Below are 72089 nucleotides of genomic sequence, written 5' to 3'. Positions count from 1 at the left end.
CAAAGATCTGGCAAACACTCGTAAAAAATAAATTGGGTGTCCATCACTGTCTGGTTTGTACTTTGGAAATTGCCATGCTAAATCAAACCTATTACCTATAGATAAACCCTCTATTACATCTTTAGTTACTCCTGTTATAGTTTCAGGTTTACAATTTTCTAATTTCTTTTTATTATTGTCTATTGCTTTCCATATTCTATGAAGTTCTTGTTTACTGTTAATTGTACCTTCCCCAGAAGTGATTTTGCCATTATTTATTTCTGTTTTGTCTTTTACTTCTTTTTCTACGAATAACTGTAAACGTTTCTCCAAATGTTGTATAGCATGAGGTGTTCCTGCTACAGCATTTTCCCGTATGGACGTGATTTGCTTATTTATGTCTGAAATACTAGTGCATACCGCTTGGAATTGGGAATTAACATTATCTACATAGCCTGTCTACTGTCGGGTTGTTAATCTATGTACACTTTCCTGTAAATGATCTGTTAACACTTGTTTAGCTACTTGTTGCACCTGTAATGGCACTGAGTCTCGTAATTCTTTTACTCTAGAATTTATTTCCATTATTTTAATGTTTTGATTATTAACTTGTGCATTAAAGTTAGATCCTAAGTTAGGTTTAACCTCTTGTATTTTATGGTTGAGTACGTCATTGATTCAGTAACTTGTTCCTTAATCGACTAAATTAGTTGTACTTGTTCCACTCTCCGTCCTTTCCTATATTTCTCTGCTTGTTTTTTAATCATACCTTTTAGTATTGCCTTATCCTTCTCTGCTTGTTCTTTAATTATGCTTTCCAGTATTGCTTTATCCTTCTCTGCTTGTTCTTTATTTATGCCTTCAAGAATCTATCTTAACTCCTCGTTTTGCATTGCCGTATTTCTTGTGATTGGCATACACTTTTTATTACTAATCGACAGTATTAATATTAAACCCTACACTCGCAGAAATGTCTCAACTTTTTTTTTAATGTTCACGGCTCACCCTTCTGCGGAACTGTGAACTGCGTGCTTGTTGTAGAACAGCCGAAGCCAGTGCTGAAGTCGAAGCCGATGTCTGCTCTTGCTGCCACTGTCTTCTTTTTTTTTCTGTTTCAGGTATCCAACAGTAAATTATAGTTTCCATTCATTATGTGTTTACTAATCAGACAGTTCATTCAAAAGAAGCTCTTAAATATTATTCTTCTTGATTCCTTGCTACGTGTGAGGTAAGACACTGTTGTTGATCGCTGGTTGTCAGGGGCAGCTTCTGTCTTCTATTCTTTGGAGTCGTAATTCTGGTTCAGATCAATTTTCTGCACTTAATTGCTGGTGCATTCTCCATTCGCCTTTTCCACAGTTACCATATGGGGTGTATTTTTCCGCTTTCTCCTGCTGATACATATTTTGTAGGGTTTGTGATGGATCTTACACCAGCACTGTGGGGAAGTTGCATCCCTGGCTGATACAGCAGGACAATATTTTGCCGACCCTGATACACCGCCAGATGAAAGTAGTATTACCTTTATCCTCTCGTCTCAGAGTAGTTGTTTGGTGGTCTGAATCCTTCCATGCCACCTCCCTGTCGATCCAACTGTGGTGAAGATACCTGGAATGTTTTTGCAAGTTCTCTCTACTGCACTACTAAATAAATAGCCACACTTATCACAAACGGGGTACATTGTGCCCAACATTTTCACTATTACTTTTAACAACACAACAAACATTTGCTACGGTAATACCATTCTCTTGAGAACATTCAAAAATGTCCGTATATGCGTACTTCAGGACCTGAGAGAGCAAACCAGATAAACTACTGCTGTTCAATTGTTCATTACGCCCTTGTTGGTGCGTCATTTACTCCATGGTTCTCGGATTCAGGCACTTGCTGCACTATGCCACAAATGACTCCCATACGACCAGTGGTTGTAATACCATTTTACTGTTTACTGGTCACCTTCTCGCTGGCTCCACGACTGCTCCACATTCACTGCATACAAGAAAGGAAAACACACAGTTTCCCCTTTCTCACTACATTTCTTATTCAACTTACTCGTGGGCACCTCTTGTCGACGGCCTTCCCATGGTGTGTTGGGATGTTTATAAATATCTTGAAACGCTACACTAACCAACCTTGGAAATCATGACATAATTAGAATAAACAACATAGTTTATGCCAGTTGTTGTTACAACCACTGATAACATTTAATAATGGGCTGCTTACGTTCTTTGCTTCGTAAACTCATGACACTATTTATAAAAGCCACAAATTGGAATTGCACACTAGAATTAATGTGATCATGAAAATAAAGCAAGAACAGGATTCAGGTCTTTGTTTGAAACCTGAGGAGCATTCGAGCATTCATTGCATTTTGTACATGTATAGATGATAGTGTGTTCCAGTTTGTATTACTTGAACAGTGAATTGTGTTTTATACATCTCGTGTACATTTGCAATCCATTTGGTTTGCATGCAGGAGACATGTCAAAAATTTATAACACAGTTACAAAGGAAAACACAGGAGAATTGCTTCAATTTAACCCTTGTATCTCTGGAAAGATCAGTGAAATAAATGTTGGTGTCAGTAGTGTTCAGTTAAAACCTGAAATTGTTAAAACTGAACAGAGCTCCAGGGCGATGTGAATCCCTGTCGTATTCAATACTGAGCTAGTCCCCCTTCTAACTATAATCTATTGGTCAAAAAGGGGTAGTAGAAGTGATAGATAAAATTACTGTCCAATACCCCTGACATAGATTTGTTGTGTAATCTTAGAACATATTCTGAGCTCAAACATAATGAGGTATCTCAAACAGAAGACCACCTAGGTGCCAACCAGCACGGATTCCAAAAACATCAAGGCAGCGATTTAGAGGCAGCATTTCTTGGTTTTTGAAAAGCATTTGGCTCACAGTCAGTACCAAACTTAGGCTTATTGTTAAAAGTATGGTCATATGGGGCATCAAGTGAAACTTGATTGGATTGAGGACTTCCTGGTAGGGAGAACACATGTTGTCGTGGATGGAGAGTCATCTTCAGATAAAGAAGTGACTTTGGGTATGCCCCGGGGTAGTGTCAGGACCCTTGCTGTTCGTGTTGTTTATTATTGACCTTGTGCACAATATTAATAGTAACCTGAGACATTTTGCAGATAATGCAGTTATCTATAGTAAAGTACCATCTGAAAGAAGCCGCAAAAATATTGTCATATCTTGATCAGATTTCATAGTAGTGTAAAGCTCTTGTACCCAAAAATCTTATATATACAGGATTCATTATTTTTCCTTGCAGAAAATTTGAGGGAGCCATCTGGAGGTGGCATTGAGGCAGCAACAACATACATCACAACCTGTCCGTGGAAATGGCATGGCAAGCCGTTCCACAGGACTACATCCAGCATCTCTACGATCGTCTCCATGGGAGAATAGCAGCCTGCATGGCTGCGAAAGTTGGATATGCACTGTACTAGTGCCGACATTGTGCATGCTCTTTTGCCTGTGTCTATGTGCCTGTGGTTCTGTCAGTGTGAGCATGTGATGTATCTGACCCCAGGAATGTGTCAATAAAGTTTCCCCTTCCTGGGACAAAGAATTCACGGTGTTCTTATTTCAATTTCCAGGAGTGTACATCACAACCTGTCCGTGATGCGTCCGGCGCCATCACCACATACAGTTAAATTGTTGGCTACCCTCACCACATGTGGGGGTATCAGCGACTCCGTAGCAGCATCCGGGCCCATCGTGGACGCTGTCCATGTGTGCTGGACCATCACAGATGCATTGGTAGGTAGTGCTTGGCTCAGTGGAGAACAATAGAGAAGAGGAAAGGGCCCTTTGGTGCATTGGTAGGATAGAAGGTGTTTGTGTGCTGGACTGGGGTCAGGGGAAGGGATGAACATGCGGAGGAGATGGACTAGCAAAGGTTGAGGACTGGGGGATCGCGGGAACGAAGAGTGTGTCATACGAAGAGTTCCCACCTGTCCAGTTCAGAAAAGCTGATCTTGTTAGGAAGGATCTATATGATGCATTCCTTAGAGTGAAGCACATTTTGTCAGATAGCATAATCAACAAATGTGTAGTCCAGCCGTCTCCTGACAACAGTATGGTGGTGGCCATTCATCCATACAGACAGCTTGTCGTGCCTTTTTAGAATGTAGCACAGTGGTTGCAGCTTAGTTTGTAGATCACACGGCTGCTTTGACAGGTGGCTCTGCCTTTTATGGGGTAGGAGATTCCAGTGACGAGACTGGAGCAGGTGGTAGTGGAAGAATGTACGGGACAGGACTTGCATCTGGGTCTATTACAGGGGCATTACAGGAAGATTCAGTGGTTGGCAGAATACCACTGTGAGGATAGTGGATGGGACATTCCTCATTCCACGACACGAGGGGAAATCGAAACCCTGGTGGAGAATGTGATTCAGTTTCTCCAGTCGTCAGGGGAGAGCCCCTTTGTGACCAGACTGTGGATTTGTGAGCTGTGGGAGATGACTGGCGGGATCAGGCCTGGGAGATGTGTTTCTGTTTCTGGAAAAGGTGCGGAATGTAATTTAGAATGGTGTGGAATGGGTGGCAGCTGCCGAAGCGAATGTATTCTTGGTACTTTAGATGTGGATGGAGGTACCAATGTGGCCATCCTTGAGGTGGTGGTAGAGATAAATAATGATGGCTTGTTGGATGGAGAAGGAGCAGTGAAGTAAATGGGGAGAAGGTGTTGAGGTTCTGGATGAATGTCTGTAGGTGATTCTGTGGATAACCTTATTTCTCATCAGTCCTTTGCTCATTAGGTTAATCATTCCACTCAACAGATCGTGCATTACTTCACTTCACTTTCTGTGAGGATAACAATGTCATCAACTAATCTTATCGTTGATATTCTTGACCCTGGATTTCAACCCATCTTGGAACCTTTCTTTCATTACCATCCCTGTTTGTTCTGTATGTAGATCGTACAATAGGGACAAAAGACTACATCCCTTCTCTAAGAGGAGTGCTTCATTCTTGGTATTCCATTCTTACTGATATTTCCTTGTTATTATTGTTGCATACGTCAGCAACTGGGGGGGAGGGGGGGGGGGGGAGCAGGAAGCGATGAGGAAACAGGAGCTGAAGCTGTGGCTGGTGCCAGAGCTGATGTCCACTTCCCGGTGTTTGTTTTATGACTATCCCAGAATTTCAGCTAAGAAATAAGGCAGAGGGCACTTCTCTGCACTTAGCGACAGTGCGAGGTCTTCTGTTGATGACTACAGCGACATCTTGAAGTGGTGCGAGAGCCCCGTGGATAGCTGCATAATGAAGAGAAACGGACACATGTGGACTTCCGCTGTCACTGCTAGCCACCAAGCGGTGTGTGGCGGGGGGCACTATCCGCGCCGAAGTCATATCGCCCCCTCCGTTCCACTCGCGGATCTCGTGAGGGGGATAAAAGACTGTCTGAATGCCTCAGTACGAGCTCTGATTTCCCTTAACTTTGAATGGTGATCATTGTGTGATATGAAAGTAGTTGGTAATAATATATTCTCTACATCCTTGGCGAAAACCGGATTTTGGAATTTAGTGAGCAGCCTCTTCTGTTTAGCGCATCGTCAATCTGCAAGTGTGTCCCACTTCAAACTTTCTATGAGATTTGAAACGCTCTTGCGATGGCTAAATGCACCAGTCACAAACCTTGGTGTTTTTCTTTGGACTTGCTCAATTTCTTGAATCAGACACAACTGGTAAGGGTCCCACACAGATGAACAATAGTCTACCACAGGATGAACAAAAGTATTGTAAGCAATTTCCTTTGTTGAAGGACTGTATCGCTTCAGGATTCTACCAATAAAGCCCAATCTAGAGTTTGCCTTACCTGTTACATGTGTAATCTAATCGTTCCGTTTGAGATCATTTCGTATAGTCACACCCAGATACTTGACATACGTTACCACTTCCAAAGACTGGACGTTTATTTTGTACTTATACATTAATGTGGATTTTTGCTTTGTTATGCGCAGTAGGTAACACATACTAATATTGAGAGATAAGTGCCATTCATTACGCCACATGTTTATTTTCTGCAAATCCTCATTGATTTGTTCACAATTTTTGTGTGATACTACTTTTCTGTAGACTACAGCATCATCGGCAAACAGTCAAATGGCGTTGCCAGTATGATTAACCGGATCATTTATGTAAATCGTAAAAAGCAGCGGACCTATTACACTGCCTTGAGCCACACCTGATGTTAGGCTTGTTTCTGTTGAAGTATCCACATTCAGGACGACATACTGCTTTCTGTCTATTAGAAAACTTTCTATACAACCGCATATGTTGACAGATAGACTGTAAGCGTGCACTTCTAGGAGCAAGCGACAGTGGGGAACTGAGTCGAACGCCTTTCGAAAGTTGGGGTATATAATGCACAGAGGGGGCCAGCTGTGTCTTGCATAACCACTGTTCCCTAAAACAGTGCTGGTTTCTGCAGATGAGCTTCTCAGTCAAGAAAGGTCTTTATATCTGAACACAAAATATGTTCCACGATGGTACAACAAATTGATGTCCGTGAAATTGGCTGGTAATTATGTGCATCCGATTTTCTACCCTTTTTGTAAATTGCTGTGAGCTGGGCCTTCTTCCAGCCGTGGAACTTTCCACTGTTCCATTGATTTCTGGTAGATGACGGATAAGAATGGTGCTATATTTGTAGCGTAGTCAACATAAAATATTACAGGGATACTGTCTGGACCAGATGCGTTCCTGGTATCTAAGGATCTTAACTGTTTCACAATCCCAGATACACTAAACACTGTCAGCCATCCTTGCATTTGTTCGATAATTGAAAGGGGAATGGTAATGCAGTCCTGTTCCATAAGTGAGTTTTTAAAAGCTAGGTTTAGAATTTCAACCTGCAGTTTATCATCATCTATTACATTACCCGTACTGTCAGCCAGAGAAGGTATTGAATTATTTATAGCGTTCATAGATTTTATGTGCGGCCAAAATTTTTGGGGGTTATTTTTAGAACCTGCAGGTATAATATTGCTTTCAAATTCGTTAAAAGAATCTCTCCTTGACCTTTTGACAGCTGCTTTCATTTCGCATAATTTCTGTTTTTCAGCAGGGCAGTGACTATGTTTGAAACAACTGTGCAAAATTCTGTGCTTTCCCAGCAACTTCCTAATATGTTTGTTGAACCTAGATGGATCCTTTCCCTGCCCTATGTTTTTGCTAGGCACATATTTCCTAGCACGTGGTGGACAATACCTTTAAATTCCAACCAGAGATGCTCAATATCTTTTTGTCCCGTGGTGAATGCTTGGAGCTGACTATGAATATCTTCATTAATGACACTCTTATTTGCTTTTCCAAAGAAGAAAACTCTAAACTATTTCTTTGGTTTTCTTGCAACTTCCACTGACATAGAAGCCACAGCCACGTTATGGTCACTAATACCTTCTTGTAGATGAACTTCTTCAAAAAGTTCAGGTCTGTTCATCGCCAAGATACCTAATAAGTTCTCGTCTCATCTCATCCCAGAGCCCCAAGAAGCTGAAGGGTATGCAAACTGCATTACCTGGGCTGACCACAAACCTGAGAACAGAGTATCAGTTACAGAATAACCCAATTTACTGGTGTGAAGTTGATTGAGGTGCTCCCACCGCAATTTGCATGGACCTTCTGTCAAAAAATGCAATTTGCCAAGCAACATTATGACAATATCTTGTACCCAGCACTTCTGACCACTGTGTGATCTGAAAAAAAAAAAAATTAGAAAAAAAGTTCATTGCGTTTATACATTGCCTTAGTGAGTGGAGCAGGTGCAGGCCGCTTACTAGAGCGAGGAGTGGTGTCACCGTCTGTGAAGCAACTCTGCTGGTGATGTGCTGTTGCGAGGCTAGAAGTGGTAGAACGAGAAGAACAGAAGCAAAGGTAGGTGCCGCATGTGGTAGGTGCATAGTTTATCCATCTTCTGCTTAAAAGTTCGAACAAAGCATTCTGCTTCTCCATTGGACTGCTGCACTTGGGATGCGATAAATCCCATTGTCTCTACAGAAGTCATCGAATTCTGCGGACACAAATTGTGGTCTGTTGTCAGTCACAAGCAATGCTGGTAGACCTTCAAGGCAAAATATGGATTGCAAGGCTTGAAGATTGTAAAGCATCGTCGTAGAGTGTGTGGGAACCATAAAAGGGAAGAAACTTGCTGTACATTTCAGAGACAGTCGGCCAATGAGTGTTCTGGTAGTGTCCGGCAAAATCCAAATGCAAGTGCTGGTGAGGTACTTCAGGCTTCGGTCAATCGAAGAGCCATTATGAATGGCCCGCCTTGTGTTCGGCACAAGTAAGGCACTGAATCATTATCTGCTCTATTTGGGAGTCTGTGCCAAACTGTGTACCTTGTTGGTGAACTAATTGCTTGGTGAGGACCATGTCTGAGTGACCTTGATGAAGCAGACTAAGAACATGTTTCTGGAGATCCTGTGGAATTGCAACACAAAACTTCAGATTCAGTAACAGCAGTATGACACTTTGTAGCACAGGCAAGTCATGCATATATATGCAAAGTCTTGACAAACCTCAAGCTAACAATTTGTTTCACAGTGAGTGACCAACCATCGCGGATGTAGTGCAACAGAATCTAGAAGTCAGGATCCGCTGTCATTGCCTGGGCGACCTTCTGGTCGTCTAATGGAAACTGACAGTCGTGTGACTCAGTATAGCTCGTGTTATCCTTCTTGATCGTATGATTTTTGTTACATGAGTATCAGCATATATAGTGTACAATTCTGTACTGTACCTTTTTGTCCATTGTTCTACATCACACACAGGGCCAATTATTCTCCTCAAAACTTTCCTCTAAAATTCGTCGAGAAGCCTTGCCTTGGGTTCTGTCGAGGTCCATGTTTCTGAAGTGTAAGTGGGAACGGTTTTATAAATAGTGAATTTTGTTGGGCAGCTGAAGAGTCTTGACTCGAATAAATTACTCGAGGCAAAATGTGACTTATTTGGTGATATGAGCCTAATCTTAATTTCAGCTGAGATTCATTAAAACAGGTGACTGTGGAACCAAGATAATTGAAGCTATCAACTCTTTCAAATGTGTATCCATTCACACTGAAAGTTGACTGCATATTGGGTTGATACGCTTTTCCACAGGCCATGTATTTAGTTTTATCTTTATTTATCGTAAGACCCATCTTCTTACTTGTTTGACTAGGGCTGTAAAAACTTATTTCAGTGCTAGATCTGTCGGTGCTATGAAGTCTGTCATCTGCATGTGCTAAAATGTGTGCTGTAGAAGACGGTGCCTCTGGTCTGTAGGCCTGCTTCCCTAACCACCTTCTTGAGTGCTACATTAAATAATAAGCATGCTAAGACATCTTCTTGCTGTAGCCCACTTTTTTTTTTTTATTTCCAGGGGGTCTGAGTAATTTCCTCAAACTCGAATGCAGATTCTTACATCAGACATCATTATTTTAACCATTCTCAGGAGGTTTCCATGTTTCCCCATCTCCTGTAATGCATGAAACAACTGGTTTCTATTGATGCTGTCATATGCAGCCTTAGTCAATAAAGAGGTGATATTTGAGTTTCCTCCAAAATTTAGGGCAGGTTGAAAATCTGGCCTATCGTTGACCTTCCTCGTTAAACTCTGCTAATACCTTGTAACCCAGGTTCAGGAGGGTGATCCCACGGTGGTTTCTACACTCCATTCTGTTGCTCTTTTTATGTATGGGACATAATATTCCTCCATTCCATTCATCTGGTACCCTTTCCTGTTCCCGTACGAAAGTGATCAGTTCAAACAGAGACTGCTCTAACGTCGCTCCTCCACATTTTAACAATACTGCTGGAATGCTATCAGTGCCGGGAGCCTTGTTATTCTTCAGTTTCCGTAAAGCTTTTTCAGCTTTTCAGGGGCACAATGTGGCCTTAGTCTGCACAAATACACAATTTGCCTGAAGGCCTCTGGACCAAGTACTAATGGAGATGCCCACTGACTGGCTGTGATGAATGCCACAGTGAAAATTCTAAGCAGCCTGTTCCCAGAGCACGTGTAGTATAGTGTGAGACCTGAAGAAGTGAGGCTGTGCATTGTCTTTAGTGGTAACATGCACAGCAGAATTAGAAGCTTTGCCTAAGCCATCAGGGGACAAATCTTTGAATTCAGCACACAACTGACCAACACTGTCCTTCAAATCAAAATTAGCAACTGATAACACATTTGTAACACTCAAAATCCAAACAAATCGTGGTCAGACATATTTGCACTTTTGCGTGAATGCATAACCTGAAATTTCAGCCTTTTGCAAATTCTTGTATGTGGAAGGAAGGCTGCGCGAGAACCTAGCACTGGAATATCATGTCCGTTATATGGTGTAAGTGTAATGTATGATTTGTGCAGCTTGGACTTGGCAAGATGATCATAAGTATTGCGACTGAGGAAAGAAACTGAGACACTCGTAGCTAATTGCAACTGAATAGTGCAGCCACCTATTACAGGGTCCACAAAGAGCTGCGTTGTGCTAAAGAAAATGCTACTTACTTCATGAATTTGAACTACCACTCTTCTCTTCCGCACTAGAAGTTCTTTTCGGTTCAGAATGCACAACGTGTACAGCAAAATTTGATTTGTGTGGGTGTGTATTAGGAGAGGGAGGTTTCTCTTCCTGTAGGCACACAACTTGAACATGTCCTGTTTTTGACACCTGAAAAACAGCATTTTGTGACAGGTAGAAGCAATGCTTATGAGCTAAGAAGCAGTGCGGGCAAGACTTCATACCAGTGCCTTGCTGGAATGGCTGTTTATGTGACTGGCTATCGGAGCTCACTATCTGAGTCGTTGGAAGTCTGTCGCCCGCTGTCTGTCTGTTCTGACTGCTTGTTTAGTCTGAAAACTTGGACCTTGCAGCAACCTCCTGAACTTTCTCAGCACAATAGTAAATCAGAACCTGTATTAAACCTTCATAGTTCACAATTTCTGGCTGTGAAGTGTGGAATGCTTCGGAGCATACTCGATAGACTGACACACTGACTGTTGGTAAGAAAAAGGACCATTTAACAATAATTGGTATTTGCTGTGCAGGTAGGTGAGCTTCAGGCTGAGCCAAGTACTCAGCCCAGTCCTCTTTTTTTCCCTTCAAATGGGTGAAACAGAGGCACTAATGATGGCTGCATAAATTGTGGTGCTGCCATAGTTGTGGTGTCGTAATGCTAGTCTCATTGGCTGCCATCTGCATTTGAATGAAGCCCTCAGCATCTTGATAAGCTGTGTCATTTGTTGTGACTGTAACTGAAGAAACCACATTAGATCGAGCGTCGGAGCCAAAGACACTCAAAATTGTGGTGCCGCTAATTGTGAGATGGGTATGCGTGGGGCTTGGGGCAGTGGGTTAGCCAGAGCAAGGCAAATAATACCAAAGCTAAATCAATGTGTGGCAGTTCAAACAAGCTAACGGAACAAAAGTGGTCAGCGTGGGTCTGAGACAGAAATGTCCAGAAGCACAAATGATAAAAACACAAACAAAAATGTCCAGAAAGCGGTAAAAATTAGGCGACAAAGGGAGGAAAACGACACGGCGTCATAGGTTTGACAAAGTTCATCGCCGGATGGGTTGTGCATCAGCAACTGTTCGGCCTGTGACAAATGGGTGGAATGTGGCCTGAAGATATGTCGCCATAGGAATCTGGACGGGCCAGCAAATGATTAGTGGACACAAATGCATTTTAAATAAATATGTTGTAGTTGACTTAGTGCAGAGAAACTGCTGCACTGTTGGCAACTTGTGAGTGATCGTGGCTAGCTATAAGCTGAGGTGTGACATGAGCGGCACCCAAGTGCACTGAATATTTGCCTGTGAAGTTAACTATCAACGACTTGAAGTAATGTTTGTCACCAACTAGCAACACGGAACTTTCATTAGAAGTGCAGAACAAAAGGTCGTAGCAGTCTGGTGCTCAGATGGCGACCACTTGTAACACCGGTTGGATGGTCTCCGTTGGTTGGTGACGTGGAGGTTCTTCATTGGCAGGGTGATGAAAGCACTGCTTGTGGCGCCCGCAGGAATCTTCGAGCCGCCAGCTCTGGCCGTATTGATAACCTATGGTACTGCAGTTATTATACATACTGTGTAAGAGGGAGGATCGAAAAGTTTCCGTTTGAAGGCTGTACAGTCCAGAATTGTATGCCAGTTCGGTGAAATTGCCATGAGCACTGAGGCAGCCATCCCCCCAACATACCGGGTTGGAGAAACCTATTCAGTAAAACACCATTTCCTGCTGCATGAAGAAGTCTGTAACTGCCTGCTGGACATCCTCAACTGACAGGCATTGTCGATGCTTCACAGTTGTTTTTAAGGGCCGAAGGTGTGTCGATTGCATGGGGAGAGGTCAGGACTATTGGACGGGTGCTCGAGTGTGTCCCACTCGAGTTGGTGTAACTTCTGCTTTACGGCATTTGCGACGTGGGGATTTGGGTTATGAGGCAACAGTGCCTCGTGTTGCAATTTTCCCAGATGTTTCGCCTTAATTGTATGCAGTAATTTCTCCAGTGTTGTACAGAACCATTCTCCAGTGATGGAGACACCAGGTTCCTTGCAATCAATAAGCAGTGGGCTCTGGTAATTAAAGAACAGGATGAGTATCTCTTCTTCAGCAGATGGCTGGCTCTTGAACTTGTTGGGGTGAGGGGACAGTGAATGACACCATTCGATTGTCGATGTTTTCGACTTCGATTCCCAGTGGCAGCACCAGCTTTTGTTGGCTGCTACAATGTACTCGAGGAATGTGTTACCTTCAACATTGTCCCAGAGCAACATAGGTGACAGTTGCGACTTCTGACATGCAAAAATACAGAAATTATATCTGATGTGATAAAACAGCAGGGCCCACAAAATTTTCTGGAAAGAATTGCATGCATATATTCAAATGGTTGAAGGGTTAAGATCCATCCCCAGGCGACTGTCGTAAATTGTTTTGGCTTGAGTGTAATATTTGCTTTTGAATAAAAGTGTCATTTCTTTTAATCTCATAGCATGTTGCTTTCAGTTACCTATTGTAACATCACTTGAAAATTACATTTGTTCTCTTTAATTCTCTGAGTTTTCCTTAATTCTCTCTAAGAATTCAGATAGGTTTGCAACATTGTCAAGTCCTGGGATGAGGCTGACATACAGTTTTGGTGACTTCAGTTCACTTAATATTTCTTTCAGTTTAAACTTAAATGAAAACATCATTGTTTTGGGCCATATTAATCAGATGATCTGCTATCGTAACTTCTCATACCACTTGTGAGAGGTGTTACTAAAGTGCACTTTGAGGTTAGAGCATGGACAGACCCTTGTGGAGTTTCACAATATCCTTGCAGTTTTTAAACTCCCAGGAAAAAGTGCCTGTTGTGGATGTGCTAGTCACATTCATTAGTGGCTTAGCAGTAAAGGCAAATGATAGTGTCATTAAATATTTGAAATACCATACGTTTATGGGGGCTTTATTTAGTGTTTTTAACCTCTAATTGGCAAACCAGGAACCCTTTAAGATAAGACTCGGCAAATGAATGGTAACGAGATGGGGAGCTATTAATATCAATTTGCCAGTTTCTGGAAAGAAGGCAGAGCTGGTAGAGGCTGCAAGTAAGATGGGGTTGGACATTTTTGTTTTTAGTGACATTCGGGTAAGGGGGTGAGAAAGGAGAGGAAATGGGAGAATACAAGGTCTACCTGTTAGGAGTCAAAGCAGGGATAGCACAATGGGGTGTAGGGCTTTACACCACGAAAGAAATGGTACCCAGCGTAGTTGCAATAAGGTATGTAAACGAACGAATGATGTGGATAAATTTGACAGTGTCTAGCAAGAAAATTAGGATTGTGCCAGTATGTTCGCATTGTGAAGGGGCAGATCTAGATAAGATGGATAGTTTTTGTGATCTACATCTACATCTACATTGATACTCCGCAAGCCACCCAACGGTGTGTGGCGGAGGGCACTTTACGTGCCACTGTCATTACCTCCCTTTCCTGTTCCAGTCGCGTATGGTTCGTGGGAAGAACGACTGTCTGAAAGCCTCCGTGCGCGCTCTAATCTCTCTAATTTTACATTCGTGATCTCCTCGGGAGGTATAAGTAGGGGGAAGCAATATATTCGATACCTCATCCAGAAACGCACCCTCTCGAAACCTGGCGAGCAAGCTACACCGCGATGCAGAGCGCCTCTCTTGCAGAGTCTGCCACTTGAGTTTATTAAACATCTCCGTAATGCTATCACGGTTACCAAATAACCCTGTGACGAAACGCGCCGCTCTTCTTTGGATCTTCTCTATCTCCTCCGTCAGACCGATCTGGTACGGATCCCACACTGATGAGCAATACTCAAGTATAGGTCGAACGAGTGTTTTGTAAGCCACCTCCTTTGTTGATGGACTACATTTTCTAAGCACTCTCCCAATGAATCTCAACCTGGTACCCGCCTTACCAACAATTAATTTTATATGATCATTCCACTTCAAATCGTTCCGCACGCATGCTCCCAGATATTTTACAGAAGTAACTGCTACCAGTGTTTGTTCCGCTATCATATAATCATACAATAAAGGATCCTTCTTTCTATGTATTCGCAATACATTACATTTGTCTATGTTAAGGGTCAGTTGCCACTCCCTGCACCAAGTGCCTATCCGCTGCAGATCTTCCTGCATTTCGCTACAATTTTCTAATGCTGCAACTTCTCTGTATACTACAGCATCATCCGCGAAAAGCCGTATGGAACTTCCGACACTATCTACTAAGTCATTTATATATATTGTGAAAAGCAATGGTCCCATAACACTCCCCTGTGGCACGCCAGAGGTTACTTTAACGTCTGTAGACGTCTCTCCATTGATGACAACATGCTGTGTTCTGTTTGCTAAAAACTCTTCAATCCAGCCACACAGCTGGTCTGATATCCCGTAGGCTCTTACTTTGTTTATCAGGCGACAGTGCGGAACTGTATCGAACGCCTTCCGGAAGTCAAGAAAAATGGCATCTTCCTGGGAGCCTGTATCTAATATTATCTGGGTCTCATGAACAAATAAGGCGAGTTGGGTCTCACACGATCGCTGTTTCCGGAATCCATGTTGATTCCTACAAAGTAGATTCTGGGTTTGCAGAAATGACATGATACACGAGCAAAAAACATGTTCTAAAATTCTACAAGAGATCGACGTCAGAGATATAGGTCTGTAGTTTTGCGCATCTGCTCGACGACCCTTCTTGAAGACTGGGACTATCTGTGCTCTTTTCCAATCATTTGGAACCCTCCGTTCCTCTAGAGACTTGCGGTACACGGCTGTTAGAAGGGGGGCAAGTTCTTTCGCGTACTCTGTGTAGAATCGAATTGGTATCCCGTCAGGTCCAGTGGACTTTCCTCTATTGAGTGATTCCAGTTGCTTTTCTATTCCTTGGACACTTATTTCGATGTCAGCCATTTTTTCGTTTGTGCGAGGATTTAGAGAAGGAACTGCAGTGCGGTCTTCCACTGTGAAACAGCTTTGGAAAAAGGTGTTTAGTATTTCAGCTTTACGCGTGTCATCCTCTGTTTCAATGCCATCATCATCCCGTAGTGTCTGGATATGCTGTTTCGAGCCACTTACTGATTTAACGTAAGACCAGAACTTCCTAGGATTTTCTGTCAAGTCGGTACATAGAATTTCACTTTCGAATTCACTGAACGCTTCACGCATAGCCCTCCTTACGCTAACTTTGACATCGTTTAGCTTCTGTTTGTCTGAGAGGTTTTGGCTGCGTTTATACTTGGAGTGGAGCTCTCTTTGCTTTCGCAGTAGTTTCCTAACTTTGTTGTTGTACCACAGTGGGTTTTTCCCGTCCCTCACAGTTTTACTCGGCACGTACCTGTCTAAAACACATTTTACGATTGCCTTGAACTTTTTCCATAAACACTCAACATTGTCAGTGTCCGAACAGAAATTTTCGTTTTGATCTGTTAGGTAGTCTGAAATCTGCCTTCTATTACTCTTGCTAAACAGATAAACCTTCCTCCCTTTTTTTATATTTCTATTAACTTCCATATTCAGGGATGCTACAACGGCCTTATGATCACTGATTCCCTGTTCTGTACATACAGAGTCGAAAAGTTCGGGTCTGTTTGTTATCAGTAGGTCCAAGATGTTATCTCCACGAGTCGGTTCTCTGTTTAATTGCTCGAGGTAATTTTCGGATAGTGCACTCAGTATAATGTCACTCGATGCTCTGTCCCTACCACCCGTCCTAAACATCTGAGTGTCCCAGTCTATATCTGGTAAATTGAAATCTCCACCTAAGACTATAACATGCTGAGAAAATTTATGTGAAATGTATTCCAAATTTTCTCTCAGTTGTTCTGCCACTAATGCTGGTGAGTCGGGAGGTCGGTAAAAGGAGCCAATTATTAACCTAGTTCGGTTGTTTAGTGTAACCTCCACCCATAATAATTCACAGGAACTATCCACTTCTACTTCACTACAGGATAAACTACTACTAACAGCGACGAACACTCCACCACCGGTTGCATGCAATCTATCCTTTCTAAACACCGTCTGTACCTTTGTAAAAATTTCGGCAGAATTTATGTCTGGCTTAAGCCAGCTTTCTGTACCTATAACGATTTCAGCTTCGGTGCTTTCTATCAGCGCTTGAAGTTCCGGTACTTTGCCAACCCAGCTTCGACAGTTGACAATTACAATACCGATTGCTGCTTGGTCCCCGCATGTCCTGACTTTGCCCCGCACCCGTTGAGGCTGTTGCCCTTTCTGTACTTGCCCAAGGCCATCTAACCTAAAAAACCGCCCAGCCCATGCCACACAACCCCTGCTACCCGTGTAGCCGCATGTTGCGTGTAGTGGACTCCTGACCTATCCAGCGGAACCCGAAACCCCACCACCCTATGGCGCAAGTCGAGGAATCTGCCGCCCACACGGTCGCAGAACCGTCTCAGCCTCTGATTCAGACCCTCCACTCGGCTCTGTACCAAAGGTCCGCAGTCAGTCCTGTCGACGATGCTGCAGATGGTGAGCTCTGCTTTTATCCCGCTAGCGAGACTGGCAGTCTTCACCAAATCAGATAGCCGCCGGAAGCCAGAGAGGATTTCCTCCGATCCATAGCGACACACATCATTGGTGCCGACATGAGCGACCACCTGCAGATGGGTGCACCCTGTACCCTTCATGGCATCCGGAAGGACCCTTTCCACATCTGGAATGACTCCCCCCGGCATGCACACAGAGTGCACATTGGTTTTCTTCTCCTCTCTTGCTGCCATTTCCCTAAGGGGCCCCATTACGCGCCTGACGTTGGAGCTCCCAACTACCAGTAAGCCCACCCTCTGCAACTGCCCGGATCTTGCAGACTGAGGGGCAACCTCTGGAACCGGACAAGCAGCCATGTCAGGCCGAAGATCAGTATCAGCCTGAGACAGAGCCTGAAACCGGTTCGTCAGACAAACTGGAGAGGCTTTCCGTTCAGCCCTCCGGAATGTCTTTCGCCCCCTGCCACACCTTGAAACGACCTCCCACTCTACCACAGGTGAGGGATCAGCCTCAATGCGGGCAGTATCCCGGGCAACCACAGTCGTAGTCCGATCAGGGGATGCGTGGGACGAGCTGGCCGTCCCCGACAAACCCCCATCCGGACCCCCACAGTGATGCCCATTGGCAACAGCCTCAAGCTGTGTGACCGAAGCCAACACTGCCTGAAGCTGGGAGCGAAGGGATGCCAACTCAGCCTGCATCCGAACACAGCAGTTGCAGTCCCTATCCATGCTAAAAACTGTTTTGCAAAGAACGTCTGAACTAATCTACAGAGAGCGCAAACAAATCGATAAAATTTAAACGGTTATTAAAATACAAGATTGCCTAGTAAATACAGTAATGCTGCTACTTGCGCACTGCTGACACTGCTCGGCGGCGGAAGGAGACTAAGCGAAATTACACTATTCAGGTACTAAAACGCGATGCTACACTCTCAAATACTATAATACGCCCGAAATTTATGAATTAAACAATGCAACTACCAAAAACACGCAAAGAAATTAAGAATTACACTCAGTGATGTAGTTGTTAGAGTAAAGGACAATGGCAGTGTTCTGCTTATGGATGATTTTAATGCGAGGATTGTAAATCAAACAGAAGGGTATGAAAAGGTTATGGGTAAATTTGGAGAGGATATGGAGGCCATCAGGAATGGGAAACAACTGTGCCCGTGTGGGCTTAGTAATCACAAACCCCTTTTTTAAACATAAGAACATTCATTGGTATACTTGGGAAGGCAGGGGAACCCGATCGGTCATTGACTATATAATAACGGATCAGGAATTCAGGAAGGCTGTGAGGGACACACGTGTATTCAGGGGATTCTTTGATGACACTGATCACTTTTTAATCTGCAGTGAAATTGGTATTGTGAGGCTGAAAGTGCACGAGGTCAGGTCCATATGTAGGTGGATAAGAGTGGAGAAACTTCAGGATAAGGAAATCAGGCACAAGTACATAACAGTGATCTCAGAAAGGTACCAGTTAGTTGAATGTAGTCAATTAGTCATTGGAAAAGGAATGGACAAGGTACAGGGACACAGTACTAGAAGTGACTAAAGAATGTCTTGGAATAGTAGTGTGTAAAGGTAGGATGAAGCAAACAGCTTGGTGGAATGACACAGTCAAGGCAGCCTGTAAAAGGAAAAAGAAGGCGTATCAAAAATGGCTACATACTAGAACTCAGATAGACAGAGAAAGTTATGTTGAAGAAAGAAACAAAGCCAAACAGATAATTGCAGCATCCAAGAAGAAATCTTGCGAAGACTTAGGAAACAGTTTGGAGACTTTGGGTCAAGCTGCTGGAAAACCATTCTGGAGTGTAATTAGCAGTCTTCAAAAGGGAGGTAAGAAGGAAATGAGAAGTATTTTGGACATGGCAGGAAAGCTGCTGGTGAATCCTGTTGATGCCTTGGGCAGATGGAGGGAGCCGGCCGCGGTGGTCTAGCGGTTCTAGGCGCTCAGTCCGGAACCGCGCGGTTGCTACGGTCGCAGGTTCGAATCCTGCCTCGGGCATGGATGTGTGTGATGTCCTTAGGTTAGTTAGGTTTAAGTAGTTCTAAGTTCTAGGGGACTGATGACCACAGATGTTAAGTCCCATAGTGCTCAGAGCCATTTGAACTATTTTAGATGGAGGGAATATTTTGAAGAGTTGCTCAATATAGGTGAAAATACGATCACTAATGTTTCAGATTTCGATGTACAATGGGATATGAATGATGATGGAAATAGGATCACATTTGAGGAAGTGGAGAAAATGGTCAATAGACTGCAGTGCAATAAAGCGGCTGGGGTGGATGAAATTAAGTCGGAACTCATCAAATACAGTGGAATGTCAGGTCTTAAATGGCTACACAGAATAATTGAAATGGCCTGGGAGTCGGGACAGGTTCCATCAGACTGGACGAAAGCAGTATGACACCAATCTTTAAACATGAAAACAGAAAAGATTGTAACAACTACAGAGGTATCTCTTTAATCAGCATTGCGGGTAAAATCTTCTCAGTTATTGTTGAAAGGAAAGTGAGAGTATTAGTTGAGGACCAATTGGATGAAAATCAGTGAGAGTTTAGGCCTCTTAGAGGTTGTCAGGACCAGATCTTTAGCTTCCAGCAAATAATGGAGAAGTGTTACGAGTGGAACAGGGAATTGTATCTATGCTTTATAGATCTAGAAAAGGCATATGACCGGGTTCCTAGGAGGAAGTTACTGTCTGTTCTACAATTAAGTCTACATGGATAGTCAGGCAGCTGTTAGAGTTAACGGTAAATTGAGTTCATGGTTCAGAGTTGTTTCAGGGGTAAGACAAGGCTGCAACCTGTCTCCACTGTTGTTCATATTATTTATGGATCATATGTTGAAAACAATAGACTGGCTGGGTGAGATTAAGATATGTGAACACAAAATGAGCAGTCTCGCATATGCGGATGACTTAGTTGTGATGGCAGATTCGATTGAAAGTTTGCAAAGTAATATTTCAGAGTTAGCTCAGAAATGTAAAGACTATGGTATGAAGATTAGCATCTCCAAAAGGAAAGTAATGTCAGTGGGAAAGAGATATAAACGGATTGAGTGCCAAATAGGAGGAACAAAGTTAGAACAGGTGGACGGTTTCAAGTACTTAGGATGCAAATTCTCACAGGATGGCAACATAGTGAAAGAACTGGAAGTGAGGTGTAGCAAAGCTAATGCAGTGATCACTCAGCTACGATCTACACTCTTCTGCAAGAAGGAAGTCAGTACCAAGACTAAGTTACTGTGCACCGTTCAATCTTTCGACCAACTTTGTTGTATGGGAGCGAAAGCTGGGTGGATTCAGGTTACCTTATCAATAAGGTTGAGGTTATGGATATGAAAGTAGCTAGGATGATTGCAGGTACTAGTAGGTGGGAACAATGGCTGGAGGGTGTCCACAATGAAGAAATCAAAGGAAAAGTGGGAATGAACTCTATAGATGTAGCAGTCAGGGCGAATAGGCTTAGATGGTGGGGTCATGTTACACGCATGGGAGAAGCAAGGTTACCCAAGATACTCATGGGTTCAGCAGTAGAGGGTAGTAGGAGTCGGAGCTGACCAAGGAGAAGGTACCTGGATTCGGTTAAGAACGATTTTGAAGTAATAGGCTTAATAGCAGAAGAGGCACCAATGTTAGCACTGAATAGGGGATCATGGAGGAATTTTATAAGGGGGACTATGCTACAGACTGAACGCGGAAAGGCATAATAATCAGTCTTAGATGATGATGATGATGATGATGATGATGATGATGATGATGATGATGAATCTGTTTGACTCTTGTTACTTGATACTTGTAAACTGGTAAACGAAAACCGTGTATGACGTTATTTCGTGAAGTTGAAATGATACTTGTTAGATTTTTACAAACATTCATTGAAGTAGTTTGTAGATGCATTTCCTACTGATTTTAGGTTGCTTTGCAGAAAACTGTTCTATCTGATCTATTTGGTGTTCTTGTTTATATGCTTTGCCTGCCCAGTTTTCTCTGTTTATGATCAGCTGCCCTGTTTTCACTTTGTTTCATGGTTCAGTAATGGGCTCCTCAATGGTCACTTTGTCAGTTGACCACCAATTCTGTGACGTGAAGCGAATGAAAGATAGTTTTGTAATTTTTTTTAGTTTTGGTTTTAACCCACTACTCTTTTGCAGTGCTTGATGTACTGTGTGTTAAACATTGTCAGTTGTTCTAATTGTTTATCAATAATAAAACAACCGCAAATGCAGCGTGCAATCATCGTAATATTATGGAAAGGATAGATTGCTACTCATCATACAGCATAGATGCAGAGTTACAGATAAGCATAACATAAAGATTATCAAACAAGTTAGCTTTGCTTTTGCACACACACACACACACACACACACACACACACACACACACACACACACACACACACACACACACACACACACCACAGTCAGATGTCAGTTTGTGGGATGATGGAGTTCCATGCCAGTTGCACTTGTTGGTCAATACAGGGCGGTTGATGCTGTTTGTGGCTGATGCTGGAGTTGTCGTCCGATGATGTCCCATATGTGCTCCATTGGAGACAGATGTGATTGAGCAGGCCCAGGCAACATGTCAACACACTGTGGAGCACGTCGGTTTACGACAGTGGTATGTGGGCGAACGTTATCCTGTTGGCAAATACCCCCTGGAATTCTGCTTGTGAATGCCAGTACAACAGGTTGAATCACTAGATCTTTGTACGAATTTGCAGTCTCGGTGCGTGGAGTAAGCACGAGAGTGCTCATGTTGTCATATGTAATCGCACCCTAGATCATAACTGCAGGTGTAGGTCCAGCATGCAGACAGGTTGGTTGCGGGCCCTCAATTGGCACTCTCCTAACAGAGACGAGGTCATCACTGGCACAGAGACAGGAGCAGCCTTCGTCAGAAAACGCGACAGACCTCCACCCTGACCTCCAGTGAGCTCTTGCTCGACATCACTGAAGTCGCAAATGGCAGTGGTTTGGAGTCAGTGAAATTTATTTTACAGGGCACCTGTCTTGGAGCTGTCCTTCAAGTAACTGATTTGTAACAGTTCGTTGTGTAACTGGGATGCCAACTGCTGCCCCTTGCTGCTGCAGATGTAATACGATGTGCCACAGCCGTACGCCAAACTCAATTGTCTTCCCTCTCAGTAGTGCCAGGTGTCCGCCGAGAGCCCAGTCTTCTTGTGAACGTACATTCTCGTGAACACCACTGCCAGCAGTCGTTTACAGTGGATACATTACTCCCAAGTCTTATCTGCAATATTCCAGAGGGAACATCAGATTTTTAGTAGCCATATAATTTGACTTCGTTCAAAATCGGTGAGATGTCAGTTATTCCATCTTTGTCACCTAATGCATTCTTGACTAACATCAACTCACAGCATCTAATCTCACAGGTAACTAATGCTCAGTTATCTGTGATGAAGTACTGTCTGGAAGAAGATGCATAAATATTCTGTCAGCTATTGATAAGATAGCAAAGTGTTGCAAAGATTGACAACTTGCTCTAAATGTTCACAAAGGTAAAATTGTGCACTTCACAAAACAAAAATGTATTTAATATCAGTGAGTTAGTGTTATAATCGGGAAACACGTGCAAATATTTAGATGTAACAATATCCCCATGAACCATGGACCTTGCCGTTGGTGGGGAGATTTGCGTGCCTCAGCGATACAGATGGCCGTACCGTAGGTGCAACCACAATGGAGGGGTATCTGTTGAGAGGCCAGACAAACATGTGGTTCCTGAAGAGGGGGAGCAGCCTTTTCAGTAGTTGCAGGGGCAACAGTCTGGATGATTGACTGATCTGGCCTTGTAACACTAACCAAAATAGCCTTGCTGTTCTGGTACTGCGAACGGCTGAAAGCGAGGGGAAACTACAGCCGTAATTTTTGCCGAGGGCATGCAGCTTTACTGTATGGTTAAATGATGATGGCGTCCTCTTGGGTAAAATATTCCGGAGGTAAAATTGTCCCCCATTCGGATCTCCGGGCGGGGACTACTCAGGAGGAAGTCGTTATCAGGAGAAAGAAAACTGGTGTTCTACGGATCGGAGCGTGGAATGTCAAATTCCTTAATCGGGCAGGTAGGTTAGAAAATTTAAAAAGGGAAATGGATAGGTTAAAGTTAGATATAGTGGGAATTAGTGAAGTTTGGTGGCAGGAGGAACAAGACTTCTGGTCAGGTGAATACAGGGTTATAAATACAAAATCAAATAGGGGTAATGCAGGAGTAGGTTTACTAACGAATAAAAAAATAGGAGTGCGGGTAAGCTACTACAAACAGCATAGTGAACGCATTATTGTGACAAAGGTAGACACGAAGCCCATGCCTACTGCAGTAGTACAAGTTTATATGCCAACTAGCTCTGCAGATGACGAAGAAATTGAAGAAATGTATGATGAGATAAAAGAAATTATTCAGGTAGTGAAGGGAGACGAAAATTTAATAGTCACGGGTGCTTGGTATTTGGTAGTAGGCAAAGGAAGAGAAGGAAACGTAGTAGGTGAATATGGATTGGGGGTAAGAAATGAAAGAGGAAGCCATCTGGTAGAATTTTGCACAGAACATAACTTAATCATAGCTAACACTTGGTTCAGGAATTATGAAAGAAGGTTGTATACATGGAAGAATCCTGGAGATACTAAAAGGTGTCAGATAGATTATATAATGGTAAGACAGAGATTGAGGAACCAGGTTTTAAATTGTAAGACATTTCCAGGGGCAGATGTGGACTCTGACCACAATCAATTGGTTATGAACTGTAGATTAAAACTGAAGAAACTGCAAACAGGTGGGAATTTAAGGAGATGGGACCTGGACGAACTGACTAAACCAGAGGTTGTACAGAGTTTCAGGGACAGCATAAGGGAACAATTGACAGGAATGGAGGAAAGAAATACAGTAGAAGAGGAATGGGTAGCTCTGAGGGATGAAGTAGTGAAGGCAGCAGAGGATCAAGTAGGTAAAAAGACGAGGGCTAGTAGAAATCCTTGGGTAACAGAAGAAATATTGAATTTAGTTGATGAAAGGAGAAAATATAAAAATGCAGTAAATGAAGCAGGCAAAACTGAATACAAACGTCTCAAAAATGAGATCGACAGGAAGTGCAAAATGGCTAAACAGGGATGGCTAGAGAGCAAATGTAAGGATGTAGAGGCTTATCTTACTAGGGGTAAGATAGGTACTGCCTACAGGAAAATTAAAGAGACCTTTGGAGAAAGGAGACCCACATGCATGAATACCAAGAGCTTTGATGTAAATCCAGTTTTAAGCAAAGAAGGGAAAGCAGAAAGGTGGAAGGAGTATATAGAGGGTCTATACAAGGGCGATGTACTTGAGGACAATATGATGGAAATGGAAGAGGATGTAGATGAAGATCAAATGGGAGATACGATGCTGCGTGAAGAGTTTGACAGAGCACTGAAAGACCTGACTCGAAACAAGGCCCCGGGAGTAGACAACATTCCATTAGAACTACTGATGGTATTGGGAGAGCCAGTCCTGACAAAACTCTACCATCTGGTGAGTAAGATGTATGAGACAGGCGAAATTCCCTCAGACTTCAAGAAGAATATAATAATTCCAATCCCAAAGAAAGCAGGTGTTGACAGATGCGAAAATTACTGAACTATCAGTTTAATAAGTCACAGCTGCAAAGTACTAAAGCGAATTCTTTACAGATGAATGGAAAAATGGTAGAAGCCGACCTGGGCGTAGATCAGTTTGGATTCTGCAGAAATGTTGGAACACGTGAGGCAATACTGACCCTACGACTTATTTTAGAAGCTAGATTAAGGAAAGGCAAATCTACATTTCTAGCATTTGTAGATTTATAGAAAGCTTTTGACAATGTTGACTGGAATACTCTCTTTCAAATTCTGAAGGTGGCAGGGGTAAAATACAGGGAGCGAAAGACTATTTACAATTTGTACAGAAACCAGTTACACGAGTTGAGGGGTATGAAAGGGAAGCAGTGGTTGGGAAGGGAGTGAGACAGGGTTGTAGCCTCTCCCTGATGTTATTCAATCTGTATATTGAGCAAGCAGTAAAGGAAACAAAAGAAAAATTCGGAGTAGGTATTAAAATCCATGGAGAAGAAATAAAAACGTTGAGGTTCATTGTAATTCTGTCAGAGACAGCAAAGGACTTGGAAGAGCAGTTGAACGGAATGGACCGTGTCTTGAAAGGAGGATATAAGATGAACATCAACAAAAGCCAATAAGGATAATGGAATGTAGTCGAATTAAGTCGGGTGATGCTCAGGGAATTGGACAGTTAAAGTAATAAAGGAGTTCTGCTATTTGGGGAGCAAAATAACGGTTGATGGTATACACTTCGTCCAGTGTTGCTGTAGCTTTTGATATTGTACAAACTGGCAAAGGTTCAGATTCATCGTTGTCTTTACTTTCTTCACTTATCGATATTGTCAATTGAAGACCACCTACGATTACAATTTTTCTCGAAGTAAGTCCGTGCTCTGTTTACATTGTAAAAAATACTCAGCTGAATAACTTTTGATCTTTAACCTCCAGAATTTTGCAGATGGAACCAAGGGTAGATAGTGGCCTCCGAGCTGTTTCTTTACTTAATTCTGTGCCTTTGTTGAATTACATTATCATAGTGCAAGTTTGATTATTACTTTCATCAAATAGTGTGTTGTATCCTAATGCCTAAAAGTAACAGCTTTGGATGAATAGCAATTTTTAGTTTTTTTTATTTTGCACTATACATGTATATCTTCACAACTTAAGACTTTAGTAACTTTGAACCTATACGAGATATTAACAAATGGTTTCTAGTGTATGATAAGATAACTCATAAAATTTCTTTTACCTTCCAGATCATACAATTTTGATGCAAGAGTGAACCTGAAAACATGATAAAATGTGGACGCCTCTGGAGAAAGCTCAGTGTGTGGGGCCCGGTAGATACAGACGATACCTGATACCCAAATGCAACGAACCTTTCAGACGTGGAATACATCATTTATGGAAACAGGTAGTGTTCTCCATAAAAAACAGGGCTGGTCACCACGAGTTTCAGATGCCATTGTGGACAGGGTACGGCAGGCATTTGCAAGGAGTTCTATAAAATCTGTATGTACTGCAGCCAGGGAGTTGGAAATGAGAAGATCGACATGGCACAATGTCTTGCATAAGAGGTGATGGCTCTAGCCCTACATGCAGCTGCTTCAGGCATTTAACCCTATGGACAAACCTAGGTGCGAACAATTTGCAGTGGAAATTCTATGCAAGATTGATGCAAGCATTGACTTTTTGGAAAAGATTCCTTTCTCTGATATGGCAACATTTCGTGTATCCAGCAAACTGAATTGTTATAACATTCATATGTAGGATTTGCAGCATCCTCGTGTTACACATGAAATGGAAAGAGACAGTCATTAAGTTAATGTTTGGTGCAGACTGATCCCCAGTTGCCTCACTGATTGATTCTTTTTCATGTCTGCCATCAACAGTGGTGTTAACGTGGACGTGCTGCAAGAGTTTACTGTGCCACAATTGGAACACCTGCGGCCTGGTGTCATATTCCAGTAAGACAGGGGCACCACTCCACTGGCCCCTAAATGTATTTCAGTTTCTATATAAAAAGTTTCCGGATAGGTGGATTGGACGAGATGGTCCAACTTGATGTTCGCCACAATCCCCTGACCTTACACCACTAATTTTTTCCTGGGGTTTCGTGAAGGACGCGGTATACCGTACCACGGCTAGAGACCTACAGGAATTGAAGGCTTACATTTGCAGTCCATTTGAACATGTCACCATGGAGACTTTGAATCGTACGTGGAGAGAAATGGAATTCCGACTAGGCATTATCCATCCTATTAATGGTGTACACGTTGATTTGTGTGAATGACAGAACAAAATTTAGTTATCTGATCGCGTAAATTTTATTTGTATGAAAATAGATCACTTACTGAATTGCTGAATTTCATTATTCAGCTCACTCCGGATCCTGCTATTCTCAAATAACTGTTGCTCAGTTCCATGGGTGAACTTCAGCTCTGCTTTCAGTTGTTGGTAAAGCAATGTAAAAAGCATCAGTGTGTGCTATGTCCAAGAAGTTATTGTGAAGGAAAAGGAACTTTGTTTTCTTATGAACTTCTGCTGATCGAGCTTGTATTTGTAGTGGCCTCCATTGTTCATAGAAAGCTTGTAATTCTGATACATAATTTCTCGGCTCCTGTGCCAGAATTTGTGGTCTTTCTCGCAGTAAATAGTCACATCCCCCACATCTAGTGTGACACTTTGTAGCATAGTTAATTTTCTCATCTGTAAGTTGTAAAAAAAAAGAAAACCTTTAATTTTTGGTTGAGTGACAGTAGTTTTTTCATTATTTCATCCAAGTAATATCAAAGAATTTAGACATTGCTGATGAAATACTCACTGCTGAGCCATTTTCAGTTACTTGTGGACCAGCCTGTTTGCATAGTGCTCATATCCTCAGCTAAAACTTGCAAAGTAACATCCATGGACTTCGCTTGTTTTATGAAAGTAATATGTTTACATCCTTCCTCTGTGTTGAGTTTTAGGTAGCCAGTGGGAGGACAGTAAATGGTAACCAGTGAACAGCTTGTAACTAGGTATGGCTTCATGCAGCTACCATATGTTTCACTTTCTCCTTTTTCTGCTTACAGGAGTTCCTGTTACATATACAGCACTTCTCACTGCTTGTGAGAAAACATTATTAATCAGCATTGATGGTCAACTTGGTCCCTAGCATCCACTAGTGGGCGCCTCCACCTCCATCGCAGGCAGTAGACAGTTGGACCCAAAAATATTTGTATTAGGGTTTCACAAAACTTTGAAAAAAATATTTGGTTAGTAATTATTATTTTATGCTATAACTTGATGCAACTCTGCTTTATATATTTTATAACGTGAAGTTACGTTCCCACTTTATAAATCGTCATTACTGTGGAATGGTGGATAGTTAGAAAATTCTAATACGAAAGCTACATTTTCCTAGATGTGGAAAAATGTATTGCCTGTGGAATGTGCTTGTCTTCTGCTGTCCGAAGTGGGCCGCAGGACACTGTGTTTTTCTAGGTGCGGGGGCAGTGCATGTACAAACATCAGAAATTGAAAGTTGTGTTTTTTATAATTCGACAACTGGACATGATAGTGATAGGAGAACTATCTTCTTACATCTTTCATTAACCCAATGAAAATTTTGTGCTATTTTTCACGCTAATCAATGTTTATCATGCCATACCTCCCAAACTAGGTGTTGTACAACACAATTTCATAACTGGCTTCAGTATCACATGTTAACGGGTGGAAACTTACTGGCCAATAGAGTTAGTAACAGTGAAGTAATAAATTAAAATGTGTTACTTGGAATTTTTAGCAAACCAGCATTTGAAATGTATTATTTGACAAACTTTTTCACTTTACATTTTTTTTTGCGGGAGATCAGAGCAAGAAAAACTTTCGGAAAGATTTGAAAACATTTTAACAGTTTGTTGGAAGTGTGTGGGTGCTACAGTTTTCGGTAGATGAGAGTAATATTTTTTGGTTCATTGATGCCATGCGAGTTCAAGCGTGCTGCAAGGAACATTTTGGTATTAAAGGCACAGTGGACTGCGGCGCAACAGTAGGTAGCGGGGGCAGCGAAGGCAAAAGGTGTAGTGGAGCGTGCAGTCTAAAAGGAAGGACTTTGTGTATTATTGTATTCAGAAAGAGCAAAGCAGTCACAATTCGTCTTGTGTTGTGAAGGAGCATATAACATTTTAGTAACGAAACAGTTGCTAGACGGTGCACAAGATTGCCATCTCCCAAGTAACAACATCCAACTCATTATAAAAAGTGGTTAAAGCTCAGTACACCAAATTCATATTCTTGAGGAAAAAGACCCTGTTTCACAAAGCGCCTAGCATCTAGCACACATTGGTCTATCGCTTATTCGTATGATATTGAACCTCATCCCTGTTGGTTTTTGAACAAATTCTAAGTTGGTTTCTAAATGGATCATAAGTTGATTTTTGAATGTGTGCATAATGTACATGATATTTCTGCCATAGGAATCCCAGTCCCACCTGAAATAAATTTTCCTGCAGACAAAAGGGTACGGGGCTATATGAGCTCTGCAGAATAAAGCCGAACGGGTGCATGCCAGTCGCTGTATATGTGGTTGACTGGGTTTGCAAATCAACATTGTTACAATTACTAGCGAAATCCATAGATTCAGACTACCAGAGTGGAAATAAATGACTAACAGGAATAACAGGTAACAAAGATTGTGTATTATCCTCTCGGTGTATCCAAGAAAATGAGATTTTGACAGAAAATTTGTGGCCAGACCACTAGTAAGGGCCAGTTGTGCAATCCCCAGCAAGCAGCCGCTAAAGTTCTATTCTGGGAGTAGCACGTAATAACTCCTAACCGGAGAATAAATATGGTGTAACTAAACCGGTGATTGTGGCCAGTTTTCCTGTTCAAAATATTTGACGGACTTTGATGAGGTAATAGATTCTTTTGCAGAAAGGAAACCACACCATGTAAAGCTGTAGCAAGATTAGAGGAAAAAATGCTAGGACTTCAGGATTGAAGAAATGTGTACTACTGTCTTGCTTGTTTCTTGTCTTTACTGGTTTTGTGGATCATATATTTAATTTTATTAATAGGCAGTAAAGAGTGCAAATTTACTGAGGAGTTCTTGTTCTCCAGGTTACAAATAATTCCATTAACTGTGAGTTATTTTTGAGGGGGGGGGGGGAGGGGGGGGGGCAGGATGTCAAACCGTCTGACTATACGACATTTTAATTTCAATTGTCCTGAATATAGTTTGATGGCACCCATCACTAAATATTACACGTTTGAATTCCACAGAGTGAAATACAGTGACATGCGGTTGAGGAATACCATGTGAAGAGGCGTGACGCTGCACTTTCGCACACTTAAGACCAAATAACATCTTAGATTTCCTTGAACACATATGTTTTATGTATTAGACTCTTCAGAAAGATGTGCGCTACAAAGTGAACATATTTTATATTTTTGATAAGTCGATTTTTAAGATTTTTGACGTCCTACCTCAAACGCTTGAGGGAGGGGCAGTGCCGCTATCTAGTATTGCCCCGTTCAGAAATATTTTAGGTCTGAGGCTGACAAACGAGTTGTATTGGGGAGGTGGGTAGTCTCCTGTGACCCGTGTTTATGTTTGAAAACAAAATGGATGTCTGTGACCGGGAGTTATCAAGTGAATTAAAATACATTCACATAATTACGGAAGGCTAAAATATGTTATTACGAGTGTAATCCCAAAAGTAAGGTCTCCTTTTTTTTTTATATAAGTACAGAACTCTGTTTGTGTGGCAGTTGGTCACTCTGTTATCGAGAGTGCTTCACGCGTTGCATGTAAACATGTGCACGTCGCGTTGAGGCGCTCAGTCTTGGCTTGGGAGCTGTTGAAAATGTAGCTCCTGTTGGATGTTACCGCCAAGTGCGAATTGCGTGCAGTTATTCGGTTTTTTGAATGCAAAAGGGATTACGCCAATTGAAATCCATCGCCAATTGACGGAAGTGTATGGTGAGTCGTGCATGGATGTCAATAACGTTCGTAGAATTTTAACGGAAACATTGAACTACCGGAAGGTCTGTGCAAGATGCTGACCAAGGACCACATGCGGCAAAGAGTTGATGCTTCCCGTGCATTTCTTCACCGCCTTGCACCCAAACAGGCCAACTTTCTGGACTCAATTGTCACGGGTGACGAAATCTGAGCATACAACTCAACACCTGAGACCAAGCAACAATTACGCCAGTGGCGGCATCCTTTTTCACCAAAGCTGCGGAAATTCAAACACACACAGTCTGCCGGTAAAGTCATGACAACATTTTTTGGGAACTGAAAGGGGTATTGTTGGTCAACTTTACGCCCACTGGGACCACAGTTAACACTGACAAGTACTGTGGGACCGAAAAAACTCAAGCGGGCAATTCAGAACCGGAGAAGAGGAATGTTGAACCAAGGGTGTACACATTCTCCGTGACAACGCTCGCCCACACATCACTCGGCAAACTGTTGCTCTCCTGCAACAGTTTCAGTGGAACATAAGCACCCACCCACCCTACAGTCCTGACTTGGCACCCAGTGACTGTCACCTGTTCTCTGGGTTAAAAGAACATTTGGCCGGAAAGTGATTCACCTTCTGAACAGCATGGCAGCAGGCTGGTATACACAAAAACTGGCACAGTGTCTACAAAAATGCATCGACAGAAATCGTAATTATGTTGAAAAATAGCTAAATGTTAAAGCTGTAAACTGATGTAAACAACTGTAGAAATAACAGCTCTATGTACGTAAAAAATAGGAGACCTTTTTTCTTGGTATTACCCTCGTAGTTGCAGATTTTATTTTATTCCGACACTTCTAACAGTCAAGCATTAATCACCTTGCAGACCAGTGAAGCAAGGTAATGGCTGATTAACCGTGGCCCTCGTCTGTGGACCAAAAGTAGACAAAATTCTAGGGCTAGAAAGTTTTAACAACCGGGATGTCAACGCTTATCGGACATTTCACATCGCAGAGGTCTACAGTAAAATCATGGGTAAATCATGTTACCTGCCATCAATGCCATTCGTTCCGAGGACCAGGAATCATTGTACAATCAATGAATCGGAATCTGTGTCAGTGTGGGTTAAAGGTGCTGACCATTGTAAAAAAAATTAAACTTCTTGGTGATCTCATCCATTATTACAGTGATGAAATATTTTCCCCTTCCCTTTATGCGTAAAAGGCTGTCTCACTCATTTAACACATTCTTAGGTTGCATACGCATGTGCACATGTATACAAACAAAATTGTTTGAATTGCTCTTTCATAATTCTAAGTTGAATGTAAAAATATCCTACAAAACCGAAAAAGCCCAATAATCATTTTGACACACCCAGGACAATAAGATCCAGTGTGTAGTAACGTTTTCAAAAGTTTGAGAAACAGACCAGTAGTTAGTGCTTATTTTGTACTAATTTTTATATTGTACTGTCCATTTTATTTAATACATTTATCACTAGTTCAACATATTCACATCTCAACACTCAATGGTTAACTTTTTCCAGTGTTGCTGTAGCTTTTGATATTTTACGAACTGGCAAAGGTTCTGATTCATCCTTGTATTTACTTTCTTCACTTGTGGATATCGTCAATTGATGACCTACTACGATCCCAATTTTTCTCGAAGTGTATACTCTGTCTACACTGTAAAAAAAAAAAAAAAAAATTACTCAGCCCAATAACTTTTGATCTTTAACCTCCAGAATTTTGTAGATGGAACCAAGGGTAGACAGTGGCCACTGAGCTGTTTCTTTACTTACTTCTGTACCTTAGTTGAATTACATTATCGTAGTGAAAGTTGGTAAGTGTGATCATTACTTTCATTAAATAGTGTGTTGTATCCTAATGCCTAAAAGTAACAGTTGTGGATGAATAGCAATTTTTAATTTTTTTGTTTTGCAGTATACATGTATATCTTTACAACTTAAGACTTAAGTAACTTTGAAACTATACGAGATACTAAAAAATGGTTTCTAGCAAATTATAAGATTACTCATAAAATTTCTTTTACCTTCCAGGTCATGCAATTTTGATGCGAAATGGAACCTGAAAACCTGCTAAAATGTGGATACCAGTGGATAAAGCTCAATGTATGTGGCCTGGTAGATACAGACGATATCAGATACCCAAGTGCAGTGACTCTTTCGGACTTGTTTCAGATGCCACTATGGACAGGGTACGGCAGGTGTTTGCAAGGAGTTCTATAAAATTGGTGTGGCAGCCAGAGAGTTGGAAATGAGAAGTTCGACGTTGCACAATGTCGTGCATAAGAGGTAATGGCTCTATCCCTACAAAGTGCAGCTGCTTCAGGCATTTAACCCTATGTACAAACCTAGGTGTGAACAGTTTGCAGTGGGTATTCTATGCAAGATTAATGCAAGAATTGAATTTTTGGAAAAGATTTGTTTCTCCAATATGGCAACATTTCATGTGTCCAGCAAACTGAATTGTCATAATGTTTGTATGTAGGATTTGCAGCATCCTCATGTTACACATGAAATGGAAAGAGACAGTTGTAAGGTCAATGTTAGATGTAGACTGATCCCCAGTTGCATCACCGATTCATTCTTTTTCATCACTGCCATCAACAGTGGTGTTAACATGGACATGCTACAAGAGTTTAATGTGCCACAATTGGAACACCTGCAGCCTGGTGTCATATTCCAGTAAGACGGGCACCACTCGACTAGCCCCTAAATGTACTTTAATTTCTATATGAAAAGTTTCCGGATAGGTGGACTGGACGAGATGGTCCAACTTAAAATGCACCACGATCCCCTGACCTTACACCACTAATTTTTTCCTGGGGTTTTGTGAAGGGTGTGGTATATTGAATCAGGGCTAGAGACCTACAGGAATTGAAGGCATACATTTGCAATCCACTTCAATGTGTCACCGTGTAGATCTTAAATCGTACGTGGAGAGAAATGGAATTCAGACTAGGCATTATCCGTGCTATTAACGGTGCATACATTGATTTGTATGAATGAATGAGGAAACAAAATTTAGCTATCTGATCGCGTAAATTTTATTTGTATGAAAATATATAACTTACTTAATAGTTCAATTTCATTATTCAATACACTCTTAGATCCTGCTATTCTCAAATAAGTGTTGCTCAGTTCCATGGGTGAACTTCAGCTCTCTTTTCAGTTGTTGGTTAATCAACAGTGGGCTGTCTTTTTCAATAGCAAAGAAAAAAGGCATCAGCATGTGCTATGTCCAAGTGTGCTCCCTGACTCCGTTGGATAAGCAGTTGCCAGCAGCAAGTCGTATACTCCTAGCTTACTTATTTGTTACATAGTTTAATTCTTAATTTCTTTGCGTGTTTTTGGGTACTTGCATTGTTTAATTCATAAATTTTGGGCGTATTATAGTATTTGAGAGTTGTAGCTTCGTGCTTTAGTGTTTACTTCGTAGATTCTTACTTAAATTGCATGTGAGTTTCGTATGGGAGGTGTAATTTCGAGTTTTAGTTGCTGCAATCGTAAATTCAGGCAGATTGTAGCGCAGTCGTTAGGCTTTTGTACAGGTTAGTTCATACATTCTTTGCGTGTTTCACTTGTGTTATCTGGGCACGGACTCGTGTTTCAGTAACTGTTGCTAAACATCGATTAGAATGGACAGGGATTGTGATTGCTGTGTTCGGATGAGGGCTGAGTTGGCATCCCTTCGCTCACAGCTGCAAGCGGCGCTGACTTCGGTCGCACAGCTTGAGGCTGTTGCCAGTGGGCACCACTGTGGGGAGCCAGACTTGGGTATCACGGGAATGTCAACCTTGTCCCGTCTGTCCCCAGATCGGTCTGCCACTGTGGTTGCCCCGGTTGGTGCCCTCAGTGAGGCTGAGCCCTCGCCTGTGGTTGATTGGGAGGTCGTTCCAAGGCGTGGCAGGCAGCGAAAGACGTCCCCGGAGGCTGATCACAAAGCCTCCCAGGTGCGTCTGACAAACAGGTTTCAGGCACTGCCCTGTTTCAGAGGATGATTCTCAGCCTTCAAGGTCCGGGCATTCGCAGAGGGTGGGCTTATTGGTAGTTGGGAGCTCCGATGTAAGGCGCGTAATGGGGCCCCTTAGGGATATGGCGGCTAAGGAGGGGAAGAAATCCAGTGTGCACTCCGTGTGCATTCTGGGTGGAGTCATTCCTGATGTGGAAAGGGTCCTTCCGGATGCCATGAAGAGCACAGGGTGCAGTCAGCTGCAGGTGGTGGCACATGTCGGCACTCATGACGTGTGTCGCTTTGGATCTGGATTCCAGCGGCTATCTGATTTGGTGAAGGCTGCCGGTCGTGCTTAAGAGATGAAGGCAGAGCTCACCATCTGCAGCATCATTGACAGAACCGACTGCAGACCTTTGGTGCAGAGCCGGGTGGAGGATCTGAATCAGAGGCTCAGACAGTTTTGTGACTGTGTTGGCTGCAGATTCCTTAAGTTGCGCCATAGGGTGGAGGGGTTTCGGGTTCCGCTGAATAGGTCAGGATTTCACTACACTGAGCTGGCAGCTACATGGGTAGCGGAGGCTGTGTGTCGTGGACTTACGGTTTTTTAGGTTAGAAGGCCTCGGGAAAGTACGGGGTGGGCTGCAATCTCAAAGGGTGCATGGCAAATACAGGACATGCTTGGTTGAAGGAACAGTCAGAATTGTAGTTGTAAATTATTGTAGTTGTGCTGGGAAAGTCCCTGAGCTTCAAGCGCTAATAGAAAGCACAGAAGCTGAAATCGTTATAGGTACAGAAAGCTGGCTAAAACCTGAAATAAGTTCTGCAGAAATTTTTATGAAGACTCAGACGGTGTTTAGGAAAGATAGATTAGGCAGAATTGGTGGTGGAGTGTTTGTGTCGGTCAGTAGTGGTTTATCTTGTAGTGAAGTCTAAGTAGATACTCCGTACGAATTGGTATGGGTGGAGGTTATACTTAACAGCCAAACTAGGTTAATAATTGGCTCCTTCTACCGACCCCCCAGACTCCGATGATACAGTTGCTGAACAGTTCAGAGAAAATTTGAGTCTCGTAACAAATAAGTACCCCACTCATACAGTTATAGTTGGTGGGGACTTCAACCTTCCCTCGATATGTTGGCAAAAATACTTGTTCAAAACTGGTGGTAGGCAGAAAACATCTTCCGAGATTGTCCTAAATGCTTTCTCCGAAAATTATTTTGAGCAGTTAGTCCACGAACCCACGCGAATTGTAAATGGTTGCGAAAACACACTTGACCTCGTAGCCACAAACAAGCCAGAGCTAATAGAGAGCATCATGACTGATACAGGGATTAGTGATCACAAGGTCGTTGTAGCTAGGCTCAATACCGTTTCTTCCAAATCCACCAGAAACAAACGCAAAATAATTTTATTTAAAAAAGCGGATAAAGTGTCACTAGAAGCCTTCCTAAGAGACAATCTCAATTCCTTCAGAACTGACTATGCAAATGTAGACGAGATGTGGCTCAAACTCAAAGATACAGTAGCAACAGCAATTGAGAGATTCATACCTCATAAATTGGTAAGAGATGGAACTGATACCCCATGGTACACAAATCAGGTCCGAATGCTGTTGCAGAGGCAACGGGAAAAGCATGCGAAATTCAGAAGAACGCAAAATCCCGAAGATTAGCTAAAATTTACAGACGCGTGAAGTTTGGCACGGACTTCAATGCGAGATGCCTTTAATAGGTTCCACAACGAAACATTGTCTCGAAATTTGGTAGGAAATTCGAAGAAATTCTGGTCGTATGTAAAGTACACAAGCGGCAAGACGCAGTCAATACCTTCGCTGTGCAGTGCCGATGGTACTGTTACCGACGACTGTGCCGCTAAAGCGGAGTTATTGAACGCACTTTTCCGAAATGCCTTCACCAGGGAAGGCGAATGGAATATTCCAGAATTTGAAACACGAACAGCTGCTAGCATGAGTTTCTTAGAAGTAGATACCTTAGGGGTTGTGCAGCAACTCAAATCGCTTGATACGGGCAAGTCTTCAGATCCAGATTGTATACCGATTAGGTTCCTTTCAGAGTATGCTGATACAATAGCTCCCTACTTAGCAATCGTATACAACCGCTCGCTCACCGATAGATCTGTACCTACAGATTGGAAAATTGCGCAGGTCGCAGCATTGTTTAAGAAGTGTAGTAGGAGTAATCCATCGAACTACAGACCTATATCATTGGCGTCGGTTTGCAGTAGGGTTTTGGAGCATATACTGTATTCAAACATTATGAATCACCTCGAAGGGAACGATCTATTGATACGTAATCAGCATGGTTTAAGAAAACATCGTTCTTGTGCAATGCAGCTAGCTCTTCATTTGCACGAAGTAATGGCCGCTATCGACAGGGGATCTCAAGTTGATTCCGAATTTCTAGATTTCTGGAAAGCTTTTGACACCGTTCCTCACAAGCGACTTCTAACCAAGCTGCGGGCCTATGGGGTATCGTCTCAGTTGTGCGACTGGATTCGTGATTTCCTGTCAGGAAGGTCACAGTTAGTAGTAATAGACGGCAAATCATTGAGTAAAACTGAAGTGATATCAGGTGTTCCCCAGGGAAGCGTCCTGGGACCTCTGCTGTTCCTGATCTATATAAATGACCTGGGTGACAATCTGAACAGTTCTCTTAGGTTGTTCGCAGATGATGCTGTAATTTACCGTCTAGTAAGGTCATCCGAAGACCACTATCAATTGCAAAGCGATTTAGGAAAGATTGCTGTATGGTGCGGCAGGTGGCAGTTGACGCTAAATAACAAAAAGTGTGAGGTGATCCACACGAGTTCCAAAAGAAATCCGTTGGAATTCGATTACTCGATAAATAGTACAATTCTCAAGGCTGTCAATTGAACTAAGTACCTGGGTGTTAAAATTATGAACAACTTCAGTTGGAAAGACCACATAGATAATATTGTGAGGAAGGCGAGCCAAAGGTTGCGTTTCATTGGCAGGACACTTGGAAGATGCAACAAGTCCACTAAAGAGACAGCTTACACTACACTCGTTTGTCCTCTGTTAGAATACTGCTGCGCAGTGTGGGATCCTTACCAGGTGGGATTGACGGAGGACATCGAAAGGGAGCAAAAAGGGCAGCTCGTTTTATATTATCGCATAATAGGGGAGAGAGTGTGGCAGATATGATACGCTAGTTGCGATTGAAGTCATTAAAACAAAGACGTTTTTCATCGCGGCGAGATCTATTTACGAAATTTCGGTCACCAACTTTCTCTTCTGAATGTGAAAATATTTTGTTGAGCCCAGCCTACATAGGTAGGAATGATCATCAAAATAAGAGAAATCAGAGCTCGAACAGAAAGGTTTAGGTGGTCGTTTTTTCCGCGCGAGAGATAGTATGATTGTGGTTCGATGAACCCTCTGCCAAGCACTTAAATGTGAATTACAGAGTAGTCATGTAGATGTATATGAAGTTATTTTGAAGGAAAAAAGAATCTTTTTTCTTATGAACTTCTGCTAAAACAGCTTCTTTTTTTGTTGTGGGCTTCATTGTTAATAGAAAGCTTGTGATTTTGATGTATAATTTCTTGCCTCCTGTGCCAGAATTTGTGGTCTTTCCCACATCCCCCACAACTAGTGTGACACTTTGTAGCATAGTTAATTTTCTCATCTGTAAATTGTAAAAAAAAGAAAACCATTAATTTTTATTTGAGTGACAGTAGTGTTTTCATTATGTCATGCAGGTAATATCAAAGAATTTAGACATTGCTTATGAAATACTCACTGCTGAGCTGTTTTCAGGCTACTTGTGGAACAGCCTGTTTGCATAGTGCTCATATCCTCAGCTGAAACTTGCAAAGTAACATCCATGCACTTCACTTGTTTTGTGAAACTAATATGTTGACATCCTTTCTCTGTGTTGAGTTATACGCAGCCAGTGGGTGGACAGTAAATGGTAACCAATGAACAAGTTTTAACTAGTTATGCCTTCAAGCATGTTTTTTCTGCACACAGAAGTTTCTGTTACATACACGGCACTTGACACTGCTTGTGAGAAAACATTATTAATCAGCACTGATGGTCAACTTGGTCCCTAGCACCCACTAGTGGGCGTCCGAACCTTCATAGCAGGCAGCAGACAGTTGGAGGTTAAAATATTTACTTTGGGGTTTCGCAAAACTTTGGAAAAAAAAAATTAGGTTAGTAATTATTAATTTATTCTTCAACTTGATGCAACTCTGCTTTATAAATTTTATAATGCGAAGTTACTTCCCCACTTTAGAAATCATCATTACTGTGGAATGGTCGATGGTTAGAAAATTTTAATAATAGAGCTACATTTTCCTACATGTGGAAAAACTTATCGCCTGTGGAATGCGCTTGTCTTTTGCTGTCCGAAGTGGGCAGCAGGACACAAATGAAATGTTTTTCTAGGTGTGGGGCAGTGCATGTACAATCATAAAAAATTGAAATTTGTGTATTTTATAATTCAACAGCTGTACATGATAGTGATATGAGATCTACCTTCTTACGTCTTTCATTAACACAATGAAAATTTTGTGCTGTTTTTCACGCTAATCAGCATTTATCACGATTTTTGGACAGCATGGTTGTAGAGATGAAGCAGCAATTAGTATTATTAATTCCACATCAACAACACCATACGAACACACCAGCTGCTACCATGACGACGGCATCCTCGCTACACAGACTAGAGGGCGCCTGATATACTCTTTATAATCCATGGCAACTGTGTCCTCACCACAAGGAGTAGAGGGATTTGTAGTCCTTCCATATTAGCTGTTTTAGTAAATTGACTCAAATGTTTTCTACGTAAATGTACGAATAGATATATTATAATACAAGACAACACCAGTTTTTGTGTGTCACAAATTGTTTTAATCTATGTTATGGCACATAATGTAATATACTTTTACGAGTTGGCTACGGAACATTTTTTGTTATTTCATAATTAACACTATAATTGTAACTCATTTTAAATGAAATGGTTCCGCCTTCTGTTATTTACTGTAACTTAAATTTAGGTTAAACGACGGTGACTAGTAATTACATATAATAAACTGTATTAAATACCATTGATCGCCATTGGGGGGTGTTGCTGTCTATTCACATGATACCAGCACGCTATTTAAGCCCATACGAAGGGTGAGTCCCGCATAGTTTCCTGCCGTTATGTAGACAGGAGTGACACCACCAACAGTCGACCAATGGGTAACATACTTTAAATTTACGTAATTTTAGCTATAGTATAATGGAGTCTTTCTGATGGGTATCTATACTTTCACAGTGTAAATGCCCAGATGATGACCCCTACGTCGGGTTGAAACCGGTTGGCGGTATAATAATAATAAATGTGATTAAGACTGTTTTTGAGTAATTAATATTGATCATGCCATACCTCCCAAACTAGGTGTTGTACAACACAATTTTATAACTGGCTTCAGTAGAACAGTGAAGTGATAAATTAAAATGTGTGACTTGGAATTTGTAGCAAACCAGCATTTGAAATGTATTATTTTACAAGGTTTTTCACATTACATTTTTTTGTGGGAGATCAGAGCAAGAAATATTTTTGGAAAGATTTGAAAACATTTTAACAGTTTGTTGGAAGTGTGTGGGTGCTACAGTTTTCTTTGGACGAGAGTAGTATTTTGTAGTTCATTGACGCCATGCGAGTTCAAGCGTGCTGCAATGAACATTTTGGTATTACAGGCACAGTGGACTGCAGCGCAACATTAGTTGTGGGGCAGTAAAGGCAAAACGTGCAGTGGAGTATGCAGTCTAAAGGGAAGGAGACTGTGTGTTATTGGGAAGAGTATTCAGAAAGTGCAAAGCAATGATGCAAATTTCTGTGTTGTGAAGGATCGAATAACATTTTAGTAACAAAACAGTTGCAAGGTGATGGAGGAGAGAGCCAGTTCCCACTGTCTTATCACTCAAATGTGTCGGAAATTAATGCACTGCTCATGGATGACATGATGCCCTGGATAGGTGTTGACGGTTATGTCAAAGCTAAGGTATTCACTGTGACTAACAGATTCACTGATTAGTTCTGTGGGCCGAATTTTAAATCATTCACAGTACTAATCACAGTAACAACATCCAACTCATTATAATGGTGGTTAAAGCTCAGTACACATGAATTCACTGATGTTTTATAGTGGACATAATCAAAGACATTTCTTCTTACATGTTTCATTCAGTTTTCTTCAGATTTCTCCCCAAATTAACTCATTTTGCATCTAGTTTCTCATCCCGGTGTCAGCTGCGTTCCACAAAATATGCCGTTTGGACACGAATTTCATAAGTTGCTCATTGTTTGAGACAGAGAATCAGTCAGCTGACATTTCTGGTGAACAATTAGATCAGGAGAGTTACGTAGTCCTAATGCCCGTGCATGTGAAAAATATACTGCAGCTGTTATCTGGTATTTTCCTGCTGCTCAGTTGACTTTCCCACTACAAGCGCCCTCAAGCAAATTGCTGCAGTGTGCGAGACATACCCTTCCTGAGGCGTGCAAGCGTGACCCACAGTGGCACTGTTTTGCCGGACGATAGGCCAGTGGTCTGCTATGTTCGCATTGTGCAAGTGGGGAGCGCAGTCTCGCACCCATTTTACACAGCACATTGCGGCAAATTCCCGTAGCTAGGAAAACGTTGCAGTGATAAAAAGATGGGTGGTAGGTAAAAAAGGTTCACTACCCCTGCTTTAATGAATCAGACTGCCATGTATAAAACAACTTCAAACATTTGTTTACTTTACTTACAGGTGCTTGGTAGCATTTTGGGCAACAGGTTTCCTGCAGCAAACTTGATCAACTGCCAGCTTTACAGCTTCTTGCCAGTTTGGGTCCACACATTGAAGATCCTTTGCAAAAATTAGTTTCCAGGTGATAAAAGGTTTTCCCCTATTTCTGCAGCCCTCTGTTAGTTTCCACACCACTGACAGTTTGGGGATTCTACCATCCTTCAGGCAGAGAACATGGCCCACAAGTGTCATTCTTATTTCAGCAGTGGTATTGTTTGGGCTTTGCAGACAACCATTTGAAACATGGTCATGATAGCTAATACCAAAGATTTACCCCAAGTGTCATCAGTGAGAAACACTTAATTCGTGTGTCAATTTTGTTGACATTTCCTAAGTCCCGCACCCGTGGCTGGCTGTCACTAGGATGACAGACAGGAGTGCACCTGCAGCTTAGTATAAGTACTTCTGGAGCCAGTGCAGGATTTTGTGGAGAACTGTCACATGAATGTTCGATGAGATTCGTGTTAGGCAATCTTGGTAATCAAGTCATTCACTCGATTTGTTCAGAATGTTCTTCAAACCAATCACAAACAATTGTAACCAATTGACATGGCAAATTGTCATTCCGTCTTTGTTTGGGAAAATGAAGTCCATGTATGGCTGCAGGTGGTCTCCAAGTATTGAAGTAAAGCTATTTACAGTCAACGACTAGTTGAGTTGGACCACAGGACTACAGTCCATTCCATGTAAACACAGCCCACAACATTATGGAGCCACGACCGAGGCTTCGTGGGATCTGCACCACACTTGAACCCTACCGTCAGCTCATACCATCTGAAACTGGGGTTCATCTCACCAGGTCTCGATTTTCCAGTCACCTAGGATCCAACCGTTAGTCACGAGCCCAGGAGAGGTGCGGCAGACGATGTCGTGCTGTTAGCAAAGGCACTCGCATCATTCGTCTGTTGCTGTAGCAATTAATACGAGATTTCACTGCACTCTCCTAACAGGTGTGTTTGTCGTAAGTCCCACTGATTTCTGCGGTTATTTCATACAGTGTTGCTTGTCTCTTAGCACTGGCAACTCCACGCAGCAACACTGCTCTCGGTCGTTAAATGGAGGCCGTCAACCACTGCGTTGTCCGTAGTGAGAGGTAATGCCTGAAATTCAGTATTCTTGACACTGTGGATCTCAGAATATTGAATTGTCTGACAATTTCCAAAAAGGAATGTCCCACTTGTCCAAATTCAACTAGCATTCCGCATGCACAGTCCATTAATTCCCGCCGTGTGAGCATAGTCGTGTTGGAAATCTTTTTGTATGGCTCACCTGAGTGCACATGACAGCTCCCTGCTGTACTGCTGTTCTATACCTTGCGTATGCAATGATGCTGCCATCTGTTTATGTGCATATGGCTTTCCCATTATTTACAGATAAAACTGCTGAGACATGGAAATTGGTCAACACCTTGCTGTACCTTCTGTTGCACTGTGAGTTGAGTAGGTACTTTCCACTTGTTACGCGTATTGTTTTTGTTTCATCACTATTTCTTTTCAGTCCTAAAGAAACAGCCACTCCACCCAGCTCGGTAACTATTAGTTGTAATCTGGGTTGTGTTTCTGTCAACAGAACCATGTCATCAGCAAAATCCAGGTCCTTACATCTGTATTACACGACACACCGAAGGTGTAAAAGTGAGGTGTGGCCGACATGCTATCTAGCAGCAAAACGGGGGAAGCTATGATTTTAGCAGACTGTTCATCTGCCAGGTTGAAGTAGGAGAGGTTCTGTTAATGCAGGTGGCGTCTGTTCTGTTCTATTCTGTCGTGTGTCTGTGTGTGTGCAGTAGAGGCAGTGACTCCGTGCGTGCACAGAACGCAGCCTTTCGAGCGGGCTTTCTACTAGTTATTGTTTTGCTTAGCAGTCAAAACACACGGATTGATTCGACAATTCCGCATAGTATCGTGGGTATTTTTTCAGTAAGCAGTAGCTTATAAATACATTTATGAAACAAATGAAATAGCTTATTTTTGTATCCCTGTTGAAAGAAAGCTCTATATATAATGATAACTTCTTATTGTAGCGGTGAGATGGAATAAAAAGAGCTTCCAAGTGATTATTGAAGAATACAGCTACCAAAGGTGTCTGTATGACCTAACAGATATTTTGTACCATGATAAGGCAATCTACAGATCTACAAATGTTCCATTCTGAGTTTATACAAGTTAATGTGCCTGTAATTTTACTTTTGATAGTGTGTGTGTGTGTGTGTGTGTGTGTGTGTGTGTGTGTGTGTGTGTGTGTGTGTGTGTGTGTGTGTATATATATCACATAAATTGCTGAAAGTAGCACATACCTTTGGTTCTGTAGCTTTATTATTTCTGCACGCCAGGAAGGAAAGCTTGGCCAGAATAGGAGAAAAAGTGAGAACAGTTTTGTCTGGTGTGACGAACGAGGAATGTGAAGCATGCTGAGCCTCCTTACGTTTGCATTATTCAGCTGAACTCGAAAAGGTGTGGGGAAAAAATGTGCAGTAGCTCAGGCGGCACCCATAAACCAAGCGTGTGGTAGTTTGACCTATTGGTGTATTTGGAAGACGACATAGCACATTGAAAACTGCTGACAAATATCCCACTATCTGTTGTGAGTATTAATTTTTGTCACTCTGTCATTACACGGTTTCTGCATTCTGTAAGATAGCTTATACTGTTGTAGGAATCTACATTGATATTAACGGTTAATTTGTGACACTAAAAGATAGACTTCACAGGGTTTGGATATGTCCACTTAGTGCAGAAATTGTTGATTTGTGTGATGATATGCTAGTGCTTTCAAATATTATGCTTCCACGTTGTGTGTGCTCCTCATGTCATTTCTGTGTGTGAAAACATTCACATGTCAAATGCACAGTAGTGGAAACTTTGATGCAAGCACACTAGTAGTAATAAATGAAATTAACTTAAAACACCCCAAATACATGTAAGGCAGAACGGTGCACTGAGAGCATTTTTTGTTGTCTATTGTGCAGAAGGATCCACTAGACTTTTTGATAAATGTGATTCATCACTAAGTGTACTAGTTTGCAGAGATGCTCCTGTATCAGTTTCAGAAGAGGTAATGTCAATGGTCTTTAATAGGAACTGCTAAACAATTTATTTGTTTGTAACGTACTCTAGTACCTTGGAAGATCAAAAGCAATGTGAAGTTGGATTACAAAAATGATGTGTCGGCAGCTGGGCCAACACCTTGTAGTTCGAGATGGCTGAAAATGCACGCTAGACTAACGCAGACGGGCGTGAAGTACTGGAACAGGCTACGTAATTAATGCTATGAAGAAAAGTACGTAGCTGGATTAATACTTATCTTTAATCAATCATTGTGGTACATCGCTCTTGACTATACACAGGAGACTTTAATTACAATCACTGTAAGGCTAATGGCGCCTTGCTAGTTCGTAGCCATTAACTTAGCTGAAGGCTATTCTGTCTCTCGGCTAATGAGAGAGAAAGGCTTCGTACATCTAGTCGCTAGCTAGGTCGTCCGTACAACTGGGGCGAGTGCTTGTTCGTATCACGAGACCTGCCTTGTGGTGGCGCTAGGTCTGCGATCACACAGTGGCGACACGCGGGTCCGACATGTACTAAATGGACCGCGGCCGATTTAATCTACCACCTAGCAAGTGTGGTGTCTGGCGGTGACACCACAAAAAATTCACACCTATCTGTCATAGGTTGACTTCCTTGATAGGCTGTACATATCGTCTTCTCTGGATTGCCGGCTCCATCAATCTCCAAAACCTTCTTCGAAGAATGCTGCTGGTTAACAGGAATTTGTAAGACACTCTCTCTCTCTCCTTTCGAAATAATATAGTACTCGAAGAATACTTTTAGTTCAGTCTTGGTACATTTCAGTGTCCACAAATAACATATTCTCCATTTCCCACATCAATATTTGAATGTATACAAGTCAACCGATTCGTCTCGCATTAGACTCGATGAAATACATCTGCAGTAAAGTTGGTTTAACAACCACATAATTTATGAACCTGTCTTGCCTCTAGCGAGTCCAGCACATGAAGTACTTAAAAATCTGGAAAAAAATAAAAATTTATTTTATATTTCACTCTCACTTCTTGATACTTCATTTAGTCCCTGGAGTCCTCCTCTACTTTAGACTTCTTTACTCTTAACAAATACTATGTCTACCTACAGTATATTCCGACCAGACATTCGTTAATAGTTATCACAATCAATTCCTCTCAGGTTTATGCTCTCTTTCCTCAGTTACGCCTCCTTATCTACTTGACGTGGAATCCTTCTAGTTACATGTATATATCCAGGATGGTCCATCGGAAATTTCAGATGAGATTATCTCCAAAATTATAGAGTAAAATGATTGGGTAAAAACAGTGGATAAGACAAGTTTGTAAGCTCAGAGGAGGATATCAAATGATACTACACATAATCCCCAGCCCCCTCCCCCTTCATTGAGGTGTGGGGTAACTTTTAAATCTTAAATGGAAACACACATTTTTTATTGCAGATTCGGATTCTCCATAAAAAAGTAATTAAGTTTTGTCTGAAACATCTTTAAACCATTGACAGATAGCGCTGAAATAGAGAAAAACTCAAATTGGGGAAGAACTCCAATTTATTTAGAGTGATCCGAGGACGACGCATGAAATCGATACAGAATGTGCACCTATTCTTTCATTACGCGAAATTAAGCTTTTTTTTGCTTACAAAATGTATCCTACCCACCACAGTATTTGATGGAGGGAGGCGGAATGGAATTAAATCTCGTTACGGAACTCTTCACAATTTCATTACTCATCTGACTGTGGCGCTACCGTGGCCAAACTGGCAACTATGGCTCAATATAAAGGCCGGTGTAATACGATCAGACGTCACTTCACTTTCAGATTGTGAACCTTAAACGTCAACTGACGAAAGTAAATTATTCTTTAGCGAAACATGGCTCACTATCCTTCTACAGAGATTGGTGATATGATATTAATTTTAGGTGGATGCCATAACAACTACGCTGCAGCTGCATAATGGTATGCGGATCGTTTTCCAAACAGGTGACATCCAAGCGAAAATATTATTCAAAATTGCAATCGAGGTGCTCGAAATGGATACATGCACCGTCCACCTTGTCATCGCGATTACAATGAAAATGACGCTCGTATCCGACCGTTCTCACATGTGTTCAACTGGATCCTGAAAAGAGTAGTCGTGCGATTCCGAGACAAACTGGAATATCGAAATCAACTGCTTTGAGGGTTTTGAAGGCACATAAATATCATGTGTATCATATTACACTGACACACGCCTTAATGCAAAAATATATACAAATACACATGCATTTCTGCCAATGGGCCTTGGAAATAAGAGGTGGCAGTGACTTTTTAGATACGATATGTTCACCAATGAAGCCACATTCAAAAACAGTGCCAAATTAAATCATCGTGATTGTCATTATTGGTCCCCTGTCAGTCCACACAGACCCATTGACAATCAACACAAATGGTCGTTAATGGTCTGGTGTGGAATTTTAAACAGTAACTTGATAGGACCGTATTTTTTTTTACCAAAATGTTGCTGGGGAATCTTGTTTACAACTTCTCTGTGATGATATGTTGGAGCTAATGGAAGATGTTGATTTAGAAACTAGGCAACAAATGTGGTTCCAACAGGGGAGCAGCTCACCATTATGCTAAAAATTTGCAGTACGTTTTAAATGTATGGGACCCTGGTTGGTGGATAGGATGCGGCGGACCAATTCAGTGGCCTCCACATTCACCAGACCTAACATCTCCTGATATTTTCTGGTGGGGTTATTTAAAAAATATTGTTTATGAAAGACAGCCCTCAAGCAAAAACGATATGGAGCAACGCATTTGAAGAGCGTGTGCAGCCGTACCACGGGATGTGCTGCTCAAAACTGTGGACAACTTACGCAGACGATTGACTTTATGCATTGAAGCAAATGGGGATGATTTTGAACAATCTCTTTGTGGATAATTTCATTAATTAAGCACCCTAAATTGAGAGGCAAGGGGACTCACATTAATGAAGCATCCCAACATGTGAGGGGCAAGGGGACTCACACTAATGAAGCACTCCATGGGAACATCATTCTGCTATGTCCATGTAATTGTTCCTGGGTAACGCTAAAAGTAGGATACAGTACGTTTTGTACAACAATAGCTTAATTTGGCGTAACGGGAGAACTGGTGCACATTTTTTATTGATTTGATGCGTCTTTCTCGCATAATTCTAAATAAATCGGATTTCTTCTACAATTTTACTTTTTTCTCGATTTCAGCACCATCTGTCAATGGTTTGAAAAATGTTTCAGACAAAACTTGATTACTTTTTTATGGAGAATCTGAATCTGCAATAAAAATGGGTGGTTTCCATTCTAAATTTAAAAGTTGCCCTTCGCCCCACCCAAAGGGACGGGAGCTGGAGGTCACGTGTAGTATGATTTGATGTCCCCCTTTGAAGTTACGAACTTGTCTTACCCACTATTTTTACCTGATGTATAGTTTTCGAGGTGATCTCATCTGAAACTTGAGATGGACCACCCTGTATATTTTCCTATATACACGTGCAATGTAGAACCCTCACAATAAACAATGTGTGCATATTTCCCGCTGTACACAAACCTTCCCCCTCCAACACTTGATGGTTCTCACCTTTTGACAGGTTTCTAGTCAGTAGTTTCATTGTTTGTGTATCTTCGTGTGTGTGTGTGTGTGTGTGTGTGTGTGTGTGTGTGTGTGTGTGTGTGTGTGTGTGTGTGTGTGTGTGTGTGTGTGTGGCCTGATTCTCGGCCTACTAACTTGTAGGTTATTGGAAACCAGGAAGGACTTCTGCGATGGAAGTAGATGCATATGGAAAGAGGGGGAAATACATAGGTCCTCAAACGAGAAGTAAGAAAGGGGAAAAAAATAGATGTGGTTGCTAAGATCGAAGAAGAGAAAGAAGACAGCCCCAAAGACAGGAAACCCTTCCCACCCCCATTCCCCAGGACCCCTACCTCGCCGGTGCTTGAGTGACAAGCTGGAGGAGGTTCCTACGGAACAGACATTACCACCGTAACCTTTAAGGTCCCCGAAGAAAATCTTAGCAACCCTGCGGAAATAGCAGTGTCAAAGAATCACACACACTTGTTTGCGAGGGTGGTTTGAAAGGTGTGATGTGTGTTCCGTGTCATTCATGATTTATCTGTTAGTGTAAATCGTGCTTTTACCTACACGGCCCAGCCCCTTTCAGAATCGATACAAACCCTCCAGTCTATATCGTATCTCATAAAAGGTATAAAATATTCTATAAAAAATAGAAAATTACACACTACGATAAAGTAGTTGTTCTGTCCGTCACATTATATTACATTGTCCAAAAATATAATATTCTACTCGTTCCATTTCATGTCTAGAGATCACTGTTTATCCATGGTTCTCTTATGCCTGTCTTTGTTATGTTTATATCCAATTTGCTAAATACTAAAATTATAGGATAGTTTAAGAATTCAGTAATAAACTACATAATTGTGTAAGATTTGAAGAGAATTCAGTGCAGGAAAACTATTTTGGAAGAAACACTGAAAACAACTCGGGATCCGACAGTTGTCACTCGCCCGTTAACACAGAACGTTAACGTATCTGCGGGATAAATGTGACTCCGCCCGGATTCCATGTATCTGATATTAACCTAACTTGAGCAAGTGCAAACCAATAATTCTCGCTGAATTTTGTGTGTGTGTCTCCCCACGGCAAAACAATCACCACTTTACTAGGTAACACAACATCAGGTAAAGTTATTCCATTTTCTACTCTATCCTGGATAAATTTGAATCATTTCCACAAGTCACCTATAACCTTGCTGGTATTATTAATTTCGGAAGAAGCAATACTCGAAATGTTTCCAGAGGTTACTCTCGTGACAACTCCTCGATCTATCATTTCTTAAATGGTTCCTCCAAGCTACATACACTTGTAATAACAAAGCTGGATGTATTCTCTTTGAAATTTCATCCTACATTATTTACTCGTGTACTGACACCTGTAATTTGCAATTCAATAATAGAAATTAATTCCTAAGACTAATCTACACTCTCTTTTGAAGTACTTAAACCTTGTGTTAAATTATTGTATTTATAATTGTACACGTCTTTTAAAGATTCCAAGTTTTCAATAGGTTTCGATTCTACATTATTACATTTGGCATCAAACTCAGTTTCCAAATCAACCATGTCTTCACATCAGTTACTAGATTCTTTGCTTTGCGTGTCTACTCTGATGTTCAACAAATCTGTATTTGTCATGTAAATATTTGAAGTTTGATACTGATCCTTTAATTTAGAATCCATTGAGTTTATTAAGTCTAGGTTTTTATTCACAATCTCACCTCGAGCATCCAATTTAGAATTTAGTGATTTCATCACTGTGTCTATTTCTCTACTTACATTAGCACTCTGTGCACCAAGTTTTTCACTGAAAGTTGCACTTGCTTCATTTCTCAAGGAAGCACCCTGGTCATCTATTTTATCATTTGAGTATTTACTGAGTCTAAATTAAGACTTTGAGCATTTAAAGTTTTATTTAGTTCCTTTCTTAAAGAAGTATTTTGAGCAGTCAGTTTGTTTCTTGAAGCTGCTGAATCTGCACTTTGGTCATCAATTTTATCACTTAGTTTTAATCAAATTCACTAATTCAGACCAGTCTGGCACCTCCTCGCTCACTTTCATTGCTATGGCTGGTTCTGAAGAGTCTCCAATTCTCTGTGTATCCATATTTGTCTTAGTTTTTGATCAGGTGATCATTTAACGAATTAACTCTAAGCATTGTAACTACACTAATGCAGTTTCTTCGTCTTTGTACTCGAACAATTATTATTTTTTGCTCACCCGGTGTAGAGTTTAGGCTCCATCGATGAGCAGGTGTGGAATCGGCACCGGTGAACAATAACTGGTGCCGGTGGCATCGGTTGCTGGTTTTCGTGTCTGCTTCGGTGTGCGGATGTAGAATCAGCGCCGGTTAGCAGCAACTGGTGCCGGTGATGTCGGATGTTGTCTTCCCCATCTACTTCCCTGCGATGCGCGTGTGAGCTGGATATTCCCCACAACATATCTTCTTAGTTCAATTATACTCGTTGCATCTCTTCTTAGTCTAATACGTCGAGGTCTTCTTTTCATTCTTTTAACATTATTACTTTCATATGTCTTTCACTGTGTTGCATTCACAAAATTTTTTATTTAATTTTTGGACTTAATCCAGGTACATGAAACAGTTCTCTTGTCTTGTTATTTCTGATTGCTATGGCAACACATATCTTCTGCTTCGATTTTCTCTCAAAATTGCCATTTTTTTCAAGTCCTGTCATGGTGATATTTGACATTAGAAATTTAAAAAATAATTAACTATGTGCTTACATCTTAGAAAATAGCCTCTGAAATACGTACATAATTACCAAAGATTTAAATCACTTTATGCTTTCTGAAAGTTTTTCTACATATTTGAAAAGTTACATATGAAACATTACATTAATTTTTTGCTTCAAGGTACGCTGTACATAAAATTTTAAATAAGTGACATTTTAGTTTATTTTTAATGTGAAAGTGGACATGTTTTCTGTTACCTTTATGTAGTATGGCAAACAGTTGCATAGAAGGCATTTTGCTTTTACAGGCTCTTCATCTGTTAAGTTGACCCAATTTCCTTCAGTATGTTTTTTTAATTTCGTTATAGTTATGGATATTACTGTTTAACAATGCAGCATGGTGACTTAATGTAAATACATACACAATCAAAGGCTTTTGAAAAGTCAAGAAACATATCACAAACTTTCTTTAGTCCATCTAGTGCCTTAGTTGAATACAGTATAAATTCAGCTGTTGCTGTACTGCTGGATCTACCTGTGCTAAATCCGTGCTAGGCATCAGAGTATGGCATTTTTTCTTTACAATTTACTGTTGTTTTTAATTGCACATTCTATTATTTTAGATGAGACAGGTGTAATAGTTGTTGTTCGGTAATTTCCTGGATCTTTCTTGCTGCACTTCGGAAATGGGGATCACCTTACTCTATCTGAAACATGTCAGGAATATCCTTCCATCTGTGGCTAAATTTATTATAAAAGTTACAGGCTTTGCCACCCACTGCAGTTGAGTAGATACAACGTCTCATGTGTCATTATTTTTGTTTTTTAATCAATGTATTTTTACTACTTCAGATTCATTTGTTGAGAGAAAGAGAGAATTTTCTCAATAGGAGTAATTAAAATGATTGTGTCAGTAGAGTTTTGCTTTGTTAGTTTGCCCACTGCCTCACCATAATGTTCATTTATAATATCACAGACTTCTTTATTGTTTTTCTTTATAGAAAATAAGAAAGTGTTTCAACACTGACCTTTCCATATTATTGTATAAATTTATTGCAGCAAGCCAGTGGTTCCAACATTCAGGTTTCGTACATGTTATTTACACCAATAATTTTATACAGTCCAGTGTACTTGGCACAATCAATTTTAATTGTAATGTTATAATATGTTTACAGTGCAATATTTCATAAATTCCTTTTTTTTTCCTAGTGCTCACAAGACATTTACAGTGGGGTGTGCAGTTGAGAACAGTTCTCCATCTACCCCTCAGCGCGCATCAGAATTATTCAAAGTGGGGCACTCTGCCAATTCTAAGAAGCAGGCCAAAGATGTCCTGGTAAGCAGCACATTGTCAATGCTGCGAGACATACAAACAGCAATGAATGGGAGCAGTGAGGATGACAAGTTGGGCCAATATGTTGCAGCTGAGCTGATAACAACTAAAAATAGAAAATTGAATGCAGAGGCAAAGTGCCTCATCATGAATGCCATCATGGGTGCAATTCAGAAAGTTACTGATCGTTAATTTTTAAATAAAAGATTGAAAATTAAAAATTGTTTTCGTTATAGCTTCCCACTGCCAGGGTACATACCCTACAGGGTTGAAATATTCACAGGATTCTCACTCACTTCTGTGGCATGTAATGATGTCCTGTTTCCGTCCTGTTGTGGTAAGCTTGCGAGAGATTTGTCACACCGCCAAAACCCATTCCCTGTGGCGGGGCTTCCCAACCTTTTCAGCTGGCGGACCCCTTCTACAGTTGAAAATCCATGGCGGACCTCTAGTCAGTCGAGCACAGTAACTTTAAATTTCAGAGCGAAATCCATGGGAACTGAAAGCTTCTTAATGCTAGTGCTACTTTCCCAATGACCCACCTCCCTGAAGTATTAATAGTCTTTGGAGCTTCTTGTAATTGTTCTTCCTTTGGTCGTCCTCCCTCCTCCTTCATTTCAACTGGAAACTTCCCTTGTTGTGAAGGCGATGGAGAAAGCGCATCCTTCTTCAATGACCTGCCTTCAGCCAGGGATCCATGTTAGAAGTAATAAACTGGTCAAAAATTGACTTATGAAATAGGTAGTGCACTGACAAAGCAAGTTTAACATTTAATGATGCCTGGGGCCGCATACATGCCATTGAGCGCTGTGATTGGTCGACAAAGCTCGCTCCGCGCATGCGTAAAAGCTTTCAGCGCATCTAGCGCCGTGAGCCGGGGCACAAACGACCCCCGAATTGTTGCGAAACCGTCAATCAGAGAAGCCGCATTCTCCGGCATTAAACTGTGTATGCGTTCTCACGTAGGAACCGCAAAGGCTGCTTGGGAATACGACCTGAAGTTAAAGAACACATTTTTCACACAAAAAATAGTGATAAATTTGATTTTCACATTTTTATACAATAATTTTACTCATTATTTTACACGATTTGGTGAAAGGTGGCCGCGGACCCTCTAGAAAGAGCCGGCGGACCACTAAGGGGTCCACGGACCACATGTTGGGAAGCCCTGCCCTATGGTATACAGATCTGTGTCTTCGACATCAGTACTTGCCAGATAAGTGCTATCTGCATCATAAATTGAATAATTGTGTAGCGAACAAACAATGGGAAATCCAGGATGGAATGTAACAATATTATGAAAGGAAAGTTGCCACACACCATATAGTATGTTATAGTATTCCCTAGTTGCCAGGAATCGAAGTGTGACATTCAACCCGAAACATAGTAGGGCATAATGGAGGTTGTCAGTGATATGTGATGGTCAAGGGAGGGGAGGGGGTGGGGGGGAGGGGGGAGGGAGAGTCCTCTGTCAGTATAACATGTAGCACTTTTTATGTTGCTGCATGGAAGTATTTTTTCCTAGGGTATCTTTAGCCAGTTTTCACGCAGTGCAGAGCTGATCTGGCTGTTGGCATAGATCTCCGCCCCCCCCCCCCCCCCACACACACACCTCCCATCACTTACCCTGCCATTGCAACCATTGCCAACAAGGGTGAACCTATCTATACCTAGCATCTACAACAGCCAGCAAAACAAGGCTGTGAAACTTTTTTTAGTTGTAATATGTCAAGTCATCAGATTGTGGAGGGACAAACCCAACATGCTTCCTATCCATTGCATCTGAAGAGATAATTTGTACAAATATTTAATAATGGACACATTTATATTGCCAATTGCAGTAAACTGCTGAAAAGTCCTACTTGTGAAGAATATTTAAGATAAAATTTCGTTTTTATACATTTACATTCACTTCGGGAATGCCAGGTTTTCAATGGTACATAGCTCCATTTTGTGGCTTACCAATACAGCTTGGAAACTGCCAGAAGTTTTAAATTTTTTTTCCAAATTTAATTCCCTTATGCTTGTGTTGTTGGAGCCTGTTAACAATTTAAACAAAATTAGCTTCTTAGCACCACGTAAAGGTATTCCAGACTCGTAAGATAACAGTAGTTTACCTTCAAGTATTTATCTTTCAGTCTGATGCAAATTTTAGGAAACACCTGCAGAATAATTTTTTGAAATGCTTGGCTGTGAAATTCTATGACTGAAAGCTAGGCTCTTAATGATTCCCTAGTTGCCAGGAATCGAAGTGTGACAATCAACCCGAAACATAGTAGGGCATAATGGAGGTTGTCAGTGATATATGATGGTAAATCATAAAACACAAGTTAAATGGTCCGATTCTTACCTCCGACTAGGTGAAATAGCTTCCCTCAGCACAGTGTCACGCACACAAATCCCATTGTGTAGCACGGACAATAGTTTGTCAAATCAGGACACATCCATCCTGGCTAAATTCCTGAATTCCAGAGGATTTTCGGGCCTCAACTCTTTCCTTAACAGGGAGTGTATGACCCTCCCTGCCTTCAGCCCTTCTTTGCAGCCAAGGCCAAACCCAAAGCCAGCCCCTGGCATTACGTCACCGTTCTGTCCTAACTACTGAAGAAGCTACTGTCACTGCAAATGCAGCTTAAATAATACCGTCGTCCATGTCTAAAACACTGTGAAACAAAAGCAAAAGTAAACATAGTTAATAATAATAATAATAATAATAATTTTCTTGCACCACCAACAGAATGGTTTAGTGTACAATTCTGTATAACCATAACATAATTTCATCCTAGTTCCGCTTAATAAATATGAACCTAGATATCTCAGAAGATTTAATGAGTAGTATCAGTTCTAAGAAACGATAAATTTGCATACTCGGCAACATAAACAAGACTGTAGTTCAGAGTATGTTCTCTTGGGGCACTAGGGTAGATCTACACGGTAGGTATATCACACAATCGGTCGAAGTGAACCAGTCGACAGTGCCACACTTGCCGCTTGGGGTGCTGGTGCAGATTTGTATATGTTAGGTGTGTCTTGTCATACTGGCTTAAGACTAGTTTGCTCGTTCAGACGTATGCCCGTGTTGGATTTTTTCATAGTTTTGTTCATTAAGAAATCTATGACTTATACAGAAAGGAATGGTGACAGAATGAATGCTTGTGATGAATTCTTCTCGGGTTAACAGCCGAGTGGTGGTGTCGTCTTGTCGCAGTGTTTCAATGAGTTTTGAACCTGTCATCTTTGCCAGAAACTTATTTAAACGTTGGTATCAGATGATGGGACCACTCAGCTAATAACCCGAGAAGAATTCATCAGTGGAACACGCCGAGAAAGACTGCAATTGCATAGAATGCATGTGCTTGTTTGGTGCCTGTCAGAATATGAAAGAAATGGGTGTTCCTATCTTCTGTTCCTTCCTCTCCACCACAGAGCCGCCAATTTCCGGTAGGGAAGTGGAGGGGAGGGTTGGGGGGGGGGGAGTGAGTTTACCAAAGGGGGGGGGGTCAAGGAGGTGAAGAATTTACTTAAGCAATGACTCAAATTGATGAGAGTGAGAGGAGGGGGGGGCGCTATTCATTTAACTCGTACCTGAAAGTGTTCCTGTATCAGTGAGGGGGTGGGGGAGTGTTGGAGGATTCCTGTGGGTTGGTAGGGGGAATGGGGTGAAACAATAGGTTGAAGACCTGCCAATCAAAAAGAAGGATTATCCTCTGAGAGTCATAACCTCTCAATCAAAAGAGAACAATAGCTTTACCCCTGAGTGCATACTTGAACCTGATGTAGGCAACCTTCACAAACAAATTGCTCTGAAACATAATTTGTGCCCCTAGGGCAAAGAAAGTGTGAAGATAATTTTAGTGGAGGTTGCCTACATATGGAGCAAGTATGCACTCAGGGGCAAACCTATAGTTCTCTTTTTATTGACCGGTTATGACCCCTGGGGATGATCCTTTCTTTTCATTGACAGGTCCTTAACCTAATGGTCCCCCACCCCTCCTCCCCAACGCCCTGGAAACCTCCAATCCCCCCTTCCCATCAGTGATACAAGGCCTGAATTAGTCGAATAGCCCCCTCACACTCTTACCAATTGGATTGACTGCTTAATTAAATTGATCACTCATTAACCCCCCCCCCCCCCTCTGCTAAATCCTCAACTCTTCTTTACCTGGAAATTGGCAGCTCGGTGCTGGAGAGGAAGGATCACGTGACAGGAAATTCATTTACATAGCAGAAGGTATTATAAAAAATTCAGTTTGAAGGGGTTGGATCTCTCTTACTCACCATTCTTTGATTTTTGGGAAAATGCAGGTTTTGCAAAGAAGTAATTAAATTCTGATTGCACGATGAATACAGTCACGAAACACCCATTACATGTAATTACACTGTCAAAACAGTTCGGTCACGAAGCGTGCACCATCCATCGTGCCGTCGCATCACCTGTGCAGGCTGCCCAGAATCGGGATGCACCAGCGAGAGCCTGAGAGGCAGCCGTGCCGTGCGCAGGTGTCTGTCGTGCCCTACGACTGACAGACCGGATATCCCCCTAATCCCCAAGCAAAATCGTGTGAGAAATTCCTGTCAAAACACATGCTCTTTCTGTCTTCATCCTCGTGTTTTGCTAGGCTTGCATGTGCCGTCGGTCACAGTCGGACTAAACCGCAAATAAAGCATCGTTTACCCAGTAAAGGCCTGTGGAATACTGACATTTGCGAGAACTGGTACTGGTTTCTGAAAACATTAATAAAATGTTCAGGAATTTCATGTAGTATTATGGTATTCCACAATTATTCTTGGGGTGCACCATGATAGGCTTATTTAAAACTGATGTTTATGTGCAGAGACCAGTTGAATTCTATGAAGTATTCTATTTTGCTAACACTGAGATCAGTGTGACACCCCTCCAATTTGTATGTGTGTTTAGATTTCCTTTGTTTGGTAGTTGAAGAATGATACCACATCTGCAGACTTCTAGAACTTGCTTTGTTTGCCAAAACACAATTTGGTTCTTATTAATGTTTAAAAAACTCCCAAAGCAACTTTGATGTCACTGAGGCCACGATTCAGTTTACTACGCAAATGTTGGGAAATAATCTAAAAGTAGATGAGAAATGTTGAACATTTGATGCATATCACAGTTGCAACGGTTGGGCTTGGGTGTGAAGGGATGGTTGAGTAATGCAATGCTTACAGTCAAGCAAACAGTGCAAATTTCGAACATGTTTTGCAAATGTAATCTGTTGTCAACATAGAACTTAGAAAAATTTTTGTCCTCGCTGTAACCGAGTAAAAGCTGTTCTTATTTTGTTTTCCTTTCCTTCTGTCCCTTCTTGTTGTATTTACAGACACTGGAAAACTGGTCATGTACTATTAACAATGTGATTCAGCAACTTGTACTAGTTTACTTGTGACCCAATATAGTAGGGTGGTTGTCCTGTATTTTGCAATAAGCCAGCAGAGACTGCAAGTCTGACAAATAAATCTCAGTGTGAACACACAACTATGTCATGCAATAAAAGAATTGCTGCTTTCAGACACAAGACTCGAACTCTGAGCTCCCCACGTCAATTTGTACACACAGACCCTGAGTCATACCAACATGAGTACTTGAGTTGGGTGAGGATGGTCAATTGCAGCGTGGTACATTATGTCGTGGCATCTCGTGTCCAATACTTGTCACCCATATTTCCTGACATGTGTCTTGAATTAAATTACTTGTTTCAGCTTTATCTACATTGCTTCAGAGGTTTTCAAATGTTTGTAATAATAATCATAGTGTATGTTGTACAGTTTAGTAAGGTACTGAATTAAGTTCAGATCTCCATATTTTAGAATTCTGCTGAGATTTCATGTAGGTAAGCTTCTTTGTTTTTAAGTGTCTTGATTGCTGTGGTATCATCTGTTTTTACCATTATGTCGTACAGTTTTGGGCCATTTTAAAAGTTGTAAGCATTGAGTGGCTTGGTCTGTTTTAACCCATTAAGTCCCAAATTATTTTTTTAACAATTGTATGTTTTATTCCTTAATTATAATGTACATAGTGTATGAACCACAATAAGTACAAAAATAGCCAAAGAATATTTACACATGCTGATACAATGGCCATCCTCAAAATAGGACACTGGGATCTAACAGTATCGTATAGCATACTAAACTATATGCAAGTCTTAACTATTTATTTCTTGTAAAATGGTACAAAACACTTCACACAGAGTGTTACACGGCTTTTAACAAAGTATGTTTTTGGTTTCCCGTTGCATTTAGCTCTTGCACATCGTCTTTGCATGCTTCTTTTGTCAATCATATGACCAATCCCATCAAACCTGATACCTGGTATCAACCTGAAGTGACTTGGGTATTCCATTGAACGTCAATATTCGGTCTCCCAGTGTCCAATTTCAGGTATGTAACAGCACATCTGAAATCCAGTAAATCCAGTGCATTTTTCCCATGTACTAGTTTGTAGAAGAGCCAGGCATTTACGAGGGACATTTCCAACATACATGTCAATAGGACCCAGTACCATTTTTTTCCCTCTAATTACCGTCACATATTTTCCAACTAACCAGTAATGGTGGTCAACACCTCCCATGTACGCATTATACGACTTCAAAACAGCAGGTTGTTGCACTTGTCTCCTTACTTGCTTGTCTAGTGTACCGCGTAGCTGCTCCCAAAGGTTCAACTTTGTCAAAATTGGTACCAATTGTAATGCATCTGTTGTCGTGCGATCGAACAATTAAGACTTCACCATTCCTGTCGAACTGGTAGTCATAATTTCCTTGAACTGTCTTTTTTCATTTCATTGCTGCTTAGTTAGTGGACAGTCACCAACTCGATTCTCTGACAATCCCAGTTGCTCAAAAACCCAAATTTCTCAGATGAATCAGAAGATCTGTACTAGTGAAGAAATTGTCAAAGTACACACAATGATTCTCGGGTTTTTCAATGCAGTCCAGCATGTTTAGGACTACTCTTCATCCCAATAGTAGGTCATCCCTTGCAGTGTCTTCTGGATCCTTTCCACAGTGTAAATCAAATTTGAAATAGTAGCCACTTGCTCCACAAAGAGGCCACAACTTATAGCCAAATGTAGTAGGCTTGCCTCGGATAAACTGTTTCAGCTCACTTCGTCCATAGTATTTGACTATTGGTTCATCAATTGACAAATTTTCCTCAAATATTCCAAATTTTTCAAAACATTAATTTATCATTTCAAGAGAGGTCTAATTTTGGATCCACGATCATGTTTATTTTCATTGGCTAAGTCATTATCCTGAAAATGAAGCAACATTTTCAGCTTCTAATACAATTCCGTGACATAGCTGTCTTTATAATTGGTATTCCAACATCTTCATCTTAAGACCAGTATAGCTTCTCAGCAGGGAGCTTATGGTAGCCAGCAAAAAGAAGAAATCTGGCAAAGACTTTCACTTCTTCACCTGTGAGGATAAAGTCCTGCATATTCTTCATATTTACTGTATATCTCACAGTTTCTTTCACCATGAACATGTATAGGTTTTCGTTCATCAGTTCTTCAAACATCTCCTTCGGAGTCAAGGAAGAAAGTTGTTCCTTAAATTCCTCCCTCTTTGTGCTGATGTCATGCTCACTAGTTTGAGACAGCTTTGTATAAACTGGAGGTGTCTTTTTTCCAATTGCTTTTCTCATCAGTAAGACGTCTCTTCTTCAATTTACTTCTGGAAACTTGGGATGTACTTGGCAGTGAAGTTTTACATACAGTTTATTCGTTATTCTCTGATGCAACATAATGTAAATCAAAATTCGTCGGTCATACAGTCTACTTCAGGAGGACATACGGTGATATCAGTATGGTCCTGATCATCTGACACTGCATTATAGAATGCGTCACTGTTTTTTATTTTTTCTATTTCTTCGTTAGGCCATTATAATCTATATAAAATGAAATGAAGTGAAATGTAATAAAATAAAGTGAAATGTAATAAAATAAAGTGAAATAAAAGAATAATACATTAGCACAAACTACAGAAAAGGGTATGTGTAGATACCTCTGTCCATCTTGAACTGTATTATTTACTAATGGGTAACATACTCATAAATATACTTACATAATACGCTGTAAATTTCAAAGTAACTTCATATCCTGTAATATAGGTATAGATAAAAGATGGGTCGTTACTTACCTCAGCAACAAAATCTGGTAAAATTACCATGTTCTAAAAAGAAAATATGTCAGCAGTAGCAGAGTATCATATTCGAACGTGCAGCAATACAAATAACTGAACTTATCAGTCCCAGTCCCAGTGTCCTATTTCGAGTACACAAATATTTTTTAACAATGGAAAACAATGAATATAACACCAATTGAGCTAACAATGCAACTAGTTTGACACATTGTTGACTATAAATAATCACAAAAAGATCTTTGCCACATATTTCAAATATTACTAAATTGTCGATAAAGTAAATACCTGTTACAACAAAAAGTGTGCCTTAGTATTCAATAATCAGTTAATGGTAGGATTTATTGCTTTTAATTTCCTGTAAGCATATATTTGTTATAAAAAGCTTCAGCAAATGACGTAGAACAGTAATAGTTGCAAATTAATAATTTATTGTGTATTTATAAATAAATGTGCTCTGTCCTCAAAATAGGACACTGGTACTTAATGGGTGAAGGTTTCTCCAAAAAAGTCAACCTATTGGGCAGCTCGTTCGTATTTTGTGATCAGGAATTAGCCATTTTCATCCTCTACAGGGCAGTTTGAAAAACTTTTGAAAATGAGTTAACTCTTCAATATGTGATGTTAAGAATGAGAGTGAGAAAAAAGTTTCATAAAGGTTTTAAATCGTGTATAAAATTTGTTGCAAATCTGTAAAATAATTTGAAAAACCACATACTGACTAGAATAATGATTTAACAGGATACCTCATGGCCCCACAGTCGTATCAGATTGGCTAAAGTGATTGAGAGAAATAAAACTACTGACACTTGTTTCCATGGCAACCACTTCACTGACGTGTCAACATATTGTTATGAAGTTCATGAAAAATGTATACAGACACAATGCAAATAAAGCATCTAACGTGTACAGCACACAACACCTTTCACAGCTTCTTGGCCGGTCATTCGAAGATTGTGATGGTAAGAGAGGGTGAATAAAAAAAGTCAGAGCATACATCTGCTTTGAGGCAGTGTTCTGCCAACTCAGTTCTGTTTGTAGGATTACCTATACACATTAAATGGAATACTTTGGCTGACCAGGTTTTTGTCATGTTGACAAAAATAAGTTTTGATGAGATAAATTCTAGTACAGTGTCTCTCATCTTTCTGTATGTCTACTATGTAAACTATAAGTGTATAGCTGTCACTGGTAGATAAGCTAATTAATCAACAGCTGATTTCGATGACATTAATGATTTTAAAAATGAAAAATTCATACCCCAAGTAAGAACAAAAATATTTAATTGCAAATGTAGCAACTGTAATGAAATTGCTGCTTAACATCTACAACTCAATTAGTCATTACAAAACCAGTTCTTTTCTGATATTCAATGGCTTTTTCCCCTTACAAATGTTATTTTATATAATGTTATGTGGTTTAAGCTCAGTCAGTCAGTAATTGTAATTGATCTCTTACCCTAACAATAGCTTACAAAGTAGCAGGAGATATATTTATGAAATCTTTTGTGATACAGAGTGGCGCACACAAAACCAGCCTGAACTGGAATGTGAATGTGTGTGAGTAGCATTACTGGCTTGTCAATTTCTTTGCCACCTTCCAACAGCAGTAGCGTGTGAATAGTTCGTACGGAAAGTAGTCGATATAAACACTGTACTTCAATGACATGCCTTACTCCATTGAAGAACGTGTTCTTTGTTGAAGAATATGTGCGGTCTGAATCCATTAAAGTTGTTCTTAACACTTTTCATGAAAAGTTTCCTGAAAGTAAAATTCCTGCAAAATCATCAATTCAGGATCTAGTGAGAAAGTGGCGTTCAACAGGCAGTGTTGTTAATTCAAAGAGAATTAAGGCACAGACTGTACGTACACCTGGAGTTATGGCAAATGTGATGGCACACATTGAAAGAAGTCCCTACAAGTCAACATGACGATTATAACAGCAATGAGGAATATCTCGCAAGTCATGTCAATGCATCCTTCGTGGCTTAAAAATGAAATCTTATTGTGTGAGTGTTGTTCAGCAAATAAAAGAAGCGGACAGTGGTAAGTGTACACATTACTGTAATTGTTGCTGGAAAATGTCTCTGGGTGACATCTTGATCTGTTCCACCTATTTACGAGGGGTGAAGCTGGGTTTCATCTGTCGGGTTATGTTAATTCACATGACACGGGGCTACAGAGAATCCCCATGGCATACTGCAAAAGCCATTCACGATTTAAAAATTGGTGTATGATGTCCCGTATCTGGTAACAGAATTATCGGCCCATTGTTCTTCAATGAAACTGTCAACACGCATATTTACTTGCAACTCTACAATGAATTTTTGGCTCTGTTAACTCCAACTGAAAAATGTTGTGCGTATTTCCAACATAATAGGGCAACTTCTCATACCTCGGATTTGTCCTTAGCTCGTATACATACTGATTTTACAGAAGAGAGGACCATTAGAGTAAGGGCTTGTGGCCACCCCGCTCTCCTGACTTGTCACCATGTGACTTTTACCTCTGGGGATTTCCAAAGGCTAGAGCCCACTGCAACAATTTGAGAACACTTGACACATTAAAAAACAACATATGTGAAGAAATTTCGAACATTCCTCAAAGAGTACTGAAAAGTGTTTTCTGCAACATACTTCGATGTGCACAAATTTGCTTGGATGTTGGCGAAGAACATATTGAACACAGACTTTAAATTCCTTTCTAAAATATGCTTATGAAACTAATAAAAGTAAATCTGTTACTTAAACTGTCAATTCCATAGTTAATAATGAAACTGTACAATAAAAATGTAAGCAAGCGATGATGTATGTTGATTTTTTTCATTCATATTCCTTTCAGTGCAGGGGCTGGTTTTTTGTGCACCACTTAGTATTATCTTTAAATATCACGGCTGTTGCCTTGTGTGTTACGTGTTTAAAATGTAGTGTTAGGACAGTGCGCTGGTTGGTTCTTGCCAGTGCTGCAAGGGAGCACTATAGTATGTTGCCATGCACTGTCATTACTTGAAAAAGCTAAAAATATAACTGTGTCAGTATATGCCCCTGCATCCCATCTCTTATAAATAAGGGTTCATATTTTGCTGCCGAAAGTAAGTCGTGATGTGCATGTTATTGATAGTTGAGCAGCACAGTTTTAAGGTAACTAAATAAATGGAAGGCCGCTTTGTTTTTTAATCTCCTGATATCCTGATGTAATATACTAACATTATTGTTCACTGTGCTTTTATGTGAATCTTGTGATGTACTAACATATTTTTCACTGTACTAGCATGAGAATTTTGTGGTATTTTAACATCTGTAGTACCTGCCTGCCTGAGCTTCTCTTTAAGCTTAATTTCAATCAACGTTGGATGACGACACTCGTTGTAAACCATGGTTGAATCCACGCAAACCATCTACATCCACTGCAAGACCAAATTGCTTTGGACAGTGGTCTGGGTTTGGTAGGATCATGCGTGTTTGGTGAGATCGGAAAGATGTCATCTATTATGAGCTGCTAAAACCTGGTGAAAACATTAATGCTGATCACTACCAGCAGAAAATTATAGATTTAAATTGAGCATGATGTGAAAAACGACTGGAATATGGAAAAGTGCAACACAATCACATTGCTCCATGATAACGCCCCATCACACACAGGTAAACGGGTCAGGAAACGATCAAGGCACTCAGTTGGAAAATATTGGGGCATGTGGCTTATCCTCCAGACTTGACTCATCCGATTATCACCTATTTGCATCACGAGGACACGCTCTCGTGGAACAGTACTTCAACTCGTATGAAAATGGCTCACTGACTGGTTCACTTCAAAAGTAGAACTGTTTCTTTTTTTGTGTGGCATTCACAGCCTGCTAGAGAGGTGGGAGAAATGTACAAATAGCAATGGAGGATATTTTGAATAGAATATTGTTTATCAGTTTCAAACAACAGACATGTAATTATTGTAACCAAATTCTGGTTTCATACTTCTACACCTGGTAAGAAACCAGTCTGGCAAAATGTCATGAAATGAGTTTCTCAACCTAATGCTGTCATGTGAAGTAGCTTAATATGGTATTACGATTTGCACAATCGAAAGTCTTCAACAAATCGCAGGATGTCGCCAATGTTTAGTAGTTAATAATTTCAAATTTTTTCTTGTGCTGAGGTATCAATAATTACCTCAGGAGGGTAGATTTTTTGAAATCCAAACTCTGGTTATGAGTCCTTTACTAAACAGAGTGACAACCCTTGAGTATATTATCGTCAGAAAAGAGTGTTGTTTGAATCAGTGCAGTCACCTTTCTTATTGTAACGTTGAATCAGTTGAACCTATCAATATGTGATGTGAGTTTGATGCATGATGTAATTTTCTGCGTCTACATTCCTAATTAGCAAGTACTGTGTGGTGCAGGGTGCTTTGTATCGCAGCTTATCATTTCCCCATTTCCTCTCCTGTTCAAATCACAAATGGACCTAGGGGTAGAGGCACCCTATATATGCTTCCATGCAAGTCTTGATTTCTATTATCTGTAGACAGCAATCTTTATGTGAAATGTTAGTTGGTGGCCATAGAATATTCTGCTGCCTGTTACAAATGTCGATTCTCAAAAAGTTGTCAGTAGTGTTTTGTGAAGGAACGTCATCTTCCATCGAGGGATTCCCATTTGAGCTCATGAAGATTATCTGATTAAAGCTACTGGTAACAAATCCCGTAACCTCACCTCCCGGTATCCCAAACACTCGAGCAGCACAATCTGCTTTATAGATGAACTACACTTTCCCAGAATTCTCCCCCAATATATTGAAGTCAACCATTGGCTTTCCCCACAACCGACCTTATGTACTCATTCCATTTCAAGTCTTCTTGCCGCATGATGCCTAGATATTCAACTGAAACGCAACACTCCACTAATACTGTGCTTGAAACCAAGTCTGTATTTTCCTACACATCTACATAAATTTGCATTTTCCCACATTTAGAGCAAGCTGCCATTCATCACACCAAATAGATATTCCGTCCAACTCATCGTCTACCCTTCTAAAAGAGTGAATCAAATATAAACCTGAAATTTTGAGTGCCTGTTTGTAGATAGTGGTGTGATCTCTGCTCATTGTTGTTTTAATTTCCAGTGATTGTTTTTCACAACCAGAACATTGTCGTACCATTTCTTTAGCCAGAATCTCGATGTCAGAGGGAGAGCTACCATTATCTGTCGTGCACCACATTATAATCGAGTTTCTCGCAACAGAGGAATAAAGCCATTTGAAATTTTGAAAAGACTTGTGGCACAGTCTGGGGTTAACATCCTGTGAAACACTCGACTGTATGCTGGCACAAACAATTTTTACGATGTTGAGAAACAGTTGAGAATGCAATTCATCGACGTTGCCTGAGGTCCTGTCTAATAGAGGAGCATATTCTCACGGTTAGGCAGTTTATTGAAGGTGACTGACATACAATGGCTGCCGAAATTGCTCCCGAGATGGGCATATCCTGCAGCAGTGCTAGAACGATCATTACCGACAACCTCACATTTCGGAAAATGTCTGCAAGGTGGGTGCCTTGTCTTCTCATCACAGAGCACATAAAATTTAGGAATTGTTCTGGACACAATGGAACATCCTCCCTACAGCCCGAATTTATCTCTTGCAATTTGCCTCTCCTTGGACCTGTAAAGCAAACAGTCGGAGGACACAGATTTGATGACGATACGCTGAACTGTTCATGTGCAACTGGCTGCTGTGACAGTCCCACTTATCTTACAAACAAGGGATCGAGAAACTGCGGCCTATCCACAGGGGAAAATGTGTCTCCCATTCAGGATACTGTATGAAAAAAGAAGCTCATGTGCATGGATTTTTCTGTAACCTAAATAAACATATAAAAACAAATTCCAGTTTGTATTTGATTGACGCTCGTACAGTCACCAAACGTCCCTCGTATACTACAGCCACATCAGCAAGCAATCATATATTGCTGCTCACTCCAGCCGTCAAACTATTGATGTATATAAAAACATGCAGTCCTACCATACGCCTTGTGGCACACCTGATGACGTCCTTGTTTCGGATGAATATTCATTTTCCAGGACTACATACTGGGTTCTATCAAAGTGTTCATGCTATGAGAGATGTTGTTGTTGTTGTTGTGGTCCTCAGTCCTGAGACTGGTTTGATGCAGCTCTCCATGCTACTCTATCCTGTGCCAGCTTCTTCATCTCCCAGTACCTACTGCAACCTACATACTTCTGAATCTGCTTAGTGTATTCATCTCTTGGTCTCCCTCTACGAATTTTACCTTCCACGCTGCCCTCCAATGCTAAATTTGTGATCCCTTGATGCCTAAAAACATGTCCTACCAACCGATGCCTTCTTCTAGTCAAGTTGTGCGACAAACTTCTCTTCTCCCCAATCCTATTCAATACCTCCTCATTAGTTACGTGATCTACCCACCTTATCTTCAGCATTCTTCTGTAGCACCACATTTCGAAAGCTTCTATTCTCTTCTTGTCCAAACTGGTTATCGTCCATGTTTCACTTCCATACATGGCTACACTCCATACAAATACTTTCAGAAACGACTTCCTGACACTTAAATCTATACTTGATGTTAACAAATTTCTCTTCTTCAGAAGCGATTTCCTTGCCATTGCCAGTCTACATTTTATATCCTCTCTACTTCGACCATCATCAGTTATTTTACTCCCTAAATAGCAAAACTCCTTTACTAATTTAAGTGTCTCATTTCCTAATCTAATCCCCTCAGCGTCACCCGATTTAATTTGACTACATTCCATTATCCTCGTTTTGCTGTTGTTGATGATGATCTTATATTCTCCTTTCAAGACACTGTCCATTCCGTTCAACTGCTCTTCCAAGTCCTTTGCTGTCTCTGACAGAATTACAATGTCATCGGCGAACCTAAAACTTTTTTCTTCTTCTCCATGAATTTTAATACCTACTCCGAATTTTTCTTTTGTTTCCTTTACTGATTGCTCAATATACAGATTGAATAACATCGGGGAGAGGCTACAACCCTGTCTCACTCCTTTCCCAACCACTGCTTCCCTTTCATGCCCCTCGACTCTTATAACTGCCATCTGGTTTCTGTACAAATTGTAAATAGCCTTTCGCTCCCTGTATTTTACCCCTGCCACCTTCAGAATTTGAAAGAGAGTATTCCAGTTAACGTTGTCAAAAGCTTTCTCTAAGTCTACAAATGCTAGAAACGTAGGTTTGCCTTTTCTTAATCTTTCTTCTAAGATAAGTCGTAAGGTTAGTATTGCCTCACGTGTTCCAACATTTCTACGGAATCCAAACTGATCTTCCCCGAGGTCCGCTTCTACCAGTTTTTCCATTCGTCTGTTAAGAATTCGCGTTAGTATTTTGCAGCTGTGACTTATTAAACTGATAGTTCGGTAATTTTCACATCTGTCAACACCTGCTTTCTTTGGGATTGGAATTATTATATTCTTCTTGAAGTCTGTGGGTATTTCGCCTGTCTCATACGTCTTGCTCACCAGATGGTAGAGTTTTGTCATGACTGGCTCTCCCAAGGCCATCAGTAGTTCTAATGGAATGTTGTCTACTCCTGGGGCCTTGTTTCGACTCAGGTCTTTCAGTGCTGTGTCAAACTCTTCACGCAGTATCTTATCTCCCATTTCATCTTCCTCTACATCCTCTTCCATTTCCATAATATTGTCCTCAAGTACATCGCCCTTGTATAAACCCTCTATATACTCCTTCCACCTTTCTGCCTTCCCTTCTTTGCGTAGAACTGGGTTGCCATCTGAGCTCTTGATATTCATACAAGTGGTTCTCTTTTCTCCAAAGGTCTCTTTAATTTTCCTGTAGGCGGTATCGATCTTACCCCTAGTGAGACAAGCCTCTACATCCTTACATTTGTCCTCTAGCCATCCCTGCTTAGCCATTTTGCACTTCCTGTCGATCTCATTTTTGAGACGTTTGTATTCCTTTTTGCCTGCTTCATTTACTGATGAGAGATATATACCACATAAATTAATAAGTTCCCCCGTACTGATCCCCCCCGGTACACAAAACGGGTAAGATCGCTGTTGCAGAAGCAGCGAAAAAAGGATGCTAACTATAAAAGAAAGCAAAATCCCCAAGACTAGCAAAGTTTTGAAGAAGTTCGAAATATAGCGCGTACTTCAATGCGAGATGCCTTTAATAATTTCCCCAACGAAACCTTGGCTCAAAATCTGGCAGAAAACGTGAAGAGATTCTGGTCATACATAAAGCACACCAGTGGCAAGACTCAATCAATGCTTTCATTGCGCGATAACAACGGTGAAGTCACCGATGACAGTGCGACTAAAGCAGAGTTATTAAAGAAGGTTTTCCGAAACTCTTTCACCTAAGAAGATGAAGTAAATATTTCCGAATTCCAATCAAGAACAACTGCCAAGATAAGAAACATAGAAGTAGATATCCTAGGTGTCGCAAAGCAGCTTAAATCACTTAATAAAGGCAAGACTTCGAGTCCAGATTGTATACCAGTCAGGTTCCTCTCAGAGTATGCTGATAAAAAAGGTCCATATTTAGCAGTTATATACAACCGCTTGCTCACAGAAAGATCCGTACCTAAATATGGGGAAATTGCTCAAGTCACACCAATACCCAAAAAGGGAAGTAAGAGTAATCCATTGAATTACAGGCCCATAACACTAACGTCGATTTGCAGTAGGGTTTTGAAACATATATGTTTCAAAACCCTACTGCTATCGACACATAGCACAGATTCAGAAATTATCGTTATTGTGTAACACAACTAGCTCTTTATACTCATGAAGCAATGAATGCTATCGACAGCGGATGTCAAATTGATTCCATATTTGTAGATTTACAGAAGGCTTTCGACACCGTTCCTCACAAACGTCTACTAACCAAACTGCGTGCCTACGGAGTATCGCCTCAGTTGTGTGACTCGATTCGTGATTTCCTGTCAGGAAAATCACAGTTCGTAGTAATAGACGGAAAGTCATTGAGTAAAACAGAAGTAATATCCAGCGTTCCCCAAGGAAGTGCTATAGGCCCACTGTTGTTCCTGCTCTATATTAACGACATAGGAGACAATCTGAGTAGCCGTCTCAGATTGTTTGCAGATGATGCTGTCATTTACCGTCTTGTAAAGTCATCACATGACCAAAACGAATTGCAGAGCGACTTATGTAAGATGTCTGTATGGTGCGAAAAGTGGCAATTGACCCTGAATAAAGAAAAGTATGATGTTATTCACACCAGTATTAAAAGAAATCCGCTAAATTTAGATTACGCGATAGGTCACACAAGGCTGTAACTTCAACTAAATATTTAGGGATTACAATTTCAAAAACCCTAAATTGGAAGGATCACGTAGATAATGTGAATAGAGCAAACCAAAGACTGAGATTCATTGGCAGAACACTTAGAAGGTGCAACAGAGACTGCTTACACCACGCTTGTCCGCCCTATTCTGGAGTATTGCTGTGCGGCGTGGGATCCGCATCAGGTGGGATTGACAGACGACATCGAAAAAGTAAAAAGGACAGTTCGTTTTATATAATCACAAAATAGGGGAGATAGTGTCACAGACATGATACGTGGGTTGGAGTGGCAATCATTAAAACAAAGGCGTTTTTCGTTGCGACGGGATCTTCTCGTGAAATTTCAATCACCAGTTTTCTCCTCCGATTGCGAAAACATTCTGTTGGCACCCATATACATAGGGAGAAATGATCATCACGATAAAATAAGAGAAATCAGGGATCGCACAGAAAAATTTATGTGATCATTTTTCCTGCGCGCCGTTCTTGAGTGGAACAGTAGAGAGACAGCCTGAAGCTGTTTCATTGAACCCTCTGCCAGGCACTTTATTGTGAATAGCAGGGTAATCATGTAGACGTAGATGTGTGTGTGTTGTGGAACCTATTCAATGTTTGGACCTTCAGTTAACAGTCTGCAGTGGGGCACATTGTCAGGTGCTTCCTAGAGCTCTAGCAGCACGATTTCAGCCTGTTGCTCTTAATCTATCGTTCACACGATATTGTGTGAGAAAAGAGCAAGCTGAGTTTCACATGAGCAATGCTTTCAAAATCTATGTTGATTTGTGGATAGAAGCTTTTCTGTCTGAAGGAAATATATTGTATTGTGGCTAATGAGGGATTTTGATTTGAGAATGTTTTACTTCAAAAGCATTAATAATTAATATCTTACCTTTTGACTGTTGATCTGTTAGATTTTTGCTCCTTATTAGAGAGCTGCTTTCTGAACCGTAGAGCAGGAGCCATAGTCTGTATGGAAAGTATTTTTGTTTTTGGCAATGAAAGTGACATTTTGTACCAAACTCATTCTTATTACTTACTACAAATATCATTACGAGTATTTTGATTGCTGCACAAATGCAAGAATTCCTCCGATGAAGCTCTTGTTTTAGCTACATTATCAACTTTTCACAACATATTTGCTGCACATCTCTGTAGAATACTTTTTTGTTCTTAGCTGTAACAGCCCACCAGAGTGTAGGACAGGACGGAATTAAAGTATGTGAAGTGTACTACTATTTCTTATCTACAATTCGACAGTGTGAGAGAGATTACTAAGTGCAAGGCGGGCAGAATCATAGTCATCATAGAGTTTCTATCCCTTGTTTCTGAATCTTTGGTTTTTTCCGGTTGTTTTCTTAGTTCTGTGTCAGAAATTTTTAAGATGTCCTGTTGCAGTGCACTTCACTTTGCTATTACCACAGATGTTTAATGTGTAGCTTGTAGATAACCTTCGTAGCTACTCATTCTCCAACCAGTTTGCTTTGTGTTATACCAATTGTTTCCCAGGTGATTAGTCTTTCCAGTGCCTCTAGTTTATCCAGTCCCCCCACACAGAGTAAAATGTTCCTGTTTTGTATTTCTAGAGATGCACTTCTTGTAAACATTTTTAATTGAACAATATGCTCTTTAATTTTGTTAGTGCAGATGGCTGTTGGATATCTTCCTGACCAGTTCTGTCGTATGTTAGAACTTACTAGCCTTTTTCTTTCTTCCCTCCCGTCCCAAGATCTCTCTCTCTCTCTTTCTCTCTCTGTTTCACATGGATTCCGTTCTCTCAACCAAAATTTTGATAAATCTTTATTTGCGAATTGTGTAAAAGACCTGAGTAATTGTTTCAGTTGGATTTGTTGGACATAGTGCAAACTCGCTTTCTGTGTCAAACTTCGTGTATTGTTCTACAGATGGAGCCAGACAGTGTACTTCAGCCAGTAGCTGTTGACAGATGCTGTGAGAAGCTGCTCCATAGAACGCTGAGCTGACGTGTGTTAGCGGATTTTTTGTGTGTGGGTTACAGTAAATTGTCGGGGCTGTTGCGAAGTTTTGAGTAAAATGGTAGACAAAAGTATTGATATTAACCTTAAGCAGAATGCACTGATACTGAAAGTATAATACAGTTTAGTTTGAAATAGTTGGAGATTAAAATAGGACCAAATTTCACAGTGTGTTACAGTTTATGAGTTATTGAGCTTTAAAGAAGTTCTCTTAATAGTGGTGATAAGCAATTACTTTTAGCTGCGTACCGAGCATGCCATGTCTCCACGTAGTAGCCTCTGGAAGCAGACTCTGCTGCCACTGTAGTTCAGGTTGTAGCATTCGGCAGCTTGTCAGAGAAAACACAGAGGCAGACCAGAGTGTGGACACGTAATCACTGCCGTGTTTCAGCAGTGGGGGAAGGACGCTGCGCAGATGTAGTGAGAAGAAAGTGTAAAGTGGACAGTGTTTTCGTCGGATGTTCACTAAATTATTAAAAAAACGTAAAACAATGTTTTATGTCAGTTGCCTGGGCGTATCCTTGCTAGGCAGGTGTAATTGCTTCACAAGTTTCCCTAAAAGTTTAGTAATTATGTTTGCTGGCATTGCAGAAGT

The 72089-nt window shown here is 41.0% G+C and overlaps 1 protein-coding gene across 1 annotated transcript; it reads left to right on the top strand.

Moving 5' to 3' along the window:
• Positions 1-26050: 26050 nt before the first annotated feature.
• Positions 26051-52226, top strand: LOC124770918. The gene is made up of 2 exons (XM_047249234.1): positions 26051-26192; positions 51911-52226. Exons 1-2 carry the CDS (start codon positions 26155-26157, stop codon positions 52224-52226), a joined length of 354 nt encoding a protein of 117 aa, XP_047105190.1. The 5' UTR covers positions 26051-26154.
• The last annotated feature ends 19863 nt before the right edge of the window (positions 52227-72089 follow it).

The sequence above is a fragment of the Schistocerca piceifrons genome, unplaced genomic scaffold, assembly GCF_021461385.2.
Source record: "Schistocerca piceifrons isolate TAMUIC-IGC-003096 unplaced genomic scaffold, iqSchPice1.1 HiC_scaffold_839, whole genome shotgun sequence".
In the NCBI taxonomy this organism is placed as follows: Eukaryota; Metazoa; Arthropoda; class Insecta; order Orthoptera; family Acrididae; genus Schistocerca; species Schistocerca piceifrons.
The sequence above is the reverse complement of the archived record's forward strand: the minus strand, read 5'-3'. Positions and strand labels throughout refer to the sequence as shown.

Coding starts and splice junctions, on each gene's coding strand:
- LOC124770918 (XM_047249234.1), top strand. CDS start 26,155: ATGAGAAGATCGACATGGCACAATGTCTTGCATAAGAG. Junction 26,193..51,910: donor CACAATGTCTTGCATAAGAG/GTGATGGCTCTA, acceptor TTTTTTTCCTAG/TGCTCACAAGACATTTACAG.